The sequence below is a fragment of the Conger conger genome, chromosome 12 (assembly GCF_963514075.1).
Source record: "Conger conger chromosome 12, fConCon1.1, whole genome shotgun sequence".
Taxonomy (NCBI): domain Eukaryota; kingdom Metazoa; phylum Chordata; class Actinopteri; order Anguilliformes; family Congridae; genus Conger; species Conger conger.
Genome location: NC_083771.1, coordinates 4742321 through 4814409, shown reverse-complemented (window position 1 = coordinate 4814409; position 72089 = coordinate 4742321). Strand labels below are relative to the sequence as shown.

The following is a 72089-nucleotide window of genomic DNA, read 5'->3' as shown; positions in this document are numbered from 1 at the left end:
TGTAATGTGGGCTGGTGTGTAATATGTCTGTAATGTGGGCTGGTGTGTAATATGTCAGTAATGTGGGCTGGTCTGTAATATGTCAGTAATGTGGGCTGGTGTGTAATATGTCAGTAATGTGGGCTGGTGTGTAATATGTCAGTAATGTGTGCTGGTGTGTAATATGTCAGTAATGTGGGCTGGTGTGTAATATGTCAGTAATGTGGGCTGGTGTGTAATATGTCAGTAATGTGTGCTGGTGTGTAATATGTCAGTAATGTGTGCTGGTGTGTAATATGTCTGTAATGTGGGCTGGTGTGTAATATGTCTGTAATGTGGGCTGGTGTGTAATATGTCAGTAATGTGGGCTGGTGTGTAATATGTCAGTAATGTGGGCTGGTGTGTAATATGTCAGTAATGTGGGCTGGTGTGTAATATGTCAGTAATGTGTGCTGGTGTGTAATATGTCTGTAATGTGGGCTGGTGTGTAATATGTCTGTAATGTGGGCTGGTGTGTAATATGTCAGTAATGTGGGCTGGTGTGTAATATGTCAGTAATGTGTGCTGGTGTGTAATATGTCAGTAATGTGTGCTGGTGTGTAATATGTCAGTAATGTGGGCTGGTGTGTAATATGTCAGTAATGTGGGCTGGTGTGTAATATGTCAGTAATGTGTGCTGGTGTGTAATATGTCAGTAATGTGTGCTGGTGTGTAATATGTCAGTAATGTGGGCTGGTGTGTAATATGTCAGTAATGTGGGCTGGTCTGTAATATGTCAGTAATGTGTGCTGGTGTGTAATATGTCAGTAATGTGGGCTGGTTTTTAAACAGATTTCCTGGAGACGTTTGGAGAAAGCCGGGCGCAGGAGGTGGAGCGCAGTGAGCAGACACAGGCCAGCGTCGTGGCCTTGCTGGAGCACTGCAGCCGGGTAAGGGCCGCGCTGAAACACACCTGGGGACTGGGCTCCGGGCTCCCACCTTCCATTCCACCGCAAGGTTGTGGGTTCGTTCCTCATATTGATTGCACTGCAGCTGTTTCTCAGCGGTACTCTAACCTGCTCCTGGGCTCAGGAGGTAAGAGCGGTCGTACGGCAGTCGGAGGGTTGCCAGTTCGATCCCGCCCTGGGAGTGTCGAAGTGACCCTGAGTAAGACGCCCCCAAATGCTCCTGATGAGCTGGGTGGTGCCTTGCATGGCAGCCAGTCACCGTTGGTGTGTGAGTGTGTGTGTGAAGGGGTGAATGAGAAGCATCAATTGCACAGCGATTTGGATAAAGGCGCGATATAAACCATTTATCATTTGCTCCATGGTGACTGAGAACATTTGGACCTTTGAAACTTTGCCTGACCCTGTTTTGCAGTTAACGCTTTTGCTTGGCCTCATTCATTTTTAACGGTGACTACGTCCGGTTAAATAAAGCGCAGCTGAAATGTGTGTGCTCCCGTCTGCTTGCTTTTGCAGAACATGAATCGCATGAGGCAGATCTCCTCGGTCACAGCCAATGAGCTCAAGTCGATGCAGGAGGACCTCAGCTTTAAGGAGACAGAAATGCACAAGTCACAGAGCACCGCGAAAGGCCTGTCTGCAGGTTAGTCAAAGACTCACTCACATCATCTGGCCCAGTCCTCCCATTGCATTGCATTACATTACATGTTATTAGACTAAGCAGGAGACAGTCCCCCCTGGAGCAATGTGTGGTTAAGGGCCTTGCTCAAGGGCCCAAAAGCTATGCAGATTTTATTGTGGCTACACCAGGGATCGAACCACCTACCTTGCAGGGCCCCAAGGCTGTTCTGTGTGGCTTCTGGGCCAGACCTCAATCAGAGCATTCTTTTTGGCCATCAGCAGAACTTCACCAGAATTTACCAGACAAAACATACTAATGGCAGGTTATGCCTTGGCTGGGAACGCCTCATACCTTTGCAGATACTGTTTAGGGTCTCCTGCAGTGACCACAGACTCTCCCTGCTGACAGACTCCCCTTTTTGGCCAAATCTGAACAAAATTCTGATATAATCTCACACACCCATACTATAAAGATCTATTGGATTATGCTTATCTACCTTCCTTTTCTTTTTTTGCTTCACGGTGTGTGAGAGTTTTTCATTACTCTTAGGATTGGGGTATCTCCTGTATAAGCACCCGTTGTCTGAAATGTCTTGGCCGTCTCTGAGTTATGGGTTTTCAGATGTTTGGATACTTACTACCTTTAAAGGTACAATAGGTAATTTTGGACATCTAATTGTCAAGAGAGGAATAGCAGCAACAAACACCTTCAAACCGCAACACTGTTTATCCCTCCCCCTTCTCTGTGAAAGCGCTGACATTGAAACGCCATTGGCTGTGGCAATTAGAACCAATTTTCAACCAATGAGCTTGAATTATTATACAGTTATACAATGTTTTGGTACAGAGTGTCGGGCCGTCAACTGTATATTTTGAAACTAAAAACACAGACAGAGGGTGAGTCAACATGTCAGTGAACATTTTTCAATGATAGGAAGGTATTTACAATGGTCTTGTAACAATGGTTTAACACAAAAATCTTACCTATTGTACCTTTAAACCTGGATCCTGGATTTCAGAATCAAGTTAAGTTTGGTGGGGATGAAAGGTTTTCATCAGGCCCAGAGAACAGGGTGTGCTGGGTAAATAAATTCAATAATGTAAATACTGTTTCTGAGTCTCTGCTCTGTTTCCTTCCTCTGTGCTCAGCCCTCGTGTGAGGTAGTCATCCTAAAATTGTCCTGTCCCTTCGCCGCCTCCAAAAAATCCACCGACATTTCCTCGATCCTGCTATTCTGCGCCAGCCAGGCATTGTTCCCTTTCACATATTTATTTGTACTTTTTTCAGAGAGTGTTCCTCGCTCGGCGAATCTGACCACGTTCTTAGCGAAGGCTGTGGAACTGGCTCTGAAGTAAAAGGTCACTGCAGCCTCTGCTTCCTCAGTCGAGTCTGTATCAATCAAAGTAAAGACAAGGCAAAGATCATTCCAGCATGAAAGCCATCACTGCAAGTATTTTAGTCCTGTATGGAGACTGAAAATCTACTGCCTTTGACTTTTTTGTTGAATAAGACAACTTGGAATTTGCAAGATGCAGTTTGCGGGAATCCAATTTCTTTTTGCTAAATAAGACTCATTTGAAGAAAGTTTAACTTGTCAAGCAAATCTCATCTCAAATATTTGCCAATGGAATCAGAAAATCTCACTTCTCAAGCAAACATTCGCATAAAACAACCTAAGATTTAAAAAAAGAAGATCTTAAGGCTTACTATAAGACTAAAGCGCTGGTTCAGACGGTCACGTTTTGCAGCGATGGAACTGGAGGGTAGTGTCAGACAGACTGATATTCTCAGAGCAGCACGAGCAGAGTGCTGTAGCGCTCCGTTATAAATATTGTCAGTAACCCTCGCCAAGCCGGCGGGCGGGGCCCCTGGGCGGGGCGGGGCCCCTGGGTGGGGTGGGGCCCCTGGGCGGGGTGGGGGTGGCGGTAAGGGAGGCGCACCCCTAGAGGAAGTGCCAGGGAATGCACAGAAGCGCTGATGGGGCAATCTGTGAGTCTTTACTGCTCAGTACACACCAGGCCTGGGCGGCGCTCCTATCAGGAGGAAGTGGCTCGCTTCCCCTTCCTGCCCCCTCCGCCCTGCCACCGCGCTCCTGCACTGAGACAGAAGTGCCCCCCCCCGTGTAGGGCGGCTACGAGAACCAGACGCTGCCCCCCCCCCCATTTAGGGGTCTGCCGTGTCCTCCCTGGTCATTTCAAGAAAAAAAATTGTGAAAAAAATTGGGATAAGACAGGAAGCGTGTGAGAGGAAAGACAAACCCAATCACCCTCAAATGCATTTCTGAAGCACAATGTGATGGTAATCTTTATTGGGCTAAATTCCTCATTGTAACTCTTCTTTGGTTTACTAAAAACCAGAGCACACAGTGTTCTCTCATAGTCTCCTAATGTCTCTCGCTTAGCCATAAATCTAGTAAAAGGTGAGGACCGTCTGGAGGTTTAGATAGTAATATAAATATGCAGGACCACAGAGGTAGTGGCTCCATACTGGGCCCCACAGTTTGTTAATTCAGGGAAAGTCCGTTGGTATATATACCACAGTATACACGACTCCCACCTCAGTGGCCTGTGTTTCACTTCACTGCAGCACTGCGCTGCTCTGCGGTGAGAAAGAAAGGAGGAAAACAAATTGAATTAAAATCTGCAAACCATTGTATGTTTCATTTATCCTTTATGGATAATGCAAAATTAAAAACATATAATATTGGGATTATGCAGGGTCCTACAGGGCTTGAGAATCGATGTTCTAACTGGATAAATAATTTAGGACTATCTAAATCTACTGATTGGGTTTCATTAGTCTGTGCCTAATGGAAAAAGCTCCTTGGGAAAAAAGCTTGGAAGGGGTCAGCCTGGTGCTTAGAGAGATCCGTTTAACTGACGCTGGAATGCTGAATGCGTCACCTATAGCGACATCTGTGGGCGTCACCTATAGCGACATCTGTGGGCGTCACCTATAGCGACATCTGTGGGCCAACTGAATATTAGTTCTGCTGAACATTCTGCTCTAACCATAAGAGTTTCTGCTCTAAAATCCAGCTATGCCAGCTTGACCAGCTTGAAAATTGAGCTGGTCAAGCTGGCCATAAGCTGGTCTAATGTCTAACTGGTTATGAGCTAACCAACCAGCCGAGCTGGTCAAGCTGGATATGAGCTGGGTATAGATAACATTAGCTAACAGTTTGAAAAGGCAGTGCGCGGCCAACACAAATGGCTGCTGAAGGGGAAAACGCAGAGAGTACAGAAGTTGACAATTATTTGGCTGTTATAACACACTTTAATCAATGTAATATTTGTTCTCACCTTTAAAAAAAATCACAGGTAAGCAACAATGCTAGCTGGCATGGTTAGACCTAAGACCTTTGATCCGTTTGTAGCAAGCTGAATGGAATGTTCATTTAAAATCGTTCAACAGTAGCAAACATACAAACACAGTTCGACACAAACGTTTGCTGTCCGGTCAGCCAGCTACCAGCTGTTTCAAAACCCAGCTTGAGCCGTGTTGTTTTCAGCAGGGGTGGCCTGCGCTGGAAGAGGCAGGGTTTAAATACCCCCCCGTTGCTAATGAAAAGCACATTTGAGTCGAACCTGTGTTCCTGTGCGCGCTCCTGCCCCCAGAGAGCCAGCGTCTGCAGCAGGATCTCCAGAAGGTGGAGCAGCTGGAGGCCAAGATCAACACGGAGCTGTACGGCCTGAAGGAGAAGATCCAGCACATGACCGAGGGCCTGGAGACCTACGGAGACCTGGACGCGCTGAAGGCCGCCGGCGAGGAGAAGAAGAAGGTACGGGGGCCCTGGAGCCGAGCGGGACCCAGCCGTTCGTGAAAATCTGGTTTCTGTTACAGGGCTGCGTGCGTCCACCCTGCTGTAAAATCATGCTGTGCCTGCTTCACCAGCTTGAACATTGAGCTGGCCAAGCTGGTCATAAAGCTGGTCTAGCTGGGTATGAGCTGGTCAACCAGCATGGCCAAGCTGGTCATAAAGCTGGTCTAGCTGGGTATGAGCTGGTCAACCAGCATGACCAAGCTGGTCATGAAGCTGGTCTAGCTGGGTATGAGCTGGTCAACCAGCATGACCAAGCTGGTCATAAAGCTGGTCTAGCTGGGTATGAGCTGGTCAACCAGCATGACCAAGCTGGTCATAAAGCTGGTCTATCTGGGTATGAGCTGGTCAACCAGCATGACCAAGCTGGTCATAAAGCTAGTCTAGTCCCCTGCTTAGTCTAATCAACTGTACGTCACTTTGGATAGAAGTGTCAGCTAAATAACCAATTAAAAAGGAGTCATTTATTTCATTGTATTGCTGTAAAGATGCAGCAGGATGATATTCACGGTAGTGTATGTGTGCCCCACTTCATGCACAGGAAGAGAATGACTTCAAGTCTTTTGTTTCTCCCTTGAAGGCCCGTTTCTTCTGACAGACATATCCGATGCTCTGTGTTTCCTTAGCACCTCTGTTGTTCCAGACGGCCTCTGCGTTAGAAACAGTGAGGTCGCAGCCGTTGAGCGAATTCACCCACGGGAACACTTCCACCGATCTTTAGCAGCATGGCAGACCCGCTTCCACTGGGCCTCTCCTTGCGCAGGATGCAGGCTTTTCTGAAATGTTTGACACAAGGAAGTCCAGTTTCTTCCACTGAGAAATGGCATTTGTCACCTTCTCTGATGGCTGCTGTTCTGAAGGAAGAGTCTGGTGGTTCCAAACTTTTTCACAATTTTTATTTATTGAGGCCACTGTGCTCCTGGGAACACTCAAAGCTTTTATACCCTTGCCACAATTTTATCGCGGATGTCTACAGTCAGAGTTCCTTGGACTTCATGGCTTGGTTTTTCACCTGGCATACAGTGTGGCGATCCTGATTAGCGTTGAAAGGTGCTGGCTTTACCGTTCCTTTTCCTACGTCGGGAATTGAAAGAATGTGTTTATTGAGGCCAGCCTGCTTTACCGTTTTCACTGTCAAACCTTTCACCAGATTTGAGCAGCCTTGGGCTACAGTATAAGATAGTTTGGCTGATGGCCAGTGCAATATCTGCCTGGATATAGAATTTCCTTTGTTTGTTTACATTAAACGTGTACGGCGGTGTTTAATTTGGACCCGGAGCTGTGTTCCTTCCCTGGAGAACGAGCCCGGCGAAACGGTCCTGTTTCCTCTGGTGATATTTAATGATTATCTCAGGGTCTGCAGTGAGAAAGGTCTGCACACAGCTTCACTGTGAGCGCCTGTTTTCTCTTAGAGGCTGCAGGACGACCGGGTGTCCCTCAGCCACAGGAGAGACACCTTTCGGAAGGCCATGCAGAAGACGAACGAGGACTATGAAGCCCTGAAGAACCAGCTGCAGGAGAACGAGACCCATGCACAGGTGAGTGGACATGTGAATCCAAACCTTCTCGTGTGAGGGCATCAAAGCGTGGTCATGGCTGGGTCAGAGAAGCAGTGGAAGAATTCTCTCAAAATGGCCTCCCCCGTCACTGTCTGCCAGAGGAAGCCTTTCTGCTTAGGCGAGCAGACACGTTCTGCCAGAGGTCACAGCCGATAAAGATGGAATGTGCGTGCCCCCTGATTAAGGACAACCAAAAACTGGGGCTGTCCCGCGCGGTTTATACTCTTAAGCTTAGATCGCCGCTGGACTCAGATGTAGAAAAAAACACAAGAAAATCTTTCCCAGTTCAGCTATGGTCTGCAGCTATGGGGTACAGGTTATGCAGGTCACCCATACATTTGCCTCCAGTTATGTCTTAGTCATGTCTGTCATGACCGATTGTTTCCAAGTGGCAATGTCAATTGTGCGGTACTTATTGCCTTGCTTAATTTTTATTAAGTGGCGCACCAGCAGTCCAGATCCAATCCTGACCGTACCAGTGGCGGCCATGATCTGGGCAGTTCTAGGAGGTGACACATTATTTACCTGTAGTGTTGGCTAGGGAGGAGGATTCAGCTTGCTGGCCCTCCTGGTCAGCAGCCTGTGCCAGACACATCACAGCCACCTGCATTTACTTCTCTTGTGTTGCCTTTGTGAAGATGAGTTACACGAAATGTACCTAAGGGCACCCCAATCTTGTGGGACACCCTATATAACATACAGGACTTTGTGTTTCTCTTCTCATGAGTGCCTCAGAAGTGTTTTGATGTCTGTATATAACTGGACTTGTCTTCCACGTCAGCTGACCAACCTGGAAAGGAAGTGGCAACATCATGAGCAAAACAACTTCGTCATGCGGGAGTGTATCCTTTTTAAGCCGCTGCTGAGCATTTAGGGTTTTTAGCATTTACTATTTGCCAGCACGATTAACCACTCTACGCAGCATGTACAATACACCTCTTACAACAGAGCCTCAGGACGCTAGGAATCTGGTCCTTGTTTTTAACCTGTATAAACGCCATGGCAGAAGTATGAACAGAAGCTTTGAATTTATTAAGTTGTTTTCTGCAGTTGTGGACTGACATTGGATAAATATATTTGTAAAACTCGCAGCATCATCTTGAGAAATTCAAAATCAGATTTGGGACTGAAGTACAGTATATCTTAGGTATCACTCGGGCCATAAGGAATCATGCTAGCTAATATTGAACACAGCTCTATTATAACTGCACATGATGATGATTATTACTTTTTGGTTAGAACAGCTGTCCGTGCGTGTCTTGCTATTAATGGATGTGATGCTTTTAACTCGTTGAAGTACCTATGCACTTGTAAGTCGCTTTGGATTAAAAGCGTCTGCTAAATGACAAATGTAAATAATAGCCCATGGAGAATCATGGAACATGAAATCGACTAGACACCCAAGTGTGCCGATTCTGAACTCCCGAGCACCAGAGCACCTCCCGTAGGTGCTGCTTGGCATACAGCAGGTTTTCCATAACTCCCGTCTCCAGTCATTGCCTCGAAGGGAATGGAAAGTGACTACCGTCCTGTGGTGAAGACCGTGTCCAAACAACTCGCAGAGTACAATAAGATCCTCATCGACGCACTCCAGGGGAGCAGGAGCTAAGGGGGACCACTTCCTTCCTCTGGGGATTTCTCACTGGCCCCGGCCCTGGCCCTGTGCTTCCTGCAGGACTCCACATTCCAAGTTCATACGTTTCACAGTCGTTGCACATGCAACTCCCCTATCAGGCTTTATTTGTAAAACAGGATGCATTTAACCTGTATGTGTTGCGGAATCTTGTACGCACATTCATGTATGTTTCTGCAGATCGATTTTGTTGTATATTCCGATAGTTATCGTCCCCACAGACTTATTTATTGGTACGTGCTTGATCTTGTTATCCTATGTGGACTCTTTGCTCTCTGTAATGGTTTTACCTGTTGTGAGCTCACGGGCAGAAGGAGAGGAGGGGGTCAGTACACATGCCAGCTCCGGTGGAAGCCTGCGGTCTGGCCCGACTCCAGACCCTGCTGTAGGTGAAGTGCTTTGGGGGCTCTGTTTCAGCCTCCTCCCTCAGCCTGCAGCTGTCTTGGTGGTACAGAATGTGAGAGCTTTTTTTAATACCCATTTTACAAGCACGTTATTCATTCTTCTGATAAAGTACACTACAGTCGTCACGGGTCATCCTCCAACGAACCTTAATGTTTAAAAATAAAAGCTTTGTTAAGTAAAGAAGATTACCTGAATTCTGTAAGCCAACTGGTTGTTTAGCTTGTGCTTTTATTGAGAGGCACCAAAGGGAGCAGCGATTCTGCAGACTGGAGCCATTGTGCGGGGACATTACTGCCGTCTTGCTGACCAGCAGTTTGGCCGGGCAGCGCTACGGGGTTAACTGGAGACAGGAACCTCCACGCCTGATAACACTATTGTTTTAATGCTGTTTGTTTCCGCCCAGCCGCTATCGGAGCCACAGGCTGCCTGCCTGGCCTTTCTCAGCTCCTCCACCCCCTCTCAGCGCAGGGGAAGAGCTCCTCCCTGGAGCAGGATAAGCACCAGGTCACCGCTGGAGGGAGAGAGGGGGAGAGAGAGAGAGGGAGAGAGAGTGGGAGAGAGAGGGGGATAGAGAGACAGAGAGGGAGAGAGAGTGGGAGAGAGAGGGGGAGAGAGACAGACAGAGAGAAAGAGAAAAAGAGTGGGAGAGAGAGGGGGAGAGAGACAGACAGAGAGAGAGAAAGAGAGAAAGAGCGAGTGAGCCCCAGGGCCCTGACTCAGCCTGGGGTTCATGTTTGTGTTAAAGAGCAGCCCAGGGGGGTTTCCAGGACAAGGTAGCCAGGCCCCGGGCCAAACAGACAGAGCCATATTAACCGGTCAGTTATTCAATACTCTGCGTATCGCATGACAAACGTTCAGCAACATCTCTCCCAAGGCAGAGGGGCGAGGAGTTTGCGAGTTTCATATTCGACAAACATGTCTTTGGGGCAAGTCAGTTCAGCGTCAAGGGGGGTAATGCCTTGTTTAAATATAAATAAAAGATGCAAGAAAGTTTAATTTAAAACAGCAAGAAATGTGATCATATCTCATCATGATTCATCATTATGTTTCAGTCAAAGAATGAACTTCCTACAGTACAGGGTCACAGTTGAAATGTTGAAAGTTCAGTAGTGTATGCTAGTTAGTACCTCCGTTATCCCCATTCTCATCGGGAATCCACTCCAAAAGGGCTGGACTGCAGGGACTACAGGAAGCGTTCCTCACTCTCAGGTGTGCTGAAACAGTGTTAAATATAATTGCACTCCGGTTGCATAGAAATTGTCAGAGTTACTACTTTAAAATACACATTCCGGTCAAATTGGGAAGACTCAAGGAAGTATTCTGGTTACACTTACTGTAATGTACTGTAATACTGATACGGTTGGATTATCCCTTTCATGTTCACAGCATAATCAGAATATGCCCCTAACCAGAATAGGGAGGTAAGAGCAGTTGTCTGGCAGTTGGTGGGTTGCCGGTTCCATACTGCCCCAGGTGTGTTGAAGTGTCCCTGAGCAAGAGACCTAGCCCCCAAATGCTCCTGACGAGCTGGTTGGTGCCTTGCTTGGCAGCCAATCGCTGTTGGTGTGTGAGTGTGAATGGGTGAATGAGAGGCATCAGTTGTAAAGCGGTATATGAATGCAGTCCATTTCTTTCTATTCACAACATCTCTTGCACCACTCACTCCATTTTGTCCATTTGTTTCTCTTCATCGTGTCGGATACCCCTGGCCTAAGTGTGCACAGTCGACAGGATGCAGGGCCCCGTATGATATTCCAGTGTGTCTCCCTGGGGCCCTCAGGGCCACACATTGGCACTCAACCCCGCTCGTTTAATTCAGAGATAATAAAGGAAAAAAAGGGTGTTTGGGCTTTTGCAGTGCCCGGTGGCCCCCTGTGTTTCCACAGCTGCGCCATTCTCAGCTCAGGCAGAGGAAGAATGGCAGACCACTGTCTAAACAAAAGATCTTAGCCCTGTTCCTTTCTCAAGCCAAAGGTCTTCAGGAAAACATTTACAACAAACCCGCCATTTTGTGTGTGTGTGGGGGGGGGGAGGTGTGTAGCACCTTCCTTTGAGTTGAGGATTCTCGTGTAGGATTCCATTTCCGTACATTTAACAGAAAACTGCTGGCTCCTATCTGAAGGCTATGCAGTGGAATTTTCCTTTGAATGGAAGAACATATGCCCTGCCTTCAGGGAGCCTGGTGGGCGGGAGGGAGACACTTGAAATCTCCTTTGCACTCTGTGTTTTTCTTAAGTAGTTGTTGAACACTGATAGACTGGCCGTTGACTGACAGCACCTGTGGGCTGTGGTTGACAGCACCACAGGACCGTGGTTTCCTTTCTGCTTCCCTTGGTGAGGGCTATGACATCATCGGGCAGGTTCCTCCCTGCTTTTGCCATTTTGTCCTGAGAGAGGGTAAGAACAGTGCCTGGCAGAGTGACTCACTGGAGGGATGGCTGTATCAGGAAGTCATCATTACATTACATGTTATTTGGCTGAAGCTTTTACAGCCAAACCGAGGATGTACACCGGGGATCGAACCACCGACCTTGCGGGTGGTCATGTACCATAACCACTACACTACAGGCTGCCCTCATTCCCAAACTGCCACCTGCAGTCTGTGAGAGCATTCGGGATCTAAACAGCAGTGTTTCTTCCACTGCACGACTTTAATTGGCTTTAAATGTGTTTCAATTGGCTTTCAGTCAACTCTCTCAGTTTATTTCTCCCCTTGAGATGCACAGGAAACAAAGGTATGAAAGTACTTTAATAATAAAAGCTGAAGTGCTTGGGGAAACATGCACATACGTGAATGCTTATGGAAAGCAGTAACACTAATTCAGCAGTTTGTTTTTTTTTTCCAACATTTTAAAACGTTCAAAATCAGGTCTTGCTTCTGACTAATTAGAGAACGATATGCATAGCTGTGGACACTGGAAGGGAATAATTACACATAGTTCCTGAACTCACCTTTCCTGCCATACCTGCAGATTGGAAACGGATCAAAACACAATAAAATAAAACAATTAGAAAATGCCTGATTAAAAAGAAGTCAATCATTTATCATATGTTGTAGTTTTTCTGAGAGCAGGAGCAGTGAATGTTTGACAGTAAAATTAATTTGTTAACAGTCCTCAACCAATGATTTACAGTAACAGATTTATTATATTACTTCAAAAAAATACGCCATAAGTGTACTTTCTGAGGCAGTGAATTAATATTTTATAATCATCATGATAAATTTCTTACTACGTGGGAAAAAATTAAGACCATAGATGAACACTAGGCTTTCAGTTTGACAGTGAGGGGAACCGTTTTTTGTCTTGTGGAATGTGTTAAAATCACAATCATAATATCACAGATAGGCTGTTGAACTTTGTGTATCTCTATGTCCCACAGGCAAACCCATTTTCCTGTGCTGAGAGCAGCCTTCTTTAGGCTTGAGTGTTGAGGATCCACCCCAAAGGGCTGGCAGGAGCATAATTAATGTCAGACAATTGTTCAGATGGTGCCTTTCCCTTCCTAATATGAGAGGAAACAGGAAAAAGGAACTCCAGCTCCCAGTGCCTGGGCTACGGACTGAGAGAGGGAGGGAGGGAGTAGAGTCAGGAGGGAGGGAGGGAGTAGAGTCAGGAGGGAGGGAGGGAGTGGAGTCAGGAGGGAGGGAGAGAGAGCTTCGCCACTCCTGGCAGTGGAGATGGTTGGGTACGGGCTTCTCTGACACCCTCTGGGGTCCGGTCCGATCCGCAGCCCCTGAACGCGGTCTGTACACGGATACAGACCCACGCCACCCCTCCGGTGGAAAAGCATGGATTTCGTTCCTCTCCTTCTTCACTTGGCCTGCTGTTTGCTGTCAGGTAAGTGTCTCTTTGTTAGTTTCATAAATAGTTCCACTGGTGATCCTCGCCTCAACGGTTCAGCAATCACCGAGTGTGTCAAAGACCATGAGGTAGTTCAACACAATGAGCTGAGCACTGGAGCTCTTGAGCTTTCCATAGTTTAAAGGAAATATTGAAACATTTATTTCAAACTTGTATGTTTTTTTTTTTTTGTGTTACTATTAATAATACAAAATAATAGTAATACTTATTCCAAGACTAAGTTCCTTCAAAGACCTGTACTTCTGTGATGGTGAAGAGTAGGAATAGGGTTGTAACAGTTAATTGCAGACAGGGCTACACTATACAGTTGTATATATTTGTATGTGTGTCCTAAATTTGATTGAGTTGCTTTTCCAAGCATCAACAACTGTAACAACTGGTCAGGTCACTGTATAAAACTCTGTAAATATTGTTGTTTAGCAAATGCTAAGTACTTGTCCTCTACAAAACACATGCTGTGTGTATATGCACGTATGTGTATATAAATATCTGTGCACTGTGTTTATAATGAAAGGGTGTAGTAAGGAAAAGGTTGAGTAGGTAGGCTACAAGGTTTATCGGCCTGCCAACATGTGGTTGTGATATAAGCCAGGACCTTTTAGGCATCTGAAAATCTCAGTAGACATACTTTATGTCTCATCTTCTGTGCTCTTGTGTGAAATATGTTTGGTCAAAAAATGTACTCAACCTCTGTGATGCCAATGCTCTTCAATATGTACTGACCATGATTCATGGTGGAAATGTTTGAGAAAAAAAGTTATTATGAAACACAAATGATTAGAATAATTGAAATGGGAAATCCTATTGTTGAATGCAGGATTTTTAGTGTGAAACCCAGAGCCTGTAATGGTAGCATGGACTTCACTAACACAGTGGTACATATAATATGAGAATCTCAGTGCAGCTCTGTCAGTGGTCTCTGTCTCTGAATCTTGATTGAAGGGTGACTAGTGAATGCGTTATTACAGCCAACGGCATGTGTGTGGGCTTGTAAATGTCTGAAATGGGTTCAAATCCAAGAAAGTCAATAATGGCTAATGTACAGGTCCTGTATGAGAACATATGAGAGAAAATCTTCTGTCTCAATCGAGGGGAATCTAATCAACGTCTACAAGTATATAAGTCATAAGTATATAATCAATAAATAATACTATAAAAGGAAAGTACCTTTGGTATGTATGCCAATAATGGAAGATAAGTACATACAAAATGGTATATTTTGGGATATGGAACATCATGGTAAAATTATATAAAGATTTTTTTTTTTTTTTTTTTAAACACAAGCTGGAACACCACCTCGTTTCCTTTCTTCCCCCTCCACCCACTTTCTCCGAACAAATTAGCTCATGACCCTCCACACCCTGCTTTCATGTTGCCAATATATCACTCCCTCGCTGGCCAAAATAGTCTAGCTAAGCAGCTTTAATCAGTTTATTCAAAACAATACAAGAGTCCACTTAAGAGTCAAAGTGAAAGACATTTCACAGTTAGCATTGCATAAGACATTTTAAATTTGTGTTTATTAACAAATTTAACAGATGGGCACTACTGTATATAACATTATATCTGTATAACACGGAGCATTCTACTAAGTGTGTAAGTCTCACTCCGTTGCAGATTCAACACTCTTTTGACCTTAAGCTATTGCGTCTTTGGACATTTCAGCGAAAAGACAGCATTCACATCGCCATTTACAATTCTATAAACAGCAAATTACCTGCTCACAAGTTTTGTGGAAACATGGCTGACATTTATTAATGCTTTACTCCAGAATTACGCAGCTAGTCTTGTAATTTGTGGCTCAACGGGTTTTCTCATTTTCTCTAAAATATGAACACCCTGCACCTTTCCTTATATGCAAAAGAATATTTGGGAAATTGAAACTGTTTGTCTTGTGTTCCATTTAAATGTCTTGGACATATAAACAGAGACTACATGTTCACTGAGAGATTGTCTTTCTTGGGTTTTTTTGCACAGATATGTGCAGAAGGTAGCCTGCGGTAGAGCTGCTTCTGTATATCAACAGTCGGCCTGCAAGCATTGTGTATTCATCCCTTTGACAACACTGGCTGATTCTTTCACCATTTTAAGCCAAAGGAAACTCGTTCAACACTCTGTGAAATTAATACAATGTATGAGTTGGCTTATCCAGGTAAACCAGTAGCTTTTAGTGTAGCAACATGCTTCATGGTTTGTTTGTTTTTAAGCAGTACCATAGCCAATTAGTCAGGCAGCCCTGCTGTAGTGTCACCCTGGAAAGAAGATTTAAGTACATAGAATTGCCTTTGAGTCATTACACAGAAGCAACTCTCTGGTTGTTTGGCCCTGTAGTGCCAACTGTGTACAAACTGCATGGTCACACTTTACAATAAGGTTCAAGTATTGGCATTAACTAATATAGTTATTTACATGAATTAATGATGGACCTTAGAGGATAATTTAAAGACTATAAACATGTACAGCAAAGCTAAACAGATGTGGTGAATCAGGCTGGATGGTGGACGAATGCTAGGAACTCTTCATGATGGATATTTATGTGATAAAAGGCTGACTACCATCAGCGCATCAGTGACATTATCAACTTTGAGTGTTTTATTCCAATTATACAACAGTTTTACCAACATGTTTATAGCCAAATAAAAAAAAACCTGTAGCCTAGTGGTTAACCAACATGAAAGTTGGTGGTTCAAGCCCCAGTGTAGCCACGATAAGATCAGCACAGCTGTTGGGCCCTTAACCCCACATTGCTCCAGGGGGGATTGTCCCCTGCTTAGCCCAATCAACTGTAAGTCACTTTCGATAAAAGCGTCTGCTGAATTACATGTCAGAATGAAGCTCTTCTGAAGTATGTATCTCTGATACAATGAATCCACCATAGTATCAGTTTGGTTTTTTGGTTTTGCCAAGTTGGGAGTAACTTATCGTGTGATAATGTCACCCCTTCGAATGTCTCAGCCGATCACAATGCGAGGTTGGAACAAACTGTTGTATAATTTACAGTAATCACTGAGATAGAACTGTCCTTCCCCTGGGCCATCACAAACCTCAAACTCTCACACCGACGGCCAACCTCATAACCTTAGCAATGAAGAAGTTGATAAAAACCTACACTGTGTACATTCAGAGCTTCATTTTTCTTCTTGCTTGAGACCCTTTCTTTTCACCTCTATGGTGCCTCACATAATCTATTTTTGGAAATAATGCCTGACCCTTTATTTCACTAAGAAATAAAATCAGCTGTCTGATTTAGTACTTACTTTCCCAGATAAGCATTCTCATCTGTCATCCTAACAGCATTGTTTGTGCTCTTTGGGAGTTGGCTGGACAATAAAATATTCCCATCCAGTTTGCCCAAATAGTATTTGAAATGTCTAAGAGAACATGATGTCATATACTTAGTACTGAAAACCGTGATAAATAGAATATCTTAAAATGCTAGGCAAATCTCTTTACCCCATTCAAGAAATTAGTCACTTTCAAGATCAAGATTTCTTGATCAAAATATACATTATTATATTAGGTCTTTGAGACTAAGCTATATGTGAGAATGAATATTGAAAGCCGCTATCTGCTGTTAGGATGTATTTCAGTGGACTTTATTGCTCTCTACTGACCCCTACAGGTTATTTTGCCCCTGCAAGTCCCTCCTGTTAAGGGGCATATAAAGTGCTTTCCTCTGTCTCATTTCTCTGCATAGCCCAATCTGTGAGCCCTGTTGCGATAAGTGACGATTGGCATTGCGTCCTTCAGAGGAGGACGCACATATACACGTGCAGCATGATACTGTCGAAACGTTTGATATTCATATGACTTGATAAGGATAGTCTGTTCCAGGTTGATCTCAAGTGAAATGATTTACAGTTGGGGTTGATTACCAGTTGATTTACAGTGACTTGTCGCATTCCGCAGTCATTGGTCATAGAGATAGGGCGATGAAGGGGGATGTTCTGCAGTTGATCGTCATGGGGATTGTTGACAGTTACAGAGGTTCGCTGCTGACAATAAAGGGGGTACCAGCAACCTGCCTGATCCGGCCTCTTTGGTCCTTTGATGAAATTATATTTAGTGGTGAATTTTAAATGAATTTCTTTGTTGAAAACTCACTAATGGGGCAAGTTGTCACCCTCTACTCAACTGTCTATAACTCTGTACTGAAATAAGATATGAAGAGGTAATGAATACAAAATACAGTGCAGTGAGTATTTGGACAGGGACATATTCTTTTATGTTCTGTGCTCTGGCACATTGCATTTAAAATAAAGTAAGAGCTATGAATTAAAGTGAAGAATTCTAGCCTATATTTGATTATTTTTACATCCATATTGGGTGAACAGTGAAGGAATTGTAGCTGTACAGTGTCCCCACAATTTCAGGGGACCAAAAGTAATTGGACAATTGGCTAAGTTTCATTGTTAGTTCATACATAAAAGACCTAGTAAAAGGTCTAGAGTTGGGTGCCATCTGCATTTGTCTCTCAACATGTGGACCAAAGAGGTATCAGTGCCAGTAAAGCAGGCCATTATTAGGCTGAAAAACATGGAGAAATAGCCAAGAAATTAGGTTTGTCAAAATCAACTGTTTATTACATTATTAAGCAAGAACACGCAATGGCAATGGCAATGACAATGGCAAACAACCTGGTAGACCATGGAATACCAATGGTGAAGAAAAATCCCTTTGTAACTGTTCAACAGATCAAGAGCATGCAGAATGTAGGTGTAGATGTGTCAAAGTCCACGATAAGATCCATAACCTCAAGCAGGTTCACCCTGGCAAGCCTTAAGAATAGAATGGCTTGGTTATAGTACAAAAATGTACATTAAAAACGTGTAGAGTTGTGGAACAATGTGTCATGGACAGATGAGACAACAATCAACCTGTACCAAAGCGTGGAGGGAAAAAAAAACACCACATTCTGTACCACCTCATCTGTCAAACATGGTGGAGGTAATGTTATGGCTTGGGCATGTACGGCTGCCACTGGAACTGGCTTACTTAATGTCCCTGCTGCAGGTGTAGGGTGAATGCTGAAGTATACAGAAACATCTTCTCTGCTCAGATCCAAGCAAATGCATTGGAACTGATTGGACTGCATCTTCATGCAGCAGAAAAATTATCCAAAACATACAGCCAAAACAAACAAGGACTTTTTATGAGCAAAAAGTGGAATGTTCTTGACTGGCCAAGGCAATCACCTGATCTCATTCCAATTGAACATGCGATTCACTTGCTGAATACCACGAGCAGGACCTGAAGAGAGCTGCAGTACAGTACAGTAAAGTACAGTACTGCTCTTTGGGTCCAAATAAAAACCCTTTACGTGCAAAAAAGGTACAAATGAATTACTGAAGCAATGGTTTGGGGTACACATTTATGTACCAATAGGGTTCCACCGCAGCAACGCTTTTGTACCTTTTTTTGTGAGAGTACATAAGATGGGGTCTGTAAAGACTAAAAGACATAGTGAGCCATGACCTTCTCTCTGCAGCACACCATTGTTTTGGGGGACATGTAGAAGAGTGCCTTCTACATCCCCTCAACACCACTTTCCCATCCGTTCTGCTGTCTAAGTACTAAGGACTGCGTCACATAGCTTAAGATTTTACCACTGCCTTGCTTAGCTTAAGATTTTACCACTGCCTTGCTTAGTTTAAGATTTTACCACTGCCTTGCTTAGTTTAAGATTTTACCTCTGTCTTGAATGTCTTGACATTTTACCAGTGCATCACATAGTTTAAGATTAGCACTGCCTCACATAGCTTGAGATTTTTCTACTGCCCCGTATTGCTTAAGACTTTAGTTCTTGCTTGCATAGCTTAAGATTTTAGATGTTCCAGGGTGGTGAGGGTGCTATACTGTGACTATATCTATTAGTGGATGGACAAAACATTTTATGCTCAAAATCAAAATGCTGTTCCTTTTACAATTTTTTCTTCAGGGTTCTTTGACATTGTCAATAGAAATGAATGATGAGATTAGACTACACCCAAGCACAAAACAATACAGGACAAAATACCGGTCATGCCCAAACACTTGTTGGAATGTTCATGCTTGTCATGTTTTTATCCTATACTTTGGATAGTTGGACAAAACATAACTGAAAAGGTTTGCTGTGAGCAACTAAAATACTGCTAATGACTACAAGGCACCTTGACTGCAGGAATATGAGTTATAATATTCAGGGCTTTCAAACAACAAAAAACCCTTTCTGTGCTTGTGATTACACATATTTTCATATTCACATTCAATTATATAAATGTTTTGACTAGAAGTGAGCCACACCAAAAATTGTTGAACAATTAAAATGTCCAAATAGTTTGCTTTCCAAAGCTAATGGGTTGCTCCTAAAAATAAGCAGGCCAGTTGGATAAGCTTTTATTTCTTTAGTTTTTTTGCGACAGGATAACTTGTTGCAAAATGTGCTCCCTCCTGACGCCAGGATCATACTTGTAGGAACAATTGTGGGGTGTGGTCTTCCTCTTGACACCCTGAAACTAACGTACGATGTGGTCTTATAAAACAATTAATGGTTACGTAGATGTGGGTTAATTAATCTGCTCAGAGGCTTATCTGAGTCCTCAGACTGCACTATTGTCAGCAGTAAAATTTATGACGTAAATGCTTCAGGAAAAATGGGGCTAGTATGTATGATTTAATACTTATTTTTAACATTTGATTGCGAGTTAAAAATAGGGCTTTTTTATTGCTGCCAGACCAGAAAGTACTGATTCAGTATTTTCATTGTTGATTCAGTTGGCATGCCGCAGCACTTCCTCCTGCTGACAATGATATGATTTATAACAAAGCAGTCGTTTTATAAAGCTATAATATTTCTATATTTGGAGTCTGGATAATGTTTACAATACTGAAGCTATTGTTCAGGTTACACCTACAGTACGGTATATTAGAGATGTGAACGTGATTGGCCTCTGTTTGCAACAACTTTTGATAGAATTCAGGGTCCTGGATTTTCCCTTGTTTTTACTCTTGAGGTTAGAAGAGGCTGCTCATCTTTAGTATGTCCATGCTAATGGTCTCATAAATGCCATTTCCAGAGGACATAAAAATGCGGGGGATGCTGTTTCTGTCTGAATCAACTCCCTGAAGCCCACACGCATACACTGCAGCAGAAACCAGCTGCTGTTGATGGTGGAAAGCTGCTTCAGATCCCTACAGCCTGTGTGTGAAATCCCCACTGCTGGATGCTTAGTGTAATATAACCAGCAGATCTTTTTCATTTTAGCAATACACCTATGCAAACTGAATCACCATCATATTTTTCGGAATAATATTTGAACCAATGCAAAAATGTTGATCTTTCCTATTTTTTAACTATGTAAAGATATTTAAATAGACAAACTGAAATATGATATTTTTGGCATTTGGCAGATACTCTTTTTCAGATATTATCCTTTCTAATATGTCCTATAAAAGGTCCATAATCATAAAAACAATTATATGTTTAATTTAGAAAAACATACAAATCAACATTTATAATTTTTTACAAACCTGTTGCATGTGGGCAGTGATTGAGATGATATTAGGAGTAATATGAAAGTCTCCATTTGGAATAGGGCTTTATTTGATTTCCTTTGGCATGTCCCCCTTATTTCAGTATGTAAACATGTATGAATTTACAACATGAATACGCTCACAACATGCTGTTTTAAGTGCAAAGGTTTAAGCAAGAAAACTAAGTTTAACTTAATAATGTGTTGTGCGGAATCTTGTTGAACTTGTTGAATTTTGTATTCTTGACTGGAAGTGTATGCTTCTTTTACTGTTTACAATTAACAACTGTTGTTCTTAATGAGGTTTTAATCTGTGATGTTCGATTTGGTTTTAAGTCATTTCCAAAATTCACATCACCATGCGAATCAGGACATGCATTAGGTCATGATCGCTATATTGGGAACACTGCATCACAACTCACCTGATAATGCCCAGCCCTGCTAGCAAGCTGATTCAGACACATTTATTGTTAAATCACGAATTGTAAATAGCGGACATGTCGTCTTTCTGTTAGCTAGCTACACAGGCTGACCAGGCAAATTGCATTTGAATGGCCACCTGCGGTTGAATCCCCACCCACGCCAGATCATGTTTTGTCAGGAGAACCTAAACCCATCTATCTCACATCATCCAATCTCAACCCGGTCAGACACTAGTACTGTAATATTATGAGCCCAAAGAAGTAGTAGCCATGCAGATGGTGGATAGACATGATTCTGCATTCATATTTGGAGAAAGGAAAACACGGAGGAAAAGGAAGAATAAAGAATAAGTTCTATCGTTAGTCTGGCGAGGACAGGGCTTACCTGCGCGTCTGTGTTCAGGTGACTAGTCTGAACACTTTGGTAGAGTGCGGGTGGCGAGGACAGGGCTTACCTGCGCGTCTGTGTTCAGGTGACTAGTCTGAACACTTTGGTAGAGTGCGGGTGGCGAGGACAGGGCTTACCTGCGCGTCTGTGTTCAGGTGACTAGTCTGAACACTTTGGTAGAGTGCGGGTGGCGAGGACAGGGCTTACCTGCGCGTCTGTGTTCAGGTGACGCATTGGACCTTGCGGACCTGACCTTGGTGAATCCGGAAGCCGTGGTGACCGGCTCGGAGTCCTCGCTTCACTGTGTCAGCAGCGACTGGAAGGCTCCGGTCACACTCGGCATGGGAAGGGAGTTTCCGGCTTGGGAGGTGACGCCACAGACCCTGCAGGTCGTGCCCGACAAGGACTACCGAGTCGCTTCGAAGATTACCTGGAAAACGCGGAACGTTGACGTCTTTGGAGCTTTCTACTGTAGAGTCAGAAACTCTGACTCCACAGGAAAAGTGTACACCTTCAGGATGCTGAATGAAGGTACAGGATTAGGACTTAATGTCCTGTTTATGTACAGTAATTACATTAAAATGCTGGTTTCTGATACTATTTACTGTTACTGTGATTGAGGTTGTACCAGGGAAACTAGGGGTAAAATATAACATAGGTAAGGGTAAATTTGTCTATAGGGATCATGGATATATCCATTGATGTCAATAGAAGGCTGTCCCAAAAGTGATCTATAGTCTGTCAGCCAAACTTTACTTAAATACTAACATTTCTTAAATACTAACTACTTTCATATATGTTTTGCAATGCAAATCTCATTATTTTTGGCACAATATAGTTTTGACCAGATAAGGTGAAATGTCTGGCCAGATTAAACAAAAAACAGACAGGATGAATAGAACACTGAACTTCCTGTCACAAGTGTTTGTTGACTTGGGCTTTCTCCCAGTGCAGTGAAAACTGATTCAATTTCCCGTAAATGGCATTGCATAATGACATTATATTACAAATGTGACATTTTTAAAAGAAAATGTGTTTCCCTTTAAGCTGCATTCCACCCAGACTCTTTGACAATCACAGCCAACATCGGGGAAAACATCAATATATCCTACACCCGTAGGAAGGTTGTAGCAGAGGACGCGTACATCTTTAAAAACGGTGAGAGACTGTTGGTCTGGGGGTTGGTAAGCATCCGTTGCATGGTTGTGCCCATTAAAATATCAATGCTTGTCTCAGGGGAAGCAGGGCTACGTTTAATGACTGTATGAACTGACTGACCGAACGGTTTTCTGTGCATGCCGCATATTAAATGCGAAACGCCATGCCTGGAGTGGTTTGCGTTAGCTGTACATGTCTCGTGGAAGCTCTGGGGATCCCCAGACCGTTAAAAAGCAGAGCACAGGGCTAGCGTTCCAGGGATCACGCCTTCCCTCTTCCTCAGGTTCCTTCATTCACTCTGTGCCCCGAGACGAAATCCGTGACACCCTACAATACCCCATAAACGCCGTGGCCCTGGAACATGCAGGCTTCTACACGGTCCGATACATCGCCGAGACCATGCCTTCCTCCGCAATCACCAGGCTGATAGTAAGAAGTTAGTGCTACTATCAACTTTTTTCCTGCACCTTTCAGTTGATGCCGTTTTTAACCTATTGATTGTGTTTTTCTCGATTTTTTCTCGTGTTTTTATATCTGTAGCCTACATGTAAAACTAAATGTGGATGGATTATATTGTAAAAATGGATTGTGTTTCTAGGCTGCCCTGCAGGGTTTTGGGGTGCCCACTGTTCTCAGACCTGTCCCATGTGTCTGAATGGGGGTCTGTGCCATGACACGACAGGGGAATGCGTCTGCCCCCCAGGATTCAAAGGGCAGACCTGCGAAATTGGTAAACATACCGTAGAAATGTTTTCATTAATTGAGAATTGGGGTGGAGTGTGTGTGTGTGTTCTATGGATGCCGGACAATTAACATATACACAGACATCAAACTGTTATAAAAAGACATTCAGCCATTATTTCCCATTGTTGTCTGTTTTGTAATTATTGGTTGCACATATGTTAATGAATTCCAGCACAAATACTAAAGGTATATTTGTTTTGTTCTTTTTTTGTTTGATTGTTGCCTGGTTGCCTCTGTTGTAATAAATAGACATTTTCCATTCAAACCGTGAATATAGCATGTTCTTACGGTTAAATTAGTTCTTACCATTACATTGTGTGTGTGTACTGCATGCAAGTGGTGAGGAGACCACAGGTTGTAACATAAATTAAAATATTATTCTAGCCTCAGATTACTATACTTTCTTGGTCTCAGTTAATAAGTTCAGCTGTTCCATGTTACAGCAAAATTCGGCTGGCTAGTTCCACATGGTACACTGGTACGTCCTCTCCTGTTAATATCTGTAATATCCAGGAGCCGTTGTTACAGGTGTGCAGGCGTGATGTACATATAACACGACGTTGATCTTTTGCAGTGTGCGGGAAGGGCAGGTTTGGCCGATTGTGTAAAAACAGGTGTAGAGACGGCTACTGTCGGTCGATGGTCTTCTGCCTTCAGGATCCTTACGGTTGCTCCTGTGCTACGGGGTGGTGGGGCTTAAACTGCAGTGAAGGTGAGCTCTGCTCATATTTACCTGCTATTTACCTACTACCTACTGGGGTGGTTATGTCTAAGCGGTTAAAATAATCTAATTCACGCCATTTTAATTATCCTGAAAGAAGTGTATACCTATTATAGAATTGTATAATATTTAATTGTGCATGACATTTTATGTCAGCCTCTGTGCCATGATTAATTTGCCCTTTTGTAGAAGATGAGAAGATATCTCTCTGTTCTCTGATTGGTTTCTCCCTGTGGTTTCAGCCTGCCCCCAGGGTTTCTATGGGGCGGGCTGTAAGCTGAGGTGTGAGTGCGGGGGCCAGGGCAAGTGCGACCGCTTCCGTGGATGTGTGTGCGCGGCACGGCACGGCTCCCGCTGTGAGAACGAAGGTAAGGACTCTTCACTGGAGCGCACTGTTGTTTCCACTCAGAGTTAGACCCACTGTACAACTCTCTGACCACGTCCATGTATGGTAGCACATGCTGACACTCAAACAATTCTATCTCATGACTGTCAATCTGTGGATACTAAACTTGGACCTCCTCTAAACACTACTGTACCTGTGCAATATATTTAAAAATAATAATAATAATAATAATAATACTGATAATAATAATAGTAATAAGTAGAAGAAGAAGAAGAATGTGTCCATTTTATTGTGAGTATCAGCTCAGAAGAAAGTTTCTGCGAGGAAACATACACATATAACGTGTTGCATTCCTTTAACCTAAGAAATAAAACATGTTTGTTTATCTTTAGATCAGGCACCGACAGTGGTTACCAGCCTTGGGGATTCAGAGCTCAATGCTGGGGTGATCTATATGCTCAACTGCACTGTCCATGGCCACCCAGCACCACTGCATGGAGAGATAGAACTGATCAAACCGGACAAAACAAGAATATATGTGAGTATCTTTAATTACACTTTAATCACATTAATCGCCAAAAATACATCTCAAATGAAATGTTTGCATTTGCCAAAAGCCTCAAAAGACAGGAATTGAAATTGATCAGCTCTAATGTTAGCATCAGCCTGCTCTCTGTCAAGGTGTATCAGCACAGGACAGCAACTGCTACAGCCCTATGCATGTTTACTGTACTTCACCCAGCAAGTACTCACCTCTGGATTAAGATAAGCTGTGTTTTATGTTTTATATATATATATTATTATTATTATTTTTTATTTTATTTTATTTTTTTCAGGCCACAGATACGGATACTGTGAACAACCAAACCATTTCCCAGTTCAAGGTGGATAAAATCACAGTGCATGACGCTGGCCGCTGGCTCTGCCAGGCGAAAACCACAGCCGGGCAGGCAGAAAAAGATTTTATCGTCACTGTCAAAGGTGAGAGAATACGTAGGATTGCATACTGTCATAGAGATGCCTTCTTGGGAAATGGCCTTCAATACACCTGTGCATGAATTTCCTTTTTTTCCTCATTTTGGAATCACCGCATACTACTCATACTATTTCATTTCAGTGAATATCAGCCTGAAATTTAGTCCGAGTAGTATGCTAGTATGCACTTTTGAACACAGCTCATGTTAGCTTTACATCATTAGTATGCTACCTATGATGTCATATATGATGTCTAGGCTATATGGCTGATCCTGTGTTTGTGGCCAGATCAGCTGTACTGACGATGCCACTCGGATGCACTTCACCCTGCATTTTCCCCTACATTTTAAACCTGAATCCTAAAGGCGGCCGATAATATCTTCTCTCTACAGTGCCCCCGAAGCCTCAGTACCCTCCCTTGTTGAACGGAAGTGGGCCGTATCACCTGATCATCTCCGTTAACAGAGAGCCGTATAGCGGGGACGGGCCAGTTACCTCCGTGAAGGTTGTTTACAAGCAAGTCAACACCACTTCGTGGGAGACCGCTGAAGGTACGTTCGTTTTTATCTTTATTCCAGCCTGATCCCATTTACTGGAGTTTCAAAGACTCATGCGATCGTAAGAGTCAGTGAGTCTTATTGCAGATACATTCTGTCCATAACCATGGTAAATGGCAAATGGTTGGCATTTATATAGCGCCTTTACCCAAATCACTGATGTTTCTCATTCGCCCATTCATTCACACTCTCACACACCAATGGTGATTGGCTGCCATGCAACCATGACCAAATTATCACGAAAAAGGTGAAAGTCATTAATGCTTCTTTTGCTGCATATGTGTTTGGGAGCTTTTGCAGTGAAAAGTTATGACGTTTAGCATTTTGTGTGTTGCTGTTAGTGACTGGCCCGCTGGTAAAGCTGGAGAACCTGACCCCGTGTACTCAGTACGTCGCCTTCATTCAGCTGAGTCGCCATGGTGCCGGAGGGGCCGGCTTCCCTGGGCCCGAGGCCATCTTCTCTACCCCTGTATTTGGTAAGACCTGTTCTAAACAGAATCTCCACTGGATGAGATCTAAGTTGGCATAAGTTTGGAAGGACAGACGAGTAGATGGTAATTCAAGCTGTAAAAATGCACGTAAAAACCTCTGGATTCCGTTGGATCGGGTTAGCAAAGATGGATTCTCACACCTCAGGGCAATTATGTTTGGAGGCACACAGATCATCTCCAAGTCTGTGGAATTACTTCCATCTGCAAGCAATTTCTGTTCATACCAAGTGTGATTCCAAACTGATCTCTCTGAGTCTTTCTTGGTATTCCCTGCTCTTTCTCCCTGGCCAGATCTTCCGCTCCTCACCAGGGTGAAACTGGTGCCACTGAGCCAGACCTCCCTCAGTCTCACCTGGGACCCAGTGAAGGGGCCCGCAAAGGAAACCTGGTCCTACCAGGTGGAGTGTATTCAGGCCTCCGCGCCCGAAAACATCAAGACATACCATCTGCCGAAGAACTCCACCGGCCTGACTCTAACGGACCTGAAGCCCAAACAGAAGTACGAGTGCAAAGTCCACGTGATAACGACTTCAGGGGGCCAGTACTGCCAGCCCGTTTCCGCATGGACCCTCAGCAATGGTGAGGCCATGGAGGAACACAAGACACCTCTTTGATATGATGCCACTACTAGCATATTGGGACTAACAGTAGATTTTATTTTGTCATATTCCGATATTATGTTTAGTTTTTCGAATTTGACCCAGAATTCATGATGTGGCATTTCTGTTTGTTGGCAGAGCACCTTGAAGTGACTGCTAGCATATTGGGGCTAACAGTAGATTAGATATTTTGTCCCATTCAGATACTAGTCAGAATGTTTCATGTTTGACACAGAATTCTCTTTTAATAGTGTGGCATTTCTGTTCTTCGGCAGAGCGACCACCGGCACCGTTTGGCGTCATGAGTTGCAACATCACCGACTCGTCCGCCATCATCACTTGGTCCCTGGAGGAGGGGAACTCCATCTCCAGAGTCATCATCCGCTTCAAGGACACGGTGCTGGCCGACTACAGCCAGCAGGCTGAGATCAACGTGCAGGACCAGCAGCACCTGCAGTTCCAGCTTCGCGGCCTGAAGCCCAACACGCCGTACCTGGTGGAGATCTGGGCCCAGAACAACATCGGGAAGAGCGTCGACATCCAGTCCATCCGTGTCCAGACCCTGTCCCCTCAAGAGAGCTCTCGTGAGTTGACCCCGGCTATAATATGTTGCCGAGCCTTATTCTGAACTCACAGCCTTGTCAATATGCCCTGCTGTAAAATCTGGCTTGAGCTGTTTTTTTCAGCAGGGTCTCTTGACCCTTTCGCAAATGAACAGTAGGATAAATGTAATAAAATTTCAGTTGGGGTGCGATGGAGCATTTCTCAAACTTTTTTGGTGTATGGAACCGGATTGTTTGCTCCTGATACAAATTCATATGACTTTGTATGCTAGCTAACCTGCTTTAGAAGAACAGGACACATACTGTACATGTTTTTTTAGAATACAATCTTTATTTTGGAAAATATGCTAGTGGATAAAACATTCCTCATAAATACTTAACTGATGATATTTTTACCATGAATCTTTCTCTGACAGGGCTGCCTTTTCAAAACACTTTGTTTTAACATATGAACACAGGAAGCCTCTTTGTTTGTCCTAAGCTCGTTGCTGCTCTTTTGTGGGACTCACTCATGGTTTTTCTCCATAGGGTTCTATGGCTTTGGCAGCGAGGGAAACATGCTGTTCTTTGCCATCCTGGGCTCTGCTGGAATGACCTGCATCACCATCTTGCTGGCCTTCTGCATTGTGCTGCAGCTGAAGAGGGCCACCTTCCAGCGCAGGATGGTCCAGGCCTTCCAGAACATTGTGGTACATTACACTTTATCACGCTCTATTAATGGCATTGTAGCATATTGGTTTGGTAAATGTTCATGCCAGAATGACAGTTGCATGTTGGATTCCTAGTGGGACACTGCTGTTCTAACCTTCAGCACGGTGCAGTCCCTGGATTGGCTCAGTCAGATAAGCAGCTGTATAGAGCAAGTTTCATACTCGTGGGCTGAGAATGAGAAGGTTATAACTGAAAAAAAAAAAAAAAAAAGAATTAGTGTATGCATACATAAGTATGTTGTTTATAGGGCACTAAATACATGTGTGAAGTTTTACATAAAAATACTGTTTAAAAGTATGAAAAAAATGCGAATTCGTATCTGCTTGTAGCCCATTCACCCCGAATCGTTTAAGTTCAATATCTCTAAACTACTCAGAAAGCAGATAGAACCTTCTATTTCTCAGCTCATGAACTGTAATAAGAGCATTTGCTAAGAAATCAAAGAATTGAATGTTGTGCCATGCTTTTCTGTGTGGAGGTCCATCATGTGCTGTGGATCTAGGAGGGGGAAAAATACTTACTTTTGAACTCCATTGCCTTCGACACAGAGGGAAGAGCCTGTGGTTCAGTTCAGCTCGGGGTCCCTCAACATGCAGAAGAAGTCCAAGAACTCAGGCCAGCCGGTGGCCTACCCAGCTCTGGAGTGGAACGACATCAAGTTCCAGGACGTCATCGGCGAGGGCAACTTCGGTCAGGTTCTGAAAGCACGGATTAAGAAGGACGGACTTAGGATGGACGCCGCAATCAAGCGGATGAAAGGTGTGGAGCAGACCTTCTGAAACTGCAATAGGGCAAAAGACTTAGTCTTTCCAATGTATGTCCTTGCATTCACTCTCCTACCTGAGGTTCACAACATAAAGCACTATCACTACAGTTTCATTATGGCATTATTCATTCAATATTAATGTAGTTAATGTGTAAGGAGAACTTTGGGATTCAGCATAGATTAATTCCTAGGTTTCCACTCTGGGAGGAGAGAAATAAACCACTTTGCGGTTGCGGTTTGGATGGCTGAATCATTGTTTTCCTTTTGGGTCTGGCATGTTGTTCTGTATTGACAAGACGAAATACGACAAGCTCTGTCGATGTGCCTCTCCACACAGAATACGCCTCTAAAGATGACCACCGGGACTTCGCCGGAGAGCTAGAGGTACTCTGCAAACTTGGCCATCACCCCAACATCATCAATCTGCTGGGCGCATGTGAACACCGAGGTATGCTATCCCTGTCAATGTCTAACAATGGCAGCTAGCTCATTATTTGCTTTCCTGTGATTTATATTTAAAGGTAAGAATAACTATTACATTCACTAAAGGGTATTATAACTTTTGTTCTCTCAGGGTTTTCCTCATCAGCAGCCATTCTGGCTCACTACATTTTCAAACTGTTAGCTAACGTTAGCTAATGTTCATGGCAAACAGAAAAAAGTTTGAAGATGTTTAACTACTGTTAGCTAACGTTTGCCATCTTGAACGCACATCTGCTCTCAGGGTATCTGTACCTGGCGATTGAGTACGCCCCCCATGGCAACCTCCTGGACTTCTTACGGAAGAGCAGAGTCCTGGAGACGGACCCCGCCTTCGCCATCGCCAACAGCACCGCCTCCACCCTCTCCTCCCAGCAGCTCCTGCACTTCGCCGCCGATGTGGCGCGAGGCATGGACTACCTCAGCCAGAAGCAGGTGAGCACCCCCTCCAAAACAGGGGATTGAATGGTCCCTTTTAGCCAAAACAGGGGATTGAATGGTCGCTTTTAGCCAAAACAGGGGATTGAATGGTCGCTTTTAGCCAAAACAGGGGATTGAATCATCGCTTTTGGCCAAAACAGGGGATTGAATCATCGCTTTTGGGCAAAACAGGGGAGTGAATAATTGCTTTTAGCCAAAATGGGACAATCAGCATATATCCTATTTGTGGACTTTTGTGGTGGCGTCCGTGTCATGGTGCAGTACTGAATTACAGAGTGATAAAAATGAGTCTACTTGTATATATGTGCACGAGTCAGGCAACAATATAGTTTTGACTGGTCTGTTAATTTGGCGCTTTCTCTCTACAGTTTATCCACAGGGACCTCGCTGCCAGAAACATCCTGGTTGGGGAAAACTTTGTGGCAAAGATAGCAGACTTTGGACTCTCTCGGGGGCAGGAAGTTTATGTGAAGAAGACAATGGTACAACATGGCTAACTTCAAGTCCTATAACAGCTTGCAGTTGTAAATTAAGGATATGTATTTGAGAGTTGAGAGTTCTGAACTTGACCTTTTCCCTTGAGCTTTGAGGATTTCTGTTGTGTGCCTTTCACAGGGAAGGCTGCCTGTCCGATGGATGGCGATTGAGTCGCTGAATTACAGCGTTTACACCACAAACAGCGACGTGTAAGGAATCAAGACCTCTTGAGTTGAAACAGTACCATTACCAGAGCATACTAAGAAAGTCTAGATGAAACATTTCAGTAATTTACCAAATTGAATACTATCATGCTCTAATGAAAACTGTTTCTTTGCCTTTGTCCTCAGATGGTCCTATGGTGTGCTGCTCTGGGAGGTGGTAAGCTTAGGTTAGTGCTGCTTGTGGTTACGGCTGGACATGACTGGATACTCAATGTGAAACTGGTGTGAGTCCAGTATACATATACCTCATTTGTGAATAACACCCGTTCCTGCTCCTGTGTTTAACTGCAGGTGGTACGCCCTACTGTGGGATGACCTGTGCTGAACTGTATGAGAAACTTCCCCAAGGATACAGATTGGAGAAACCCCTGAACTGTGATGATGAGGTGTAAGTCCCATAGGAAGCCTAATGCAATTAAGACAGAAACACAAACCTTTTGCTTTGCAGTTAATTTTGAATGCTAGTAAGCAGTTGTCAGTGGTTTAGGTTTAAAGTGATAGTAACACACTGTATAGCATATTGGCAGTGTGTTTACGAGGTACGTAAACACACTGCTGATGTCACACAGTTGATGTCACACCACTGATTTCACATACACCACTGATGTCACCCCTGACTTATCCTTCCCTATCCCTCTTGGGTCCAGATATGACCTCATGAGACAGTGCTGGAGAGAGAAGCCTTATGAAAGGCCCTCGTTCACCCAGATCCTGGTGTCACTCAGCAGGATGCTGGAGGAGAGAAAGGTAAGACCATCACCTACAGTGTAAACCTTAATGCACCAGCCCTTTCTGCTGTGCAAATTGGATGCCATTCCCAGTCAAAGACAGATTGTATTCATATGAAAAACGAATTGTACTTACGTCCATACGTAATAGTACTGTGGCTTGTACTGTAAGATAATGCATGTTTTTTCAACAGTTGTTATGTGACTGAAATAAATGGCAAATGGTTGGCATTTATATAGTGACTTTATCCAAAGTGCTGTACAATTGATGCTTCTCATTCACCCATTCATACACCAATGGCGATTGGCTGCCATGCAAGGCACCAACCAGCTCGTCAGGAGCATTTGGGTGTTAGGTGTCTTGCTCAGGGACACTTCGACACACCCAGGGTGGGATCGAACCGGCAACTGTGACTACCAGACCTCTTACCGCCTGAGCCAATATCGCCCCATGAGCCAAATAGAACCAATGTCTCCTAATAAAACTACTGACTCTGAGGAAGACGTCATAGATATAGTCCTTGTATAGGTAACGGCTTGAAGCACGTTGGGGCTCTCAATCTTTGTCTTCTAATAAAAACTCCTGATATTCATCAGGTGTGATGCTTGATGCTTACTGAATTTCTGTTCTTATTTTCATTTTCAGACCTACGTAAACACCACCCTGTATGAGAAGTTCACCTATGCTGGCATTGACTGTTCAGCGGAAGAAGCTGGATGATCAATTTTCATTCCTCAAAAGTAGCCTTTGCTTCCATATCTTTCATGTACTATATTACATCAAAGTTTAAGCAATCCTGTAACAAGGATTCACGGACTAGTATTTTGCACACATTGTGTATTGCATTTCATATGAACATATACTAACCCAAAGGAAAATAATCTAAATATAATCCTTTTTATACTCGTCAACTATTGTAAATGGAAAGTAATTTTGATATAAACGTGATGAATTTGCATTTTCTTCATTCTTGTCCATCTCACACATTCTCCCTCTGGCATGATGAAATATCCTGTAAATAGTCTATTCTGAAAAGCAATCAAAGATAACCTGGATCATGTTCTACAGGGACTAATGGAAGGCTTATTTTGGAAATGGTTTTGTGTGAGTGTAGCTTTCCTGTACTTATAATCTATGCATGGAATCACTGCGTGTATAAAGCTGTTTCGTATTTGTGAAGGTGAGAACTTGTCTGCTGATCTACAGCTGTATGACCTTAATAAACTGTAAAATTAATGTTGTGATAGCATTATGTGTTTTCACATTTAAGTAAAACCAAGAGCATTATATTGCATATCACATGTGACAGTATTCATTCTGTGATCATACTTCTTTGTACCCAGATTTCCTTTGTTTGATGCCAAATGAGAAATGAGAATTAATATAACAGCCATGATTAAAGTATGTCGACTTAAATTCTTTTTTAAATTAAATAGTAGTTTTATGTTCCTTAAATGGAAGAAAAACAATGCTCTACTGAACTACCAAATGCACTTTTTGAAGCGTTCTGTAGTAGACGAGTAAGCATTTCTCTCTGACCCAGAGGGTTCATTGCACTTGGAACGTTTCCATTTTTCTTTTCAGTTTAATCCACAGGACTCCAACCCCAATGCCTGAGATCACTTCATTACTCCTTAAAACCAGATTCTGCAATGATCTTTCAAAATGTCTGTGCCAATACCTCTGGGGGAGGTTTGTAAGACGTGCCTTCAAAGTCTCAAATAAGGCAACTAAAGCTTTAGTTCTCATGGCACATACAGGACCTGAACATAAATGATCCAGAAATTCACTGTGAGGAATTTCAGCCACAGACATAATGCATTGTTTTTTCTTACAGTAAGAGACAAAATGCATTCCCTTTTCTGGTAAACCAGCATGAAAATCAAAATATATTTCAACACAATGTGGTCTTGGGGGAACTGGCCTTCCTTCCTAATCTTCCACAGACAGGCTAGAAATTATGAATTTAATTATGAATTTATTAAAAAATTAATTTAACTTACTTCTATGAATCACTGATGCACGCCATTCGTGAACATTTCCCCTGCCACATTTTCTTTTGACATTCTCTCACCAATGTATTTAATGGCTGTGTGCAAAACTGCAAAAATTCTGTCTTCTGAGGCAGTATTCTAAATTTGAATTACTTACTTAACACACTGAAATAAGGTATTTAATGTTTTTAAGCCTCCGTGAGCTAGCCAGCTAAATTGCCTTTAATTACGCATCACGTAATCACGTTACTTTCACTTTGACGTCTTTCTGCCTTCAAAGTGCGTAGGCACCTCCGAAGTCGCCTTTGAAGGACAGATGACTAATCAGGCAGCGAGGCAACTGACTTCGGTTTTGGACCCGGCCAATGAGAGGGAGCTGTCTGATAACCAAGTAACTGTCCATTAGAAGACTTTGCAAATTCTGCCATCTAGTGGTAGAATAATAATAATAATAACAAGTAGTATGCTCCCTAGCCAAGCCCATAGAATCTCCAATGTAAGGAACCTTTGATTGCAACTAGGGATACGCTACCAATTAAGCACATTCAATTGAGTATAAATACAGTACCATGTAAAACAGAATGTCCATAGACCTAAACAAAATATCAATTAAAAGAAATTGCTACACTGACATCATAATAGAATTCAGGTGACTATCTTATTGCAAAGAAATAACCACAATATATGAAAATATTCAGAAAATCTGAAGATAACGTAAAGAGAAGTTAAATAACTGTCCACTGTCCTCTATTGAAATGTACATTTCAGAATTTACATAAAGATTCAGTGTACAACTGACACAAGAGCACTGCATCTCAGTGCTGCATGGTCCAAATTCTATATAAAAAAAACTAAGCCAATAGACATCAAATATCTTTGTTTATTACTTATATTTACATATTACTCATACACTAGAACCCCCCCCCCATACACAAGAAACACGATCTGCAAACTACATTAAAAACAGACACAATAAAAGACTCAAAAACACCTTGAGAGAGAAATAATTTGCATTTTCAGTGTTGTCTGGTTCATGCACTGAAGCACAACAGGACACAGCAGAGAGGCTGAAGAACAGACTGCCACACAGCAGGTGACCACAGAGTCAAGAATCCTGATAACTTTACATTTGACATTTTAGTCATTTAGCAGATGCTTTCAATCCAAAGCGACTAACGGAGTGCATAAATTCTTCAACAAGTGTAAAGCATGGAATCCACAAAGAGCCAAACGGACGTGGTTCAGCCAGGCTCCCTACGGGTTGCTGGGTGCCAGCCCCACAGAGATCTCCCTGTGGGCCATGGTGACGCACACCTCGTAGAGGCGGAAGGAGGCGAACGCGGCCGCCACCATGCATGACCCTCCCAGGATGTACCACCAGTTGAAGAAGTGGAAGGAGACCCCCTTCACAATACTGTACAAGCCGAAGCACACGATGGCCACAAGCGACAGGATCTGTACGCTGACGGGCGGGCCGGTGGTCTTCTCACCCATGGTACAGAGTGCAAAAACCCCCCCAGCGGCCTGCTCCACTCAAAACGCACTCGGCGTTCGCTTTTCGCTCATATTTTTAAATGGTCCCTTTTGGCAGCGGTCTGGCGAAATGTTGCGGCGCACAGCAGAAAGACGGGTTATTGGCTAATGGTCGAGGAGTGTTATGTGTGGTGCTTTATATAGTGTTGGATTATGAGGTGAAAATCTTGAGGATTAACCCCCTTAAAGAAGTGGTCTTGCAATTAATCTGCACGAAGCATTGCTTAAGTAAATTAAATGCACTACAATGGATTAAACCTGGGCTGTTCACTCTCGGGTAAGATACACTGTGAGTGTTAAGTCTTTTAAGTATCTTTATGCAGGCGTGTTGTAAGTAATCACGGTGAATGCATTCAGCCATAAGCTTAAAGAGAGAATGACAGACTTATTTTCATCACCTGAGACATAAGTGACCTTGATGAAGAACATAGCTAACAAGTTACTTTTGCCTAAGAAGTCTGTCGAGTTTAGTTATTACTATGTAGAATAAGAACACTCCAGCGTCTACTGAAATACTATATACGAAGGGAATTGTTCTGATGAGCCTGACTTATGGATACAATTTGTGTTATAATTTGTGGAAAATGAAGAAGTTACACTCATGCGATTAAATTCCTCCGTTAGATGAGACCACATACTGAAAATGCCAGCCTTCTCATTTGTCATTTTGAATGTAAGATGCTAGCTTTGGTCATTTCACATTTCCCATACTTTGTTTCATTTGTAAAATGCTTGTCTGACATTTTACCTGCAGTCTTTCTTTCATGTCCAGTTCCAGGTGTTAATGCATGGAATAGATTACCTGGATTTATAAGCTACTTACCATAGCAGAAGTACACAGGTGGGATACTCAGACTCTGGTCACTTAACTGATTCTCTACAGACAGGGTGAGACTGAGTGGCCTGTTCTCATCTTCATTTTCATATTTTCACTAAGTTTCACATATTTTCAGTATGTATTGTTCTTGCTGAATAAAATGTTTTTGATTACATGAAACCAGGGACCAGCTTCTGCCTTTTGCCACATATCAAGCCCCAGACAATATGTAAAACCTTCACATTTTCTCCAGGGAGAATGAGGAGCTTGTCAGATAATGTCAGTAATGACAGCCTGATGTTCTTACTTTAGAAGAAATGCTGCTTTTAGTGAATATGGTATACAGTGCAGTCTGTAAGTATTTGGACAGTGGCATAAATCTGTTCTTTTGGCTCTGTACTCCAGAGCATTGGATTTGAAATTAAACAATGAATATCAGGTTAAAGTACAGACTGTCACCTCAGGGTATTTACATCCATATCTGGTAATCCGTTTAGGAATTACATCCCTTTTCAAATCGAGTAATTGCACAGTTGGCTTCTCAGATGTCATTAGTGATTGTGATCAGTCAGGTGCATTTAATCGGCTTCATATGCATTGCTTCCAAATCCAATGCGTTAAGAGTACAGAGCTATAAGAACAGAAATTGCAACACTGTCCAAATAGTTATGGACTGCACTGTATATTAACAAATATGTTATAGTCAACATAGAAATACAGCTTATCTTTTTTTCTTTGCCAAATATTTCCTCTCAAAACTCAAAATAACACTCCACTGCTACAGTCGACATTATAGTCTGAGGATACTGACTGAGAATCAACACACCATTCACAAGGAGCAACCTAAACCTGCCATGGTATTAGGTAGTCCATGTCCTTATGTCTTTGTGGCAAGTCCTCTGTAGCAAACTTCCACAATTCTACTTCCACCGTTCCATTCGATCGATCTAAGAAATGACTGATTCTGCTCTTACCTTTCTACCTTTCTAAGTGTCAGTTTTTACAGTAACCAATTTGCTCATATACCATGATTAAATAGTTTGTAATTCACATTTTCTGACATCAGCACCAAATTATACTAGGTAAACATGTTAAAGATACAGCACAATTACCCTGATTAAGAAGTAAACAGTAAATCAGCAATACCACAAATAGATGAGTAGGAAAGAAAGGATAATTATTGTCATCTTGGAGATAGTGAACAGGATTATAGTAATGGGCATAAAAGCTGTGTGTATTGTAATCATGTTGTGCCAATGGGACTTAACAGATGCCTTCAATGTGGCCATTAATATTTGTAGGCAATCTGGAGTATTAATGGGCAACATTGGCTCAGGGAGTAAGAGCAGTCATCTGGCAGTCGGGGGTTCGATCATGAGTGTGTTGAAGTGTCCCTGAGCAAGACACCTAACCCCCAAATGCTCCTGACGAGCTGGTTGGTGCCTTGCATGACAACCAATCACTGTTGGTGTATGAATGGGTGAATGAGAAGCATCAATTGTACAATGCTTTAGATAAAGGCACTATATAAATGACAGCCATTTACCATTTAAAGGTACAATTGGTAAGATTTGTGTGTTAAAACATTGTTACAAGACCATTGTAAATACCTTCCTATCATTGAAAAAGGCTCACTGACATGTTGACTCACCCTCTGCCTGGGTTTATAGTCCTTAAATTCGGGTTTCAAACTGTACAATACCAGTTTATCGATAGCAACAAGCAAATCAGCTATAGTTAGCTTGAAGAATTTACAAATATCCACTTACTATAAAATATAGCCAATACGAACATATGATTGCATGAGCGTTGTGCTTCAGGTGGATATTTGTACATTCGGGAAGCTAACTAGTAAGCTAACTGGTATTGTTTCCTAACCATATAAGCAATATAGTATACAGAGTTTCAGTGATCGCTTGTCTGGAGTGCAAGTTGGGCAGTTACACATTCCTTTTGTCTCTTTGCATGTTCAATCATCTGTAAACCTTTATTTCTCTCAAAAGTTGCAGTTGCATCGTTTGTGGTAGACTGTCTTATCTTAGCTATATAGCCAGATTGTTATGCAGGCAAACAACTTGCTTGCTCATAATAAATAAACTGTGCTGAAACCTAGTCTGTTTATTTTGCTGTTCTAATGTGCTGTTGAAAACTAAGTAAGGCTTATTTGGTTAGTTGAGGAACTCACATGTTAATTTGATGACTCTGAGTTCACATGCTCAGTGTTTGGTATTTTGGAATTACTGTGTATTATGTCATTCTGAACTGTTTATACAATCACACATTTTGTTGGGTTATTGGAGTACATATTTACAGGTCCAAATATGTCATCTGAATTCAAAGGAACCTCGAAAATACAAACCTTTCTGGACTGAGTGTCTAACAAAACAGAGTAGGCTATCCCTAAATGGAACTGTTGCTTTTCAAGCTTATACAATACATAATATCGTTGCTTAGCTAAAGTGAAAACTATAAATAGTGTTGTGTAGCACACCAAAGTCAAGATGTCATAAAGTCACCTGTTCAGCGAACACAGCGAAAAGACGGCAGGCTCTGTTGCGTTTGTCACTGTCAGCTTTCCAAAACAGCGCACGAGAACACTGAACTGTATAATAATGATTTATATTATGCGTTATATTCTGACTGTGGGAAGCATAAACAGTGTTGTGGTTTGAGGTTGTCTGTTGTTGCAATTCCTCTCTTGACGTTAGGAGTCCAAAATGACCTATTGTACCTTTAATGAGGCTTTTTATTCAGAAAAAGGGTTTTGCCACAAAATGCACAAAACATTTGTTTTAAAATAAATCAAGCTACATTTTATTGCTCATTGTAAGTTTACATGGGATCATGGACAAGTTTATTTATTGCATGAGATTAGTAAGAATGAAACATCAAAAATATAATTTGTTTGAGATGAAATAAGAAATATTGTTAAGTTAATTAGATATTCCAGTTAAAGGATACAACAACTCTTTGTTACCACGCAGAACTGAAGCAATGGTTGAGATAAATCTGTTGTTTCTCTGTGTCCTCCTGAGGAGATTGCATGTGTACCATCATGTCCCTGAACTCATCTTTCAGACTGAGCGGAGAGTCGTGAAGCTGAATGTTTGATTTGCAACAGGAGAAGAGAGAGGTGATTCGATTACTGTAAAAACTCGTTTTTATAACACACTCAGCAGAACAGACCAGCCTCTCTCCTTATTTAGTTTATTCAAAATGACCGCAGAGTGTCCTTGTATGCTGGTATTCACAAAAGCACAACTGCAACTGATCGGTACGACTGGAAATGCTGTAGAGCATGGAATTTGAACTTGTTCCTCTGATTTTTTTTCAGTTGCTTTCTCACAAAGGAATCGACAGTACCTGTGCTATTAAGGTAATATGGAAGTCATTTTACAGTCATACGCTCCACAAGTCCCGAATCGCAGTTGATCCCAAAGTGATTATACAAGCACTACTGTTAGAATGTATATACTTTAAAATGGCAGTTATGATCAAAACTTTATTTTAAGTCCTGTATCCTTCAGAATTACTCCAATATACTATAAATTTCATCTGAAATACTCAAAATATATAAAAATGCATAAAGGATGTCATTTAGGCCAAATATTAAGAAATATCAGTGCTGGAATACCAGAAAATAAGGTAAACTTTTAAAATTGTGTGGAGTTAATGACTTATCAAAAGATAACAGTTGCTTCGTCCAGAAATCAATGTTCACTTGTGTTGGAGCCACTTCCTGCAACATTTTGTACCAGTATGTGATTTGAATTCATCAGTAGGTGGTGCCATTCCACTCATTCCTGTAAATCCATAGCCCTGTCCCTCTGTAACATCTGCTGAATGAGTGTCCTTAACATGAGGAACACTGGAATATATTTGTATGTCCAGATGTTGTGGCAGGTTTCCCGCAGGCTGTCAGTCGAGGGTGATATCATGGAGCGGGCAGGTTTCCTGCAAGGCTGTCAGTCATGTGTGATATCATGGAACGCTACAGTAATTCCTGCCACAGCTGGTGTGTTTTCCCCCTCTCCACGGCAACCACCTGAAAACTGGCCGACGGTCCGAGCTACTGCCTTCGTTTTCAAAAATGATTTCCTCTGCCCAATAGCAGTCTTTTACTTCCAGAACTGGCCCATGGCTGCTCAGTGACACATCCGCGACGTCATCTCTTTCTGCAAACGGAAAAGACAGACGACTCAGGATCCCATATAGACAAGCGGTAACAGCGTTCAGACCGCAGCTTGCATATGAATCACATCATAAGAAGCAAATCTTAAGATTGTAATTTCCCTCATTGCATCAGAGCAACAGGTAAAGGCGTTCAAAAGATATGCAAATTAATGGCTGAAACAATGTATTTTATTATGTCCTGATGGTTCACCTCTAGTACCGAATAAACTGTGCTGAAACCTAGTCTGTTTATTTTGCTGTTCTAATGTGCTGTTGAAAACTAAGTAAGGCTTATTTGGTTAGTTGAGGAACTCACATGTTAATTTGAGTTCACATGCTCAGTGTTTGGTATTTTGGAATTACTGTATATCATATCATTCTGAACTGTTTATACAATCACACATTTTGTTGGGTTATTGGAGTACATATTTACAGGTCCAAATATGTCATCTGAATTCAAAGGAACCTCGAAAATACAAACCTTTCTGGACTGAGTGTCAAACAAAACAGAGTAGGCTATCCCTAAATAGAACTGTTGCTTTTCAAGCTTATACAATACATTGGGTTTTTTTTGTTATCACTGATTTAAAATATGATAAACACTTTACACCGATAAAAATACATCTTCCTCTATGTTTGAGTACAGAGTGGGGCATCTAAAGTTTCCAAAAGGACACGAAATGAAACAAAAACAATGGTAGGCTACCTTCTCCTGTACAATAAAACATGTAGGGAGCAATTTACACAAGTTTTTCTCGATAACGGATGCATTTCATTAAAAAGGGCTAGAATCAGTATAAGTTCAGCCGGGTAGTCAGAAGACGGTTGCACGTCCGAAGACCGTTTGTATTTTTATTTTTATTTTTTACATAAATAAAGAATATAAATAAAGAAAATAAATACTAAGAATAATTTTCCAACCTCGTTCGCGGACTAAACTACGACTGAACAGGCACACGGGTTACGGACCATAGAGGTTAAAAAACAGTCTATAGACGTGCAGAGGCTATTTAATGTGCAGAGTGCAGACCTTCCTTCGAAGCGCGTGCCTCAGCTACAGGTTTCTCCAAATAGGCATAACTTTCCTTTCAATGTTCCCTCACTGATAAAGTCTTTCATTAACCATCCGTGACTTGTGTTAAACTTAACTGGTCGTTTACTCCTTGGATGCTTCAAAATGTGTTTTTTTTCTTCTAGTAAATAGCATTCAGTTCAGTTTCTCTAATCGACAAAACGACTACGTTTCCTGCAGAGTAATTTGAGTGGACTCTTTGACAAATGAAACAATTATATGGGGCGTGGCAAACTTTTGAAAACAACATTAAAGACCGTTGGACTAAGCCTTTGTAATGCAAGAAAAAAAAAAAGGGAGTCATCCCTATGTTCCCACAGCCCTATGTTCCCACATTTCTAAGATTTAATTTTTTTTCAAAATTAAATGTTTATTATTGATCGTGTAAACTGAACTTTATATATTTAGATGTCAAAATAGTCCTCAAAGGACAGCACTTGCAGATGCCTGTTCCTGGCACATAAAGGGTTGAAAAGTACTGATGTAGAGCCCTTTCCAGTTTTAAGTGAACTGCATAAATAGTGTATTTTTTCTTATTTCGCTTGTTTGCTTGTTCATTAAAAACTTATAGATAATTGAACATGTACTGTGTCTAAATTGCACAAACATACACTGGATTTCTTCAGGTCCCGTGCAAGCAGCCTGCTGAGTGTGAAGTCAACTGAACATAGAGCTGTGGGAACATAGGGCTGTGGGAACATAGAGCTGTGGGAACATAGGGCTGTGGGAACATAGGGCTGTGGGAACATAGAGCTGTGGGAACATAGACACGCTCCCAAAAAAAAGGATTCTAGTAAAGAGTTTATAAAACACTACAGCCGCTGAACGAGTGAAATAATGAAGTTCTGACAATGTTGATAAAGACAGAGGCATTGCTCTCGGTGCGCTGCTGTGACGGCAGTTTAAACCACAGACGAAAGACCAGCATTAAAACGCCATTTCGATGGATAAGCACACGGCAACATGTTTTGGTCTCTGCGAGGGTGTGAAGCAGGCCGTCTCAAAAGACACACAGACCCCACAGCAAGCACAGAGAGGAGGCATGCTGTCAACCACAGTGGCTTTACAACCGATGCTTACATTCAGTAATTAAGGTTAGTAGGCCGCGCTTTTAAGAGGATTGTAACATAAATGCTTCCCCAACAGTTGTAACATTAAGTAGGTTAAACGCCGTGAAATGGCCTACTTTTTTTTTTGTTACACAGAGTTTGACTTTTAGAAATGAAGTCCGATTCTAAATTTCAGCAGAACTTTTATATGAGTTGTTTGAGCAACTTCATCATAATCTTGTTTGCCCTGCTGACAGATACTTTTCCTACTATATGTGGAACAGTGAACTGTGACCCAGGATTAGCAGCACTTAACAGAGCAGCGTGCCTCTGGCAGACCGTCGCCACGCTGGGCTCAGCATTGGCGCGATGCGGCACTGCTCTCTGGGTCGATCGTGATTTCACAGAGCAGCAGGCGCCGCTGATCCCTTTCCTCCTGTAGGACTGCGTTCAAGGCCCTTGGCTTCGCTTCGCTTCACTCCAGTTCTGAGCATCGCTCAGTGCGCTTCCTGCCCTGGCGGCGCTGAAGACGGCGAATCGATCTTCCGCGCGATGACACGCCGCGGAGGCCGAACCGCTCGGAGGAGCCGGAGCCATCTGGGGCCCCCGCGGTGGCAGGCAGGGGCCCGTGCCCGCTGTGCATTGTTGACCACAATCACACTGACCAGATCCCCCATCTGGATGCTGTGAGGGGCGGGGCAGGCAGATGGCCTGCACAGCCACTCTCACTGTCCTGTGGTCTCTGTTCCTTCAGGAAATCCGGCTGTTCTGCACAGTATCATTCAGCCACACGTGAAAGGGCTTCATCGGTTTATATGAGGCTCCTTACCCGGGCAACATCACAGGGACGAGGCACTAACATTTGACAAGACGCTGATGTTTTGACGTCAGCCGACATCTTCCTCAGAGTAAAAAAAAGACGAAAATAAAATGATTCTGAGGAAGTCGTCGTTTGACGTTGAAAGGTCAGTCTCCCCTGTCCATTAAACAGTGTATTGCCCTAAGCTGTGTGTGCTCCAAAAATAACAGCTTTCTTGGAACTGCTTTTCCATGAAAAGCACCTTTATCATTGTGGAAATGGCCTCCCTTTTCAAATTTGGCATACATAGGCGCGATATTTTTCATGCGATATTGATTAACGATTTTCAGGCCCAGGTGAAATATGAAATATGATATTTCACCTCAACTGAATCAGTTAGCCCGTACTAATATTAGCATGAAAGTCTGAATCATTTCCACTGTCCTTTCGAGCCATATGACCAACGTTCTGCTCCCGGTTATTCTTTCCTCAGTAATTGGATCTGCCACAGGCCCCAAAGTACTGCATCACTATGATACATTTGAATCACATTGCTAAATATCATTCCTAGAAATAATATAGTCTTGTTATAAAAGTACGCTATGTTCACTAACAAATTTTACACACTTACACGTCTAGAGGTATTCGCTCCGACCGTGCGTTACACCACCTCATTTCACTCATTATTTTACCTGTTTGGTTCAGATAATGAGAGAATTAGTGAAAGCAGGTGGTGTAACACACGGTTGAAGCAAATGCCTACGGACATGGCGGCCCGCAGGACGAGGAGTAGAGTAGCCCTGCTCTGGACAGTATGTAACTACAGTACTATTTCTATTACTTTGAGGACTAATGCAAGCAACATTAAGGGATACTGATCTAGGGAAGTGGAGATGGGGACTTCACTCATTATTTCACACTGGACTGTTTTTCTTGTTTTTTCCTGCTTGCGTGGGTGTTGGCATTTTCTAAGCCGGATCATGAGAATTTCTTATGATAATGCGGAGAAAGCATCCTTTGTTTCACTGGACTCGTTTTTTCGACTGTTGATTGTCTGGTGATTTTTCTGTTTACAGTAGGTGTTTGTATTGTCAGGTCAAACTGAATCCATGTCTTGTTGCAGGATTTGGGGACCTTTATGGTGTGTCTAATCACGGACCTGTTATAAATGCATCCTGTATCAATAATCACCAGCTGAATCATGATCAGCACTCGCTTAAATCACAGAATGTTCTGCCGACATTGACTATGGCCGTTGTCCTTGTTTTATTGAAATATATTTAAACCGACTGTCATCAGACAGTCACCAGTCAGCAGATGGAGCATAAACCAGCCTTTACATTTTTATTTTCAGTACTTCAGTGAGATGTTATGACGGGTGTAAGATACATAATACACCAGCACTGTAGATTAGGTGTTGGGTAAACGGAAGACGGTCACACTCACCAGTGGCTCCAGCTCTTTGCGGTCTATGAGGTTCAGCTCGGTGCCGAAGTAGTAAAAGTGCTTGTAGCAGGTGTTGACGTGTGCCTCAGCGCCCATGAGGATGATGCGGTCAAAGTGGTGAATGTAAACGTGGACGAAGACCCGGAACAGTCGGCACAGGATCTTCTTGCAGATCTGAATGAAGTTCTTGGGGAAAGGGATCCCTGGGGAGAAAGACCACAGATGTGACCATCAGACTCCACCATCACACCTGTCACACCTGTCCATCATGTACCTGGTCTCCACTCCATCCCATCGGCTAGCTGGCAAGCCTCCCCGTCTTCTGAGAGGAGAGGTCGCCTGGATAATATCCCCATCTAAAACCTACTGTAGGTCAGTGATGGCCACATAACCAACTCTACATTACATTTTATTTAGCAGACGCTTTTATCAAAAGCGATGTACGAAACCGTGCATATCAGGGTCATACAACAAACAACCAAACATGCCAGATAAGGTAGAATTCATATATGATTGGTTGTAAGGCCATGAACATACTATGTCCAGTGCACAAGGTAGATAGGCTAAGTCTAACTACCATATAAAGATGGCTTGAGGAACTACAGTACAAATACAAAGACCAATACAAAGTCCTAGATTAAGGTATAAAAGAAGTCTATCTATTTGATTAAAGTGAAGGGCACAAGAGACAGGTCCAGAACATTACAGACTATTTTCAAGTTCTCTGGATATTTTCTATATTATATATTTTTTCTGTTTTCAATTAACAAGCTTCAAGTGACTATGAACCGGCTGCTCCAGGGACCCTTCTAAGAGTAGAAATCCTTCTCTTAAAGACACAGCTTCCACGCAAAAACAGCCTCTATATATTCACATTATGAGTATATTATATAAGCATGGTACACAATTAAGGGCCTGATTTTACTAAGACCTTTTGGAAGACGCATACAAGCACCATGACCATTGTTCTTGGAGTAGGTGGGAAGAGTCCCCAAAGTTAAGCATAGATCTGTGGGACCATGATGGAAGAACGTTGCCTTAAGTCTCTGTGGCTACCACATTGTAATGATTTGTCAGCATACAGATAATGAGAGTTTTGAACCCAATTAGCATAGCGATTATTTGCATCAGAAAAGAGTGGCAGTTTGTGCTTTCCACTGCAGTCCCTGAAACCCTCTTTCCGCCAATCCAATAAAAACAGGATGATCCCATCATCACAGCTGTTCCACAGAAAAGGAAATGTTTTTCTATTAGAGCTCTTCAAAACAAACCATAAAATGACAGCTTCAGCGCTTACCAAACTCATAGATCATGAACTACACTTATTGCGCGTGTGTGTGTGGGTGTGTGCGTGTTTCTCTCTGTGCATGCAGTATGTGGGGGATGGTACTGAATTAACAACCATTGTTTCTCAACAAAAGCGTACTACAAAATGTGCTGTTATGTGAAGTGGCCTTTGTGCCCTCAAAGTCATACTGTACATAACTGTTCTACTGTGACTGGATTTCCGCTTTCAAGCACTTTATTCACTCCATGGCTGGTATGCAGCTGATATCAGAGCTATATATAAAAATACAAACATTCATTTTGCATGTGTAGCATGTGTGTAGCAATATTACATAAATCAGTACACAAAATCTTGTTTATAAAGCAAGCATCATACAAATTTAAGAGTGTACATCTCTCAATGAAAAATTTAGCAGTCCTTATTGATAGTATGTCTGAATAATCAGCATGCCAGGTAATCAGCATTGGTGCAATTGCTGACATTAATCTATGTGCAATGTAAAATAGCAAGAACAAAACAGTTTGTTCTGGCTGATTTGGGGCCCAATGTATTCTATAATTCCTGGTTTGAGAAGCAAGTAAACATATTTTCACTTCTTTTGGCAACCCCAAGGTTTAAGTTCTATAAGACACTCTTAATCCAAAAAATAAAAACATTCATAAACTATAATTGGCATTACCATCCTGTTCTAGGTCATCGTTACATTCTTGTTTCAACAGTTAGAAAAAATTGACATTTAAAAATTAAAATTACTTATGTTACTTAATGCTTTTTCCCTTCTTTCTCCTGTGCCAGCCAGGGGGCAGTAGTGAGCCAATGGCTGCAGCAGGAGAGGCACCATGAGACCAGCTCCCGTCCCCCCCGAAGCCTCTCTCCTGCTCCCGCTCTGCCAGGTTTGCTTAGCCAACACAAGCTCACACCACCCCTAATCCCCACTATTACGTAATCTGTGGTGTAGCACACACAGTCTGTAGACATAAGATGGGCGGTTTCTATCGAGCCCCACCGTATGACTGAAACCCCAGAAGAGTGTGGCGGCAGCATGATGGTTTGAGGCTCATTTGATACCTTGGACCCTTGATGACCTAAAGCCATTTAGCCAACAAATGTGTTCTATACTGTCTCAGCTTAATTTACAGGTGAATCAGGTCCCACCCGCAATTTCCATAGAGATCCATTCAAATGCAAAGAGGTTTAGTATCGCTCGTATAATATAATAATATAATATAATAAATAAGATATCCAGACTCTGATGATGTTGATAGGTCACAGACATCAGGAGGTCATGGCATGCAAAGGATATGCAACCAAGTATAAAAAAGACAATTTAATCTATGATTACGTTAATTTGTCCAATTATTTTTGTGCCCCTAAAATTGGGGGGGGGACTATGTATAAAAAGGGATGTAATTCCGTCACCGTTCCTACACTATGAGCTTCATTCATTATTTACTCCCAACTCCAATATCCTGTGGTAGACAGCTAAAATAACAATGTCCAAATATTTATGGACCTGACTTGCATGTATATGAAACTCTGTTTTGTCAACAATAGCCTTGGTTATGGACATCTTAAAAGCTTAAGAGAGATTATGGTAGTAACCAAAATATTGAAATTATACTGGACAGACTTCCTGGAGAAAGCAATATGTGGCCTGACACGAGTGAACCCACATCCGGTCACATATTATTTAAGACCAGTGGAATTCTTGGTGGCAGAACCCCTCCAGAACTGTAAGGCACAGAGAGCAGGGTGTGTGTGTGTGTGTGTGCTCTCACAGAAAGCAGAAGCCATGCCTGCCTCCACGTGCCCCCCTTTCAGTCTGGGGGCGTGGGGTGGGGACTGTGGATGGGAGGGGGGGGGGGAGGGGGGGTTTACGGCAGGAGGCTGGAACGTTCTTCCTTGCAGGAAATACGGGAAGAAGGGATCAAAGGACCGGGCGAAATCAAAAGGCTCGGCCCACCAGCTGCGGGTCCCTCCCTGAAACCCCACCGTTTCCCCCCTCCCGCTCGCGATACACTCCCCAGATGGCTTATTATGCTTTTCCGAGTCAGGCTGTGCGTTTCCCGCACCGACCGACCTCTCTGCAAAAGCTGCTCGGCACATGTTCTCCGCGGATCAGATTCCCTGCACGTTACATCCTGCCCCTGGATCCGTGTCAGATCTCCTACGTCGAGTTTCAGCACGATTTGACTTGTGCGGTGTGCTTCCCCGTCGGAAATGAAAAAAATATTCAGGAAAAAAATTATTCATGGGTTGGTCTGTGTTACCAAGTGGGTGCCTACCCTAGTAAAACATAAACTGACAAGAAAGAAGTTAGACAGCTGTTTTTTTTAAAACTATGAATATCCCTGAATAAAAGGGACATCATCTAAATAAACTAACTCACTGAAGTCACTCCATATCTTCTTCATAGCCCTATTCCAGTGGGCCCTGGGTCTGTCGTGACCTTTCCGTCACCTCTTGGTCCTGCTCATCTCATACTGTTCCCATTGTGTGCGTTCTTCACTGACTGCATTGTTGCGTTTGCATCGCCATATGAAAAGACTGACCGACACTACGGCCATGTTAATCAGTCGCATTAAATCTCAACCGAAATGGCTGCTGAGCAGGGCCTTTCAAGCACTCTGTTCCCCCGTCATATTCTACGAGAGAGGCAGTAAATTCTGTCACCTAATGCGCAGTGACATCCTGCTTCAGGCCGTGAGTGTCGAGATGGGACTGGCCCCAATTCAGGAATTCCAAGCCAGTAGTAAAGGCACGCAGCGGTGATACAGACTTCCTCTTGCCAACCAAAGGACAGACATACTGCTTAAACCACCTACGGCTCTACAGAGTCGGACCACAATGAAAGGAGAGGGGGGTCAACATGCTGTCTACGTCCAGCATGATGCTTGGGTCCATAAAACCCAACAGACTCACCGCTAAAGCGGGACTGACGGGCGTCAGAGAAGAGATTTATGGGAAGATTAGGCTGCAATTTGGCCTTTGGCCAGCCTTGGAAGACGGGCACAAACGAACACAGTGTGCTTTGTGGCGTTTGCGCACTTTCAAGAAGGATTCCACAGATTCACCATCCACAGCAGCACCTTCCTCTCCCAGCGAGCGCTGTGTACGGCAGCGCTTCATTGTGCAGTCCAGACACATTTCAACAGTCAGCACAAAGACAATGCTGCCGGCTCACCGTCCCTATTCATCCCAGCTACGGACCGGCTGATGGGCAGTGTCCAGTGCGGGACGGGCCAGCAGGGATAAAGCGTGAATCTGTTTAGCAAGACTTTGACTTTGCACAACCAACAGATGCAGTACGAACACAGCTGATGGCTAGATCCAGAAACACAGAGATGACGAGGCAAAGAAAATAAACACTATGTCTGATGAGAGTGGCAAACCACTGGAGGAAACTGAAATGTTTTTTTTTTTTAATTTTTTTTTTTATTATTAGTTTGGCAGTGATGTATCAACAGATGGTGTGGATGTGGGGGGGACACTGTCGGAATCGGCAAAGCAAACCTAGCCCTGGCCGTACTGTACTGTGAGGGATATGGCAAGCTTTGGATGTGAGCCTAAAGACTGAAATCTAATTATACAGGATGGTCTTCAGTCTCTGTCCATATGGTTCCCAAAGTGGGAAGGCCCTGTTCAGCATTGGGAAGATTTTGAAAAAAAAAGGAAAATTTGGCCTGACACCACATCCAAAGAGCAATTCCAAAGGAACAGGAAATACTAGAGGACCTAATTTACAGACGCAGAAATCCACCTCCTGTGCTCTCCAGATTTCTTTAAATAGACCCTGAAGACAGAAGAAACTGGATGTGCTAAATGAAATGCAGGCCAATTGAGTAACAATCGTGTTCCCTTGACATGACCTTGTCAAGCACAACCTAGCACTGAAAGAATAAAGCCAGAACGGCTCTCAGAAGTCCATCGTCTTTCTTTTGTTATTTTTAAATTACACTCATAAACTAGACTTAAATAAAAAAAGGTGCAAATTACACTGTCACACGAAGGTGCAGTGGTGTAAAACCTTGCCTTAAAAAGCACCTGTCAGTATTTATATATATCTTGAGTGGATATATCTTATGCTGTTTGATACATGTCTAAAACAGTTAATGTCCTCAGTAGCCTTTTTCAGTTCCATTAACATTTACTGCTTAGTCAGAATAAGGTGAGACTTGCAATCCAGCTACTAGTGTAAGAGAGATATGGTACTGTTAGGATAGGCCCGAGCACTGGTGTTTGGAGTCATCAAATGGTATTTTGATTGCTTATCATTTGTGTTAGAACCTTGTGAAGTAATTGTAAGAGCGAATAATATGCATGTTGAGCACAAGGTAGTGAGGAAAGAGTCGAACGTTCAACACATTTGATATTATTAACAGTTATTACTGTATCTGCTAAAACTGCTGGAGGGATGGGAGCTGACCCAAGGCAGTCCTGTTTCCCTAATCCCTGAGATAAAAAACTAAATATCTGCACTGACAATAACAATGTAAAACATTAGCCTGGCAGGAAGCAATTTAAATTCAGGAGGCGGGCAATAAATTTCCATGTACTGGGGGCTTTTGAAGGAGATATATGAAGACCTTCCATTTCTTCACTTGATAAACCTTTATCTCTTTCTAGCTGTAAATCCTTTCATCTGAGAAACAACAAAATATGCTAAAACCTAACAACAGAAATGTCATACGGTAGGTCGGATTTTCTCAAAAACAGAGAAGAGCAGAAGCCTTGTTTAGTCATGTGGACGGCATCGCTGTGTCCTCTCATTACTGTAAATCGCCCCCATTCATTTTCATGAAAATATGCAAACTAGATTGATTAGCCTCACTCTGAGTAATTACAGAGGAATAGGGTCATGAGGGTCACTCCGCAGAAGCTTAGAGTTCAGCACATTGCTCTTCAAAACATGGATGTACTGGAATTCATTCTACAAAAAAACAAACATGATTTTAAATTAAAATGCAAGCCTTAGAGGAAATGTCCTACTTAAAATGTAAAGGCAGCAAACAAACAAAGACTTTAGAGAAATGATGTGCATACTGGATGCTCAAATGTAGAGCTTCCCAGTTTCTCGCAGACGTCTGGTTTTGAGCCCTGCTGCGGGGAAGTGAGATCAAAAACAATCTGCCTCTGCCAGTGTGAGCCCATGTCTTCTACTGCACCTGCATGTGACAAGACCTGGGCATGGATAGCAGATAAGTGGAACATTTTGTATCCTCGATTAGTTATGCCATCCATAATCGTTATGTCACTCCCACTACATGCAAACGCAAACCACTGTAAACAGAGCCATCTCTGCAAGAAAGACCTACCTAAATCTGCAAGTTAGCAGGCAACGACTTATGGATGAAGAGGTGTGTTATGATCATTAGGTGGTTTCCATGAAAATTGTGTGTGAATTATTAGCGCCCGTGTTATTGCATAACCCAAAATGAAAACAGAAAACAACGGCTTATCTGCAAAAACCGTGGCACCAGTAACTAATACTGAGCTTAACCAAACAAACGGCTGAGCAGCGATTTACTTCAACTCGCACAGCATTTTTAACACTCGTGAAATAGCGGAAAGGGTCCCAGGGAGCCACAGAGGGCAAGCGAGGTCAAGGGGTCTTCCAGGTGGTATGAAACAGGAAGTCGCATACTGGAAACAGGAAGTTCCTCTTCAATAGGGCATCCCAAACTGACAAAGCTGCGACAGAGACAGCCCTTCCTCTGATCTGAACTCTGATCCACCACTTCTCTTCACACATTTTTAGGAGTAATGCAAGCTTTCTGTCCATATGGACAAAATAATATTATGAACAGATACATGCGCTTTTAGTAGCTACTGAGACGATGGACAACTTATGTTGTAACCTATTGCAAAAATGCACACTAGACTCCTTTACAGTGAGACCTAAAAATATGTATTAAGGGAACAGTGTGGATTATATACAGTCACCAAGCTTATTAAGAACATTTTTACTAGATTACACCTATTTATTAATGCGATTATCTAGTCAGCCAATTATGTGGCAGCAGTGCAATGCATACAATCATGTAGATACGGGTCAGGAGCTTCAGTTAATGTTCAAATCAACCATCAGAATGTGGAAAAAATCTGATCTAATTGACTTTGACCGTGGAATGATTGTTGGTGGCGGAAACGGCTGATCTCCTGGGATTTTTACGCACACTAGTCTCTAGAGTTTGCAAAGAATGGTGCAAAAAAATAAATAAACCTGTGAGCACCAGTTCTGTTCTGCAGACAGAAACGCCTTGTTAATGAGAGGTCAGAGGAGAAGGGCCGGACTGGTAGAAGCTAACAGGAAGGTGACAGTAACGCAAAAAACCACACAGTGGTATGCAGAAGAGCATCTCTGAACACACAACGCATTATAACTAAGTGGATAGGCTACAGCAGCAGAAGACTTTGTATAGTATTAGTATAGTATAGTTTTCAATGGCCTGTCTGAAATCGCAAAATCTGTATTTCCTCTGCCAATTGAGACAGATGAGGCAGGAGCTTGAGAGGACAGTGAAACACAGAGCAGACAGACCCTGGAGTGATGCAGTATTAATCATGGTTTATTCACACGCTCCCCCACTGAGGCCAAAGGTACATCAGCTCTGACAGCTGCAGTCTGGAGGGGAAGCCGATTGGATAATTATAGCTTTATTATAAGCACAAAGCCAGTCAGTGATTATGTTGTTAAGGGAAGGGCAGAGCATCTCTGAACGCATTCTCAGGTGAATGTCCCACAGGCCCAATACCACAGCAGTGACCAAGATCGTTGACAGGCTTGTTCATTGGCTATACTTTGCTTCAGAACAGAAAAGAGTAAGCAGCTGTTAAGCCGTGAAAAGGGTCTGACTGTATTTAGTGAGGACTGTGGTTAAAGGACAGTAGTGTAAACGCGTGTGTGTTCAAATAAGCCTTCCCAAAAACGAGCACATGCCTCCAGTCGTCCTTCTATTCTTGAACAGCCATGGGTTCGGGAAGCAGTGCATTTTTCAACAACAAACCGTCCTTGAGGGAGATATCAAACACTTCCTACAAATCTGCCTGGAACTGCACCACATAAAATAAAATAAACATGTTTTGTGTTTTGTTGAAAGGATGGGACATTATGTACGCACACATTATGTCTCCCCCTCTGAATGTTAAGAGGCTCACTTAGGATGAGGGAGCATGCCCAAGGTTCTGGGTATGCGCTGTAATCTGCCGGGTTTAGCACCAGATTACCCAGCATAATCTCAGGATCCCGGTAAAGCCTGACTATTGTTTCTAAGGAAGAGTAGTGAGGGTGTAAACATGTGGAAAAAGTGAACCGATCTCCCTGGCCTTGGCCATTATAGCCATGGCTCCATGGTGCGTTTGCTAGTGCCGTATGCCAAATGTACCCTGACTTCACCAAGACTCCCCTCTTCCGGTCAGTCACCAGTGCCATCACTGTCTGTTAGTTCCTGTAGTTTTCACCTGACTGACCAATTACTTGCTACCTATTGAATGCCAACCCTTGAATTTTATTTATTAAAAAATCTGGTACTTCTCAAACCCGTTGAGATTGAGAAATCATGTACTGTATTTGAGGGAGTCATGTAAAATAGAATTACATCCAAAAAATTGTATTACAATGAATTTGTAATTGTATCACGGCTCCTAAACCTGCCGGACGACCAAGGGGACTGCCTTCAGCAGGTCAGACCATACACACCAGCCCGATCCCCTCCATTCCTTAGCCTTCCTGAACCTGCGTGTCTGGCTCATCCTCATCTGAACCTGCAGTTCCCGGTACTGTCATCTGTCTGTTCTGGCCCCTCTGTGGCGGAATGAGCTTCACACAATAATCACAATAGAACCACAACTTCTACTGAAGACCAGCCTCCTCAGACTGCAGTTTGACACCTTAACCTTAACCTTAGGGTCAGCCTGTAGTCCAGTGGCTAAGGAACATGACTGGGACCTGGAAGGTTTGTGGGTCGTAGCCATGATCCGCACAGCTGTTGGGTCCTTGAGCAAGAGCCTTAACCCCGCATTGCTCCAGGGGGGATTGTCCCCTGCTTTGCAAGTCCCTTTGTTTTTGCCAGAGCCTGTGGTTCTTTGTCCTTGTTTGTGCAGATTAGTGAATGTAAATAGGGCAGCTGATAAGTTGTCAATTGGGTCTGCAGTTCTTGCGCATTCTAACTCTCTTGGGACTTCATTCTCCAGCTCTCAGGAATTACTGCACTATGGTCCCGGATCATTGCACTTGTGTTTGTATAGCAAGTCTCACTGGATAACAATGGCTGTGTGCTACGTAAATGGCAGCAATGTAATGCACTGGTACAAGGCTATAATCCTGAACTGTGATGAAATCTGAGGAATACTGTAGACAACCTCACTCCTTGCATTGCAAACAATACGTTCATTTAATTTGCATTGGCCAGAAATTTCATTTTGAGTTTTGCTTTTCATCTGCACATGCTTTTGACTGGGAAAATGCCAAACATCTGGGCTCGTTTTGTAGCCTTGATGTGTGAATTTAATGATTGCCTAGCCAGTGCCTTTTCACATAAATTGCAATGCTTCTAAAACACACTGTGTGATACAAAAAAGGAGAAATGTAAAAATGTTTGAATGAATTTGTAACTGTGCTTATAACAGATCTATTTTTACCTGGTCTAGACAGAGAACTTTCTCTCCACCAATAAATGTTCTTCAACAATATATTTCAGAAGAAAGAAATTACTATTTAATTTCAATTTCCATGTGGAAAACTTAATTGTAATTGTATTGAGAAATATATGTCTTCATATTTCAGATCTCATACGCTACAATAAATACTGTCAATCCTGACTGCAATTAAGCTCATCATTTTTGCCCACTAAAAACGCCCTAAAGTGCCGCAAAACTTTCTCTTAAACTGAAGCTGACAATGAAGTTTGATCCTCATGCAATGATAAAAGGACCACACACCTATCAAAGTCCAAGCTGTGAACCTGTGCAAAATAAAAAAATAAAATAAAAGAATAATCCAGATTCATGTTCTTCACAAAGTCCTGGTTCGGGACATGTAAAGGAAACAAGCGTTCCCAGAAAAACATTCCAGGTCCCCGTTAATCCCTTCCTGCTGACTCTGCTAAGGGGTTTAATTCCTGAGCTTCCCGTGGTGTTCCATCGCTCCACCGAGAGAGAGCTGGACTCAACATCCCCAAACAAACAGCTCCAGATTACTCAATATGCCCCCCCCCCCCCCCCCCCCAAGTTTCCAGCATAATGGTTCCAAACATTCACATTTGGTGAAAAACCAGTCCACTGCATCACCAACATAAGCTTTTTTTTTTTTGGTCACAGCGCACTAAACTTTCCAACCCTTCTCTCATTTTCAATAAAACCTGAGCTACTGTACACAAACAGAATCCCAGTTCTGCGGTTGCACGTGCCGGCTGGCGAATCATGGTGAACGGCTAACAACACTGGGGGGATCTGCAAACATGAAAAAGGAGGGGAAAAGGAGGGGAGAAGGAGTTCCTCTTGGTAGACGCTAGACGGCGTCTCAGCTGCCATTACAGGCTGAAGGCAACAAAGGCCCGCTGGATATGGTTTCACCTTGACATGGTGGTGGTAGCTGGCAAGGCCTCCGGATCAAATATCCTTGAATAATTCAGGGCTGCGGGTGATAGTGTTACCTGCTAGTGATATCCACTGGTGGCAGTCACGACCAGCCCTAGTCCTCACATTTACTCAGAGAGTTTAGAGAGGGTTAGGCCTGAGGCATAACTTTTTGTTTTGTTTTTACTTTCCTCCCCTTAGTTTTCTTCAACTATTTGTTGGAGAATGTTAGCCATGCAAACAAGAACAGATATGGAACGTGGCTTCCAAGTTAGGATCTCTTTCAGACACTGGCAGCAGGCGTACAGACTGCTTTGTGATCTCATCCTTACTTCAAACGACACCGACTTTGGCGGCATTTGCCTGTAAAGTTAGTGGGCTAGCAATTAGCTGAAAACAGGGCTTTTCTGTGTCCGTTTTCGGTATGTGCGCCATTCAGCTTGCCCAAAGGTGTCCAGGTATAATGGCGACCTGGGATCACAACACATCCCCCTCAGAGGCAGACAACAGGCCAAAGGTCAGAGGTGTTACTCGTCTGCTTTGTTTGAGGTGATACGACAGCCTTTATTCCACATTATTGATTGCTCTGGCTGCACCTGCCCTTTCATGTTGGGCAATGGAGCATTCTTCTACCCTGTGATGACATCTTTCTTTTTTAAACTGACCTCTCATTGAGCTTTAAAAAGTCAACAGGGCAATGCTGGGTGTCAAAAGGTGCAATTACACTAGCAAAAGGGCTTTACACAAGAGGCCAGATGGATACACTTTTGTCAATACAGAATGTGAGAAGGAACCGCTTGGTATCACAAAAGTCAGGACCTCGCTGCGGCCAAGGCCATGGTGGTTAAAGAAGGTTGCCAGAGGACTAACTAGGGATAAGTATACCTCTAAAAGCCTGCGTACCTCTAACAAAGAGAACAGAGTTTTATCCCTAATGCTAGTGCGTATCTTCCGGATATCGCACTCACCTATACTGGTGGGGAAGATGTCCTCGTTGTTGATCTGCACCTCGATCCAGTCCATCAGCAGGCTCATGTACTGGGGCGCGGGCAGGGCGGTGGGCTTCTTGTACTTGTGGTCGTCCTGCCAGCGGTACTCGTACCGAGGCCCGCCCGACATGACTGGGCAGCTCTTCTCGGTGCAGAACTCGCACACGGTCCCGTAGATGAGGTTGATGCGGTTGAAGAAGTCCACGACGTGCACGGCCACCCAGTCATTGAGGTCCTCGCCGTGGGGCAGCTGGACGGCGGCCCGCAGGTCCACTCCCGAGTTGAGCGAGGCCTGCGCCTTCTTGTGCAGCTCGAAGCGCTGCGTCCCCGGCTCGAACTTGCGCTTGGGCCGGAAGGTCTTGTCCTTGTTGAAGACCTGCTTCAGTGCGATGGACATGTTTCCGGGAATCGGGGCCAGGGGGATCAGGGGGGGAGGACAGGGGAACAGCTGGGGTTTTTCCGATGGCCTGAGAGGCACCCCGCTTGTAGAAATGCTGGCACCAATAGTCACAGTTTTTGGTGGGTTTTTCAGTGTGGGCACAACGTTATCCAGACATCTTTTCCTGTTGAAGGCAAAAGCACAGTGAACAACCAGGCAGGTCCATACATGAGCCAATCTTTCATAATACAGGGACTAAAAACTGAAACTGGAATTCATGACTAGCTTGGAAAATGACTAGCTCAAACAAGTAAAAACCCCCTAAATCTCCTTCACAACTGAAAAAAATGTACCCTGTATGTTATGCTTAGATATGGACGTAACTGCATGTAATGCTATTATTTTCTTTTAAAGCGCTTTTTAATTCAGTTTAATAAATGAACATTTCAGATTATAGCCTGACTATGCTAAAGAGTGAGGCGGAATGCTTAAATCATCTTTCTCTTGTTGACTGTAAAAGTGCTACTGAGTGGTGGAGCGTGTAACTGGGGTCTTTCTGCTGACTGATATCTGTGTATGGGATCTTGTTGCCACTTGCATTGCATCGGCACAATGGATGACTGTGTGATGATGTCAGTCGGTACAGAGAGAAGCCGGGTGAATCCAAGGCAGGGAGACAGCCCACTTCTACTCATGAATGTGCTGCTTTGTCAAAGCAGCGACAACTTCTCACATCCTAGGTGTTGTCTACAAGCCTGAATTTGTTCATGTACCGAGTGAAGAAACTAAACTTCCATTCAAGGCATCCACATTACTCGAGTGTTGACAGAGAGCAACGGACAAAAAGTCCTACAATTAAAAACAAACATCTATGGAACTAAATCAGGGATTCTGGCACCAGATTGTACGCAGCATATTTTTGGTGGAAATGTCTGCTGACAAGATGCATAACAAGATGCATTTTAATTTGTCAGACTGAATTTAATTGGATTTCCATGCAAACAAATACTCATTAGCAGTCCTTTCCTCCCAAAGAAAAGCTTTTCTATGGATCACAATGATGCTACAGGCTCTGAAAACTCTGTGGCTATCTTCCAATATTCCTAAAAGGCATGGCGCAGTGCAGTATGGGTACCAAACAAGAGTGGGCTAAATGAATAGCTTCTAGCCTTAGCTTAAGTACATGACAGTAGGCCAGTGTTTTAGGGAAGTTCACATCCTTCATTTACATAAACTTGTGTGGTGTGGGATCTTTAGATACTTGTAACCTCAGTACTGCTTGTTCCACAGGCTGCAGGAAAGTACCTATGTTTCTTGTCAGATATGTGATCTGTAAGGCACACTACTGCCTCAGGGAAATTTCTAGAAATGTCACCAAACTAGATCCAAACTCTCCCCTGTTAAGTGACCCCCTATTTTCCCCAAACCCATTGATTCTGTCCTCTCAGAGTTCTGTCCTGTTCGCTCACTGACAATTTGTGTACCTGAATTTTTGTGTACACTTTGTTGAAGTGCTCTTAGAGAACCACGGATGGTATTTACTCAGTGTGTGTTCACCTGACAAGCGTTTAAAAAGAAGACAAATGACAGGAAAGCACTAACCCTATAAGTACTCCAGGTCTCCTTGTGATGGTGACATTTTAACAACGGAGAGGGCAGAGATTTATGTTCCTTTCCCCTCTTTGCTTTGTTGTAACCAGACAGAGAGAGAGAAGACGGTTTGAACAGCCAGACCACAAACGGTAGCCAGTACCCACAATAAAGGCATTTTTGGCAAGCAAAACGGGGTGATATTTGCGTAAAATGAGCTGTAAAACAAATGCTTAGTTTTTGTCCCTCGTCCTAGTATCCTTTGTAGTACATTCTTTGGCACTGGAAGTGTTTTTCCATCATGAATCCAAGTGATTAAGGTTAACAGCACAATAACGGAACCCCCATAGTGGTGTAATGGTCAGAGTCAGTAGTAGTTCCACCTCAGTTTGACTTGCAGAATTTTACCCAATACTTACCCATCTCCTTTTAAAGCTATTTAAACTATGACAAAACCATGAAGTTACAAAGGGAGGGCTTCTGGAGCACAATTGCCAACCAAACCAGCTTTCATTTTTCATTCGAGTTTGTACTACTTTAACTACTAAAGTCTCCTAAATTAGCTAGCATTCTACTAGCTAGCATGCTACTTACTCTGCAGTTCATGAATTAGGCACACCTATCAAGGATGAAGTCTTTATTTAAGGTGACTGAATTAAGGAGTTTGTGAGGGATATTGTTTCTGATGGCTGGTTATCTGAGGTAGCCTACTTGAACAACATAAGTTGAATGTAAAGCACTGTGTTTATTTCCTCAGAGGCCCAAATATTATTGTTGGACATGGAAGCTTATTTGATTCTTGTGGTGTCATAAAACACAGGGCATCAGATAGGGAACAATGGGCCTCATGCACTCGTACCAACAGATTCAAACAGATTGTTTTTAATTATCTTAAAACAAGTGATTTAAGATAACTTGACGCAATCACTGTTATCTTATTTAGAGAGGTTGGGACCACTCGTACCTACCCATCTTATGAGACATGTAAACATGGCACTCAAACTTTCAAACTAGGCATTGCAGATCAAATTTGAATCAAGGTTCAGCAACTGCATTGCTTATTACTCAAATGCACTCAAACTCATTTTAGCGAGTGTTTAGGATAAAAAAATAGAAAGTTTATCAATGGTCCGCTATATTATTTTTGCCAAAAACTAATGACAGCAGTTGACCCAATCAGTTACCCGTCACCCCTTGTTCTTGTTAATTCTATTGGCCATTTATCCAACAGAACCCACATACCTAATCCTTGCCTTGTATGGACATTGTAAATGTGTCTATTGCGCAATCAACCTGTCATTTCACAGGACTTATGCTAGCCTAAATAATGAACTGATAGTACAACCACGCTATTTAGCCTTCAGTCCACAGGTCAGTGTGTAACCTGATCACTTTGGCTCTCATGTCTGAAGCCAGACACAGGTTTCACTTGTTTTCAAAGCTATGAATGCTATCTGATGAAGGCAGCATTATCCATGATACTTGAAAGTCAGTGAAACTGAAGGTGGACTGGTTTAGCACCAAGCGGGCTCATTCTGCTAATCGAGGCATTCTTCTAGAGCCAACATTCCTTTAGAGCGTCCCTATTTCAAATGTCAGCCCTTGCTTTCAATGGCACATAATCACATTCCAGATCTCTGACTTGTCAAAGGCCTTCTATATGTCTCGGTGCTTTGCTCCTGACGTAGACGGAAGCAGGGAGGGGCTGCATTATCAATGAAGAATCTGCTCTTTCAGGGAAGTGGGGGGCAGCTTCTAACCTAGTAGCTAAGGAACATGACTGGGATCCAGAAGGTTGGTGGTTCAAACCCCGGTGTAGCCATGATACAATCCACACAGCTGATGGGCCCTTAAGCCCGCATTGTTCGAGGGCCAATTGTCTCCTGATGGTCTAATCAACTGTAAGCATCAGCTGAATAACTGTAATGTAATGTGAAGTGTTCTGCTCAGTAACCAGAATCAACAGGAGGCTGCAGGTGACATGGTGCCAAACCATGGACTTGCAATCCTGCATAACAGAACAGAACAGAACCCTACTGCTCACATAACAGTTGAATAGTATTAAAGTGATAATTATATTGTATTTTCTCGGCAGGTCATTTTTTATTCATGCAAATGAGTGACCGTATAATGGGTCTTTTATAGTGAGATGTTTGTGATAATGCTGGCTTGCATTATCACAAATGGAGAGCTTGGATTCATTGTGATTCTGAATTGTTACACAGAATGTGCAAGATTTGTATTTGCAGAGTACACATCTATAATTATGTGAATGTTATGTCAAGCTATTCGCAGGATTTAGCAAACTATCTTAGCTTGAAAATTATTACGGACCACCCATGTACGAACTGCCACCAGCAGCTTCTACAGGGCGCCCCCCATAATTTGGTTTAGTGCCACTTCGGGGTGGGAGGATTTCATCCAGATATATGTTACTGAACTAGGCGTATTACTATTGCGCTAAACCTAGATGCATATTATAAATAACCATGCCAAACCAAGGTATTTATATGATGCACTACTGATCTCTGATCAATTTCATGCTCCTTTACCTGTATTTGTTATTCTTAAACATGTTTGGGACATTTTTCTGTGTGACGCTCTTTTCTGTGTCCGGAGGAGTAGGTGTGGCTACAGAGCCTTTGGGGTGGGGTCAGGTTTCAACAGTGGGGCGAAGTAGCTAGCTGTTTACTGCACTGGTCGAGGTTAAGAAGCAAAAGTACAGCAAAGTGAAACCAAAAGCCGACAGGGCTCGTTCAAAACCAGTCTCAGCCTTGGATTTACATTTCCTTGGTGGCGACAGCTATCAAAAAAACGAGATGGAAAGCTAAAAATGGTAAAATGGATTTGAAATGTAAAAACAGGGGTGAGTGGGTTGGGGATAGAGGAGGAGACTTTTTTGATTGTAAACACAGGACCACTGCAAGGCTTAAAACAAAGAAATACATTCAGGGCCTACAGTTTTATATATGGGAACCCATCTAAATCCAGTACAGGCCAATGCTATTTGATGGTAGATAGGTCCAACCTCCCGCCCTTTGTCTTTCTCCTGGTTTTTTATTAGTGCTAGCAATCGCCAGGATTACCACAGCTGTGGAGTCATAAAAATTCCTGCCCACTACCCAAGGGGTGTGGAAAATTAGTGACACTGCCGTGCTGTGTACAAAATTAGTCTCATAGATACATAGGGCAAAGAGTTACAAGAAAACAGGAATGTAGGCCGAGTTTTCAACTACTATAGCTCCAAAGTACAACTCCCACCAAAAGTCAAAATCCATGATGATTTGATGGTGAACATTGTGAAATAACCTCAGTGAGCACTTGATTAGGTATTTATTAGACTTATTTTGTAGACTTATTAAGTCTTCTGCTGTTGTGGCCTATCCACTTCGATGTTTGACACGTTGTGCCTTCTGCATACCACTGTTGGAATGTGTGGTTATTTGTGTTACTGTCATCTTCCTGTCAGCTTCAACCAGTCTGGCCCTTCTCCTCTGACCTCTGTCATTAACAACATGTTTCTGACCGCTCCTGCTGCTCTCCGGATGTTTTATGTTTTTAACACCATTCTCTGCAAACTGTAGAAACTGTTCCCAGGTGATCAGCAGTTTGTGAGATAATCTGACCACCCTGTCTGGCATCAACCATCATTCCACAGTCCAGGTCACTTAGATCACATTTCTTCCCAATTCTGACATATGACCATGTCTGCATGCTTTTATTAATTTAGTGGGAGTCAAAGGCCCTCTATGAATGAATGAGTCTTGGGTAACAGGGTTATCACAATAGAAACGGGGCCAGGCTCTAATGAGGTCATAAGGCTGATGCTGTACCCCTTGTTGTTATACCACATCCCTGATGACCTGGACAGCAGAACTAACTGTAATGCCCTGGGGTACACTGTCAGTGTTTCTACATTTTTCTCTTTCTGTTTCTTCCTTCTTATACAAAAGAATGCCATCAGATCAGTGTATGGATCACTGAGGAGCAGTAATGAATGTATGCCCAAATATAGGCATGTGACTGAAACAGGAAATTACTACATGACTAATGACTTATAGCCCTCATGATGCGTAAAAGTATGTCACATTAGTGTACACCCATTCCGGTGTAGAACCTGCAACATTCAGAATGTTTCTCAACATGGGGCAGCCAGTAGCCTGGGGGCTAAGGTACATGACTGGGAGCCGGAAGGTTCTTGGTGTAAGCCAAGGTGTAGCCACAATAAGATCGGTACAGCCGTTGGGCCCTTGAGCAAGGCCCTTAACCCTCTTGCTCCAGGGGGGATTGTCCCCTGCTTAGTCTAATCAACTGCAAGTCGCTTTGGATACAGGCGTCAGCTAATTAACAAATGTATTATCAACATGTAGGATTGTACCTTTCAAAATTTTATGTTAGACAGTCACACAATTCAGAAGCCAAATTAAATTACTCTAGGATATGCAAATGAGTATACTGTCCTGTGTTTCAAATGTCAGTGGTTTAGTGACCTCTGTATTGTGCACTATATCAAATATTGTACCCATTTGGGTTTGATCCCCTGCTTTTCATTTATCTGCAGTTTAAAGGTACAATAGATAAGATTTTTGTCTTAAAACATTATTACAAGACCATTGTAAATCCCTTCCTATCATTGAAAAAGGCTCACTGACATATTGACTCACCCTCTGCCTGTCTTTATAGTCCTTAAATTCGAGTTTCAAAATATGCAGTTGACAGGCCGACACTGTGCGAAAACATCGTATAGCTGTACAATAATAAAAATTCAAGCTCATTGGTTGAAAATTGGTTCTAATTGCCACAGCCAATGGCATTTCAACATCAATGTGTTCACAGAGAAGGGGTTGGATAAACAGTGTTGTGGTTTGAGCGTGTTTGTTACTGCAATTACTCTCTTGACCATTAGAAGTCCGAAATGACCTATTGTACCTTTAATTAAAAGGTACATTTATAAAACGGTTCACTTCATGGGAATAATAAAGCTGATACAGCTGATGAAATATTTGCATTAACAAGCCAGTGTACACGTCTACCTAATAAAGTGCTCACTGAGTGTAGCTGGGGCCGGTGATGTCATCAGGCTCTCCACATAAGAACTGAGCCACATTTTGATGTTTAAGATGGATAATATGACAGTTCCGGACAGGCAAAAGTGTGGCTCGGACACCAGCTATAAGTTGTTGCTTCTTGCCCCAATGTTTGATCCAGTAAATGTTTAACTTGGTAATCTGTGTACTTGAATTACAAGCAGTCCAGGAAACCACAACCACAAATTCCTTTCTGTTGAGTCTTTAAACACTCAGGACCGCCTGAATCACCAAACATGTTAAAAGCTTCCGTAGTAATTTAACCTTCACTGAACCCTGACGCCTTCCCTGAACACGGTCCGCTTCTGGTCACAAAATAAAATTAAGCAAGTATAGCAGAGGAAAATAAAATCACAAAAACAAAAACGAGGAATGCTATCAACAGTATAATCAAAGCTCTGGCATGCTAAAATAACCAGCCTACCATAGACATGCCCAACATGATATAGTATCCAAGATCACTATTGAGTCTAGTGGGCCAACATGGCTAAGATTCGCTCTTGATGGAGTGATTAAAAAGTAGAAGTAGAACTGCCTTTGCTTTTGTTGCTGAAGCATGTAACTCCACTCATGCAAGGCCAGAAGAAAATCACAATAGTTCTGAAAAGTTCACATTGAGATGTTCCCGTCTGAGACAAGGCCCCCAGTCAGGTGTTTCCTATGTGCTGTGAGTCTTTTCCATCCCAAATTTAGGAGAAAAAAAAGCCAGCCATGAGGAAATGTACGTTCTAAGAAATGCTTTTAGGCCATTGGTCACTTCCCTTGTGGGTATGGGTTACAAGAAAGGAGGAAGTTGGACCCTTTCTTACTCCCTAAAAGTTAACTGTTTTATAAATGTACCATTTAATTAAACTGTAGTCATATTAAATGCAGTGGATCGAACCCAAATAGGCGGAATACTTAATTTAGTGCACAATAGGGGCGACATGGCTCAGTAAAAGCAGTCGTCTGGCAGTCAGAGGGTTGCCGGTTCAATCCCCCGCCCGGGCTGTGTCGAAGTGTCCCTGAGCAAGACACGTAACCCCCAAATGCTCCTGACGAGCTGGTCGGTGCCTTGCATGGCAGCCAATCGCTGTCGGTGTGTGAGTGTGTGTATGAATGGGTGAATGAGAAACATCAATTGTACAGCGCTTTGTATAAAGGCGCTAGATAAATACTCATTCTGAATTGTGTGACTGCCTGACATAACATTTTGATATTTTAATAATACATTTGTTAATTAGCTGACGCCTTTATCCAAAGCACTTACAGTTGATTAGACTAAGCAGGGGACAATCCCTCCTGGAGCAATCTGGGGTTAAGGGCCTTGCTTAAGGGCCCAACAGCTGTACCGATCTTATTGGGGCTACACCGTGGCTTTAAACACCAACCTTCCGGGTCCCAGTCATATACCTTAGCCTCCAGGCTACTGTGTTGAGTAACATTCTGAATGTTGCAGGTTCTATACCAGATTCAGAGTGCACTAATGTGACATACTTTTATGCATCATCAGGGCTATAACTCAAGTAGTAATTTCCTGTTTAAGTTCATGCCTATATTTGGGCATACATTCATTACTGTTCCTCAGTGAACCATACACTGATCTGATGGCATTCTTTTGTATAAGAAGAAGAAACAGAAAGAGAAAAATGTAGAAACACTGACAGTGTACCCCAGGGCATTACAGTTAGTTCTGCTGTCCAGGTCATCAGGGATGTGGTATAACAGCTAGGGGTACAGCATCAGCCTTACGACCTCATTAGAGCCTGGCCCCGTTTCTATTGTGATAACCCTGTTACATGGTCAAGAGGTTCAGCTGTTTTTCAGACCATATGTCAGAATGGGGAAGAAATGTGATCTAAGTGACTTTGACTGTGGAATGATTGTTGATGCCTTTGACTCCTGAGATCCCTGCAATATTCTCATCAAGCTCATTGTGAAAAGCCCTTTGCGATAAACCTGGTCAGAAGCATATATGTCAGGCTGTATTATTTTGCTAGTTACCTTGCCATATACCTGAGATTGTATTTGAATTAAGCACAGTCAAACCTGAAAGATTTTCTCTCCAGACTAACTGGTCAAACAAAAACTTTTAAACCATAAATATACAATTACATCTTATCAAGCTTCTTACATTACTGATGAAAAAAACATTAACATAAATCCCAGTTTCCATTGAAACAAATCTCTTTATAGTATCAGAATTATATCCCAGCAGAAACATGCACCTTGCACTTCCTGTCCTTGGAAACTGAAAGAACCAAATCACTGAGGCTTTCAAAAGTCTGCTATTTTAATGGTGTTACATGACCCATTCTCCCTGCTGACAGTTCTATGGGAATATATGTCAGTGATTCACATTCTCAAAATGTGGCTCCTCAGAGCCCTTCACAAGAGAATGAGATGTGAACACAACTTTAGTATGCTAAAATAAACATGGAGCTCAACGTGATCATGTATCTGTTCTGTGTGAGTGCATTGGCATAATTCAAATGTATGTATGCTTAATCAGACCGTGTTCAAAAAATGTATTCTGCATGACTGAGGTGCACTATTATGACATGAAAAACACATTAACATGTGTATTTTAAATTCATTTGTCGAGAACTGAGATTAAAGAGCCCGGAAAGTTAAGACCTTGTTTACAAACAAATGAATGAGTACAGCACTATAATAATTCCCCATGGTGCGGCCATTGTGTAATGAGGCTTTCAGATTTAATTAGCAGTGACAACAAGCAGAGGGAAACACGGCGTAATCAACAACACACGGGACACAGGAGCCACGGGGAATTACCGTACACAGCCACAGCCATTCTCAATGTGCCAGAAACCAATGCAAACAGAAAAACATATCGCTATATTGTAATAAAATAATTAAATCACTGGAAAAAATTTTAACTTCCTTCTATTACATTACATTACATTATATTATTGCCATTTGGCAGACGCTCTTATTCAGAGCAACATACAGTTGATTAGACTAGGCAGGGGACAATCCTCCCCTGGAGCAATGCAGGGTCAGGGGCCCAACGGCTGTGCGGATCTTATTGTGGCTACACTGGGATTCGAGCCCCCAACCTTGCCTGGCCCAGTCATTCACCTTAACCACTATGCTACAGGCCGCCCCAACAGCATTTACTATTACTATTTTAAATGTACAACCAAAAGCATTGGAAATATTTTGCTTTCATACTGCAGAACTCAATTAGCTAAATGTTTAATTCGACTCAGGCAAACGAAGGCGACGTGAACTGCGGTTTTCCAGAACATTTGATGACTGTTTCAAAGCAGTGTCATCTTGCCCCGTCAGTCTTTGCTAAATCTCACGTGACAGTTCTTCTTTTTGGTCGTCCTTACACGCAGATTGACCTAGAAAGTTTAAAGCCAATGCCAGTAGACCGTTTATACATAACTGCATTACAACTTCATTCACGCTCCAGCAGACGATACGCTTTCTTTCAAACATTGCTTGAACAACATTTCTCGCTATGAATTCCAAAGTAGGCTGAAGAAATATGCTGCACTTTTTTGCCTACTCACGTCGTTAAGGTGCTGCTTGGGATCTCAATGTGATCCGCTTATGGTCGACTCGGAAAAAATAAATACAGACTTTGAGAGTTTGTTTTCAAAGAAAAAGCATACCGGAAATGTTTTATAAAGATTTGGAAAAAAAAATTCAAGAACAGCAGACCAGAGAAACTTGACCAAAGCGTTATCCAAACTTGGTTTTTTCAATATTTCTCCAGATGTTACACTTAACGAGGTTTACACGTCTTTTTCCTTCATGTAGCCTTAAAATACTAGCTAGTCCATCAGAGAACTGCGTAGCTTTCTGTCTTCATAAACATGACGTTCACACTCCAATATTATTTATTGTTGACTATCCCAACAAAATGCAGAAATTAGAATAACCCGTTATATAATCGTTTTATTTGAGAAGAGGGACATTTTAAATAAAAAGTTACAGTGGCTCCGAGGATCCAAGTGAGCATCAGCAAATAAGTAGTTGTCGTACATTCCGTTTCACTTCTGAAATGTTCTCGATCTTTTAAAGTAAAAAAAACAAAACGACAAGGTTGGGAAAAACATCGTGGCAACATGATGGACTTGTGTGGAAATTTGTTCAGCGATTTGTCACAATGAACAATGATGTAGCCTAGCGATTAGTAGCCTACAGAGGAGACGATGGACAGAAACATCCAGGCGGATTCCACAAATAAATTATCCATCTCTTATTTTGAACAGGTTTTAAAGCACAAGTCCTACACCAAAAGCAGTAAGTCATACCAAATTGTTGTGTCGGCTTTTCATTACACATGCACATGTAGTAGTGTGCTACGCATGAGAGCTTGGGATATACTTCTATTATTGTAAAACGCAATGAAAACCATACTGTACATCTATCACGTTGTCTTTCTTAATCGTCCGAGACTACTCACCGAAAATTGTACATCCACTAGATTTTCCGCCTCTGCTGTACTTCAATTTCTTTCACCGAGTTCCCAGACTGTCCCGCTCTGCTCTCCACTTTGACACAAAAGTGGAAGTCGGATTTTATCAGCCAATAGAAACGCTTACACTAAGACCGCCATGTGGACTCAATGGGAAAACACGAGATGAATTGAAAAGGAAACTGATTACTGGTTATTATTTAACTTGGGTGTATGGACTACAGAGTAGGAACGTTTTGCCTTCACTCAAAAACAACGTCAATTATGATACTGCCATATACATCATATCATATTTGATATTTTCTTATTTCAAAGTTTACCTCAGGATGTTTTTTACTTGCCGTTAACAGTGTATATGTTGCTGTTAAGACTCGCAAACACTAAAGTGTATAAAACGTTAAGCATTCATAAGCGTAGGCCTATTATTTATTTTTTCTTTCAGGCAACAAATATCAATGTTAAACTGCCACCTTGCGGCGAGTGGTAGTCACATTACAAAGCAAAAAGGGCGAGCAAAGTTGCCATCAAGAATTTAAATTGATAAGCAATTATTTTTCTTATCTATCTAACGGTCACTTCAAATGTAAGTCGCTACTGCTAGTCGGATGTCAGATTATGGTCAGACAGTATAGTACAAGTGCGTCTCAAATTAACGGTTTTCTTCTTGTGGCATTCTAAGTAACTGATTTGTTGGTGTAGGGGAGATTGTAACACCATCAATTTGACCATCAAGGGATGATTTGTTGTTATGTGATCACTTCTCCAGATCCATATTCCCATTTAAGCTCACAGGAGAAGTAATCATTCTCATCTATTTTTTGTTTACAATATTGCAGGTAAAATAGTTTCACTTTCATGGCAGTAATAAGCTGTTTCTCTAGTCAAATGTGACGTGATGCTATGTTCAAACCCACATGCCAAAATAGCTGCCTATATTATAGCTGCCCGGGTTGGGGATGGTTGTGACACTTAATTCTGATTGGAATTCATTGTTTGAGTATCATGGCTGTGCCTTCGTGTTCAGAAATATTTCATTTCAAGATTGAGGATATGGGTTGTTTCAGTTTTTCAAACTGTACAATCCTTCACTCCATTCATATTAAGATACCGTATGTGATATAGCATGTATAGTGTATTTATCAAGTCTGTTAACATACAATATGCAATACACTGTAAAAAAGATAAAAATAATAATTTCCATTAATATTTCTTTATTACAAGCATAACATCCACACATTCACACTTTTGTATACAGCAATAAACATTTGAACAGTTCCTCTGTGCAATTAAATTTCTCTGCAAAATACCCACATGAGAATGCATGTGCTAGATTAATAATGAAACTTTTTTCGCCTTCTTTCGTAATGGTAAAATGAAGCATTCTTTATGCATTAAAGTGCTCTGCTTAGATGGTGGAGCCCCCACACAAAGGGCACATACAGTATGACTGTTCTATGAAAACTGATCAGTAGTTTGCATATTATAATTTACTAGATTTTTTCAAGAATATTTCCTCCCTTATTCTCCCAAATTGGAATGCCCATTGTATTTGTAAGCCAAGCTCATTGCATTGCCAGCGTGCAGTCTCCTCTAAAATGCATGATGTCACCGACTACTTCCGTTCCTTCCACTGTCCATTAGATGAGGTCATACCTTCATTGGGACGCACACCTCATGTCATAATAATAATAATAAAAATTTGTTATTTAGTTGAAGCTTTTACTCAGAGCGATTTACAGTTCATCAGACTAAGAAGGGGACAATCCCCCCTGGAGCAATTCAGCTGTGTGGATCTTATTGTGACTACACCGGGGCTTGGACCACCAACCTTCCAGGTCCCAGTCATGTACATTTACCAGGAGGCTACAGGCTGCCCTGTGCACAGACTGTGCTTGCAGACTGTGGGCATTGATTGACCAGAGGAGGTTAGTGCTTTAAAACTCCCTCAACTAATCCGTCCCTCCGCAAGTATCACTGTACCCAATACATGATTTCAGTCAACAGTGGTAGTGTGGATATTGATGGGGCCAGACCGCGGGGTCCATCCACACACTGGAAGTGTTTTAACAGGATAAGCCACCCAGCAGCCCTGTTACAGTTCTGATTGGAAAGTAATCTTCCTTCTTCCAGTAAAACGTTTTAAAGTATGAGAAAATGAATCCCTGGGAAGTACAAATGCATGCCTGGACAGTGGCTAGTATTAGCCCATGCCAGTTGTAAGGTCCCTGCAAATACTTGTTCAAATTCTTTCAAGGCATATTTCCACCATGGTTAATATACGCTGAATTAAATGATTTTGGTAATGTTCCATTATAGATTTTTTTATCATTCATGAATTCAAGAGGAGCCCACAGGAATATTCAAAGGCTGAAATATGTGACCATAAAAGATCAGACACAATTTTGATACTACACAGCTTGTTATACAGTAACATGGATTTAATGAGCAGCGAATGAAGAGCTTGACTGTATGGTCCATGTTCTTAATGGTTAAGAACATGGACAATGTGACCAGATGGTTGTAATCCGTAAACATCCAGCTGTGAAATGAATGCCATCTGAGGTTGGGAGGTTTGGGGTGGGGGGGGGGGGGGGGCGGTTGGGGGGTTTACTAGAGTAAGTGAAATAAACAGTGACTATCACAGAAACATGTTTACTTGCATTCCACTGCAACACTAAACAATTCCATTAATTTATAGGGAAACTGTCACACTCTTTATGAAAACAGTCCACTCAATTTAGTGAGGGCTTAAGGCAACTATGTCTTTATGCAATAATACTTCTGGTTTTAGGTCCAGTACTTATCCCTTTGAAATATGGCTTTCCTTAACTGGCTCTAAAAACTGAGCAGAAAGAAAGAAAAAAAAAAGAAGAAAAAAAGTCAAAAGCATTGTTATTGTCCATTAGGAACGACACAAATAATGAAAATAAAATAAAATAAAAAAAGTCCCATATTACAAATGACGCCTGAAACCATAGTTGTTTTCATATATATTTTCTAAACATAAATGTATGATGGTCCTCCATTTTCATATGCATTACTGTAAATAAATCAAAATTATAATTGAGAAGATGCATGTTTACTTATATTTTGAGTGAATTTTAGGAAAAGGAGTTGATGTAAAAGTCACAGAATGACTTTTGATTGCAGCTGCGTCAGGGGTGTGCAACAAGGGCCCATCCGTTTCAGGATTTTGAGCAAATTGTTTGCTCTTACGTTATTTAATTAGCTCAATCATATGTTGATCTGGCATTTGTATCATCCCCCGCTGCAGACTGTAAGTACATCCTAAAGATATCGCTACACTCACGTACAGGAGTGAACCAGCGCAGATTATGGAGCGGTCAGAAAAGGTGATTAGTTGGAGCAAAAACCGTGACACGGATCGGCCATCCAGGACTGGAGTCATGCAGCCCTGGCCTACAGCCTTCATCCCTCTGCAATAAAACAAAATAAATATCTGGTGACAATGTCAGTTAGTGCGGCGAGGAACTATGGGGATCTCAAGGTCAAAGATTAAAACTTTATATGGGCAAACGCAACACACCCAGAGGTATCATGAAGCAATCAAGACATTAACAAGTATCAAGTATCTTCGCTCAACTTCCCGTAGTAGTGAGAGAGGTAGTCCGTATTATTCAGGTGAACTCCTCCAAAAAAACCCAAGAAGAAAGTCTAATTAATAACATGCTTGTGGAGACGGTCTAGCTTCAACTACTTCTTTGGCCGAATTATTCTTATTCGTATTTCAGTTTACATTACTCTGGACCACTGTCTATTGAATTGGTGAGTATCACAAATAAAAAGGTATGTTTCAAATGGAATTGACTGTAAACAGAAATATAACCATGCCTAATACCACTGTAAATAAGGAACACGCAATAAATACTCAATGTTGAAATATGATCCATTCCTTTTTCAGTAAAAATTTTAGTTTTCTGTAGTCTGTAAGCATGAGTATTCTTTGACAACGTGACTGACGATTTAACATGCCATCTCCATCCCTTGACAATCAGGAAGTCATTTCTCAATGTGTTCATGAGAGGCTTGCAGTCCTGTAAAGCTGCAGCTCTTTTAGAAAGGATGCTGCATTATCTACTCGTTACAAAAGCAACATGCTTCTTTCGCCTCCCGAAAGCAAATCTGGTGTGAATGGTGAATGAGAAAACTTAACACGGAATCATGTAATACGTATCTGTACTCAGCAATTTCACTCTAGCCTCACAGAAAAACGCATCGATAATTTAGTTTGTGTTACTTAGTAAAATGAAACCAAAACAGATCATGAACATGTACGCACAATAAAATACATATCCTCCCCTGAATGAAAGCAAAACTGCCAGCGAAAAGGCTGCAAATCATCTGACCTCGCAAGCTAGCCATTTGTTCTTGTTTTTTCCCCCACCATACATAGCTAAGGATCCTAAATACAAAAAATAATGCTTGCTATAAAGCTAGCTAGCAACAAAGCAGGCTTTAAACATGGCTAACCTTAGTCGAACAAAACATCACTTGATGGTTAGATCCCAATCAACCAAGTCATATATTATTTGTTTTATGGTCCTCTTTATTTACTTTACATTCCACTATGTCCGAGAACATTGGAGTTACTGGCAAAACATTGTCAACAATCTCAGTGGGTCGCAAAAAATGGCAGTTAATTATGAGTAAAAAAACTGACATTTTGCTGCTTTAACAAATCATAAAACGCTGTTTTAATTTGAAAAGTGGAGGTGA

At 42.4% G+C, this 72089-nt stretch overlaps 4 protein-coding genes across 6 annotated transcripts in view; 2 read left to right on the top strand and 2 right to left on the bottom strand.

Annotated features, from left to right (window-relative positions):
- Positions 1-9139, top strand: part of ift74 (intraflagellar transport 74) — a 29490-nt gene extending 20351 nt beyond the window's left edge. For both annotated transcript variants that reach the window (XM_061263362.1, XM_061263363.1), the window contains exons 15-20: positions 811-908; positions 1440-1566; positions 5163-5326; positions 6778-6903; positions 7706-7766; positions 8418-9139. In XM_061263362.1, coding sequence (XP_061119346.1) covers positions 811-908; positions 1440-1566; positions 5163-5326; positions 6778-6903; positions 7706-7766; positions 8418-8533 — 692 coding nt within the window. In that variant the 3' untranslated portion in view covers positions 8534-9139. The remainder of the gene's footprint in view (positions 1-810; positions 909-1439; positions 1567-5162; positions 5327-6777; positions 6904-7705; positions 7767-8417) is intronic.
- A 3458-nt stretch (positions 9140-12597) lies between these two features.
- Positions 12598-32364, top strand: tek (TEK tyrosine kinase, endothelial). Of its 2 annotated transcripts, XM_061262668.1 has the most exons (23): positions 12598-12801; positions 21372-21677; positions 22194-22304; positions 22588-22740; positions 22903-23034; positions 23623-23760; positions 24012-24137; positions 24508-24653; positions 24952-25096; positions 25483-25641; positions 25989-26123; positions 26430-26717; positions 27013-27321; positions 27829-27989; positions 28560-28770; positions 29115-29225; positions 29502-29692; positions 30067-30180; positions 30314-30384; positions 30526-30566; positions 30691-30787; positions 31047-31146; positions 31774-32364. In XM_061262668.1, the coding sequence occupies exons 1-23, from the start codon at positions 12753-12755 to the stop codon at positions 31846-31848; spliced, it is 3369 nt and encodes a 1122-aa protein (XP_061118652.1). In that variant the 5' UTR covers positions 12598-12752; the 3' UTR covers positions 31849-32364. The 2 variants fall into 2 exon arrangements, with proteins under 2 accessions (XP_061118652.1, XP_061118653.1); XM_061262669.1 differs by lacking the exons at positions 12598-12801; positions 21372-21677; positions 22194-22304 and having other exon boundaries at positions 22595-22733.
- A 5900-nt stretch (positions 32365-38264) lies between these two features.
- Positions 38265-67477, bottom strand: LOC133142191 (MOB kinase activator 3B). The gene is made up of 4 exons (XM_061263260.1): positions 67341-67477; positions 55844-56427; positions 44012-44214; positions 38265-39647 (listed from the first exon to the last, which is right to left on the bottom strand). Exons 1-4 carry the CDS (start codon positions 67352-67354, stop codon positions 39618-39620), a joined length of 831 nt encoding a protein of 276 aa, XP_061119244.1. The 5' UTR covers positions 67355-67477; the 3' UTR covers positions 38265-39617.
- A 4421-nt stretch (positions 67478-71898) lies between these two features.
- Positions 71899-72089, bottom strand: part of thap1 (THAP domain containing, apoptosis associated protein 1) — a 3741-nt gene continuing 3550 nt past the window's right edge. Inside the window, exon 3 of the mRNA XM_061263109.1 lies at positions 71899-72089. This exon is cut by the window's right edge and continues 1130 nt beyond it. The gene's annotated coding sequence lies outside the window, so the exon portion shown is untranslated.

Bases quoted from the DNA above. Each gene is read 5' to 3' on its own strand.
- tek (XM_061262668.1), top strand. From the start codon at position 12,753: ATGGATTTCGTTCCTCTCCTTCTTCACTTGGCCTGCTGTTTGCTGTCA. The intron at 12,802-21,371 runs GTAAGTGTCTCT...GTCTGTGTTCAG, and splicing joins GGCCTGCTGTTTGCTGTCAG to GTGACGCATTGGACCTTGCG. The intron at 28,771-29,114 runs GTGTGGAGCAGA...CTCTCCACACAG, and splicing joins CGCAATCAAGCGGATGAAAG to AATACGCCTCTAAAGATGAC.
- LOC133142191 (XM_061263260.1), bottom strand. The intron at 44,215-55,843 runs GTGAGTGCGATA...CTTTCTCCCCAG, and splicing joins CATCTTCCCCACCAGTATAG to GGATCCCTTTCCCCAAGAAC. The intron at 39,648-44,011 runs GTGAGTGTGACC...TTCCGTTTGCAG, and splicing joins GCAAAGAGCTGGAGCCACTG to AAAGAGATGACGTCGCGGAT.